The sequence below is a fragment of the Petromyzon marinus genome, chromosome 62 (genome assembly GCF_048934315.1).
Source record: "Petromyzon marinus isolate PM22_M1 ecotype Great Lakes invasive population chromosome 62, UKy_Petmar_22M1.pri1.0, whole genome shotgun sequence".
In the NCBI taxonomy this organism is placed as follows: Eukaryota; Metazoa; Chordata; class Hyperoartia; order Petromyzontiformes; family Petromyzontidae; genus Petromyzon; species Petromyzon marinus.
The window spans coordinates 12,737,848-12,809,936 of NC_133728.1; positions in this window are offsets into that span (position 1 = coordinate 12,737,848).

Genomic DNA, 72,089 nt, shown 5'->3' on the forward strand with positions numbered 1-72,089 from the left:
TGTTAATTAATGAGACTCCCACAGGGTTCAGTGTTAATCAGTGAAACTCCCATAGGGGTCAGTGTTAATCATTGAGACTCCCATAGGGTTCAGTGTTAATCAGTGAGACTCCCATAGGGTTCAGTGTTATTCAGTGAGACTCCCACAGGTTTCAGTGTTAATCAGTGAGACTCCCACAGGGTTCTGTGTTAATCAGTGAGACTCCCATAGGGTTCAGTGTTAATCATTGAGACTCCCATAGGGTTCAGTGTTAATCAGTGAGACTCCCATAGGGTTCAGTGTTAATCAGTGAGACTCCCATAGGGTTCAGTGTTAATAAGTGAGACTCCCACAGGGTTCAGTGTCAATCAGTGAGACTCCCACAGGGTTCAGTATTAATCAGTGAGACTCCCATATGGTTCAGTGTTAATCACTGAAACGCCGACAGGTTTCAGTGTTAATCAGTGAGACTCCCTCAGGGTTCAGTATTAATCAGTGAGACTCCCATAGGGTTCAGTGTTAATCACTGAAACGCCGACAGGTTTCAGTGTTAATCAGTGAGACTCCCTTAGGGATCAGTGTTAATCAGTGAGACTCGCATAGGGTTCAGTGTTAATCAGTGAGACTCGCATAGGGTTCAGTGTTAATAAGTGAGACTCCCACAGGGTTCAGTGTTAATCAGTGAGACTCCCACAGGGTTCAGTATTAATCAGTGAGACTCCCATATGGTTCAGTGTTAATCACTGAAACGCCGACAGGTTTCAGTGTTAATCAGTGAGACTCCCATAGGGTTCAGTGTTAATCAGTTAGACTCCCACAGGGTTCAGTGTTAATCAGTGAGACTCCCACAGCATTCAGTGTTAATCAGTGAGACTCCCATAGGGTTCAGTGTTAATCAGTGAGACTCCCACAGGGTTCAGTGTTAATCAGTGGGACTCCCACAGGGTTCAGTGTTATTCAGTGGGACTCCCACAGGGTTCAGTGACAATCACTGAGACTAACATAGGGTTCAGTGTTAATCAGTGAGTCTCCCATAGGGTTCAGTTTTAATCAGTGAGGCTCCCACAGTGTTCAGTGTTAATCAGTGAGACTCCCACAGAGTTCAGTGTTAATCGGTGAGACTCCCATACGGTTCAGTGTTAATCAGTGACACTCCCGTATGGTTCGTGTGTTAATCAGTGAGACTCCCCCAGGATCCAGTGTTAATCAGTGAGACTCCCATAGGGTTCAGTGTTAATCAGTGAGACTCCCACAGGGTTCAGTGTTAATCAGTGAGACTCCCACAGGGTTCAGTGTTAATCAGTAAGACTACCACAGGGTTCAGTGTTAATCAGTGAGGCTCCCACAGGGTTCAGTGTTAATCAGTGAGACTCCCATAGGGTTCAGGGTTAATCAGTGAGACTCCCACAGGGTTCAATGTTAATTAGTGAGCATCCCATAGGGTTCAGTGTTAATCAGTGAGACTCCCACAGGGTTCAGTGTTAATCAGTGTGACTCCCACAGGGTTTAGTGTTAATCAGTGAGACTCCCGCAGCATCCAGTGTTAATCAGTGAGACTCCCACAGGGTTCAGTGTTAATCAGTGAGACTCCCACAGGGTTCAGTGTTAATCAGTGAAACTCCCATAGGGGTCAGTGTTAATCATTGAGACTCCCATAGGGTTCAGTGTTAATCAGTGAGACTCCCATAGGGTTCAGTGTTATTCAGTGAGACTCCCACAGGTTTCAGTGTTAATCAGTGAGACTCCCACAGGGTTCAGTGTTAATCAGTGAGACTCCCATAGGGTTCAGTGTTAATCATTGAGACGCCCATAGGGTTCAGTGTTAATCAGTGAGACTCCCATAGGGTTCAGTGTTAATCAGTGAGACTCCCATAGGGTTTAGTATTAATCAGTGAGACTCCCATAGGGTTCAGTGTTAATCACTGAAACGCCGACAGGTTTCAGTGTTAATCAGTGAAACTCCCATAGGGTTCAGTGTTAATCAGTTAGACTCCCACAGGGTTCAGTGTTAATCAGTGAGACTCCCACAGCATTCAGTGTTAATCAGTGAGACTCCCATAGGGTTCAGTGTTAATCAGTTAGACTCCTACAAGGTTCAGTGTTAATCAGTGGGACTCCTACAGGGTTCAGTGTTATTCAGTGGGACTCCCACAGGGTTCATTGACAATCACTGAGACTCCCATAGGGTTCAGTGTTAATCAGTGAGACTCCCATAGGGTTCAGTTTTAATCAGTGAGGCTCCCACAGTGTTCAGTGTTAATCATTGAGACTCCCACAGAGTTCAGTGTTAATCGGTGAGACTCCCATACGGTTCAGTGTTAATCATTGACACTCCCGTATGGTTCGTGTGTTAATCAGTGAGACTCCCCCAGGATCCAGTGTTAATCAGTGAGACTCCCATAGGGTTCAGTGTTAATCAGTGAGACTCCCACAGGGTTCAGTGTTAATCAGTGAGACTCCCACAGGGTTCAGTGTTAATCAGTAAGACTACCACAGGGTTCAGTGTTAATCAGTGAGACTCCCACAGGGTTCAGTGTTAATCAGTGAGACTCCCATAGGGTTCAGTGTTAATCAGTGAGACTCCCACAGGGTTCAATGTTAATTAGTGAGCATCCCATAGGGTTCAGTGTTAATCAGTGAGACTCCCACAGGGTTCAGTGTTAATCAGTGTGACTCCCACAGGGTTTAGTGTTAATCAGTGAGACTCCCGCAGCATCCAGTGTTAATCAGTGAGACTCCCACAGGGTTCAGTGTTAATCATTGAGACTCCCACAGGGTTCAGTGTTAATCAGTGAGACTCCCACATGGTTCAGTGTTAATCAGTGAGACTCCCACAGGGTTCAGGGATAATCAGTGAGACTCCCACAGGGTTCAGTGTTAATCAGTGAGACTCCCACAGGGTTCAGTGTTAATCAGTGAGACTCCCACAGGGTTCAGTGTTAATCAGTGTGACTCCCACAGGGTTTAGTGTTAATCAGTGAGAATCCCGCAGCGTCCAGTGTTAATCAGTGAGACTCCCACAGGGTTCAGTGTTAATTAATGAGACTCCCACAGGGTTCAGTGTTAATCAGTGAAACTCCCATAGGGGTCAGTGTTAATCATTGAGACTCCCATAGGGTTCAGTGTTAATCAGTGAGACTCCCATAGGGTTCAGTGTTATTCAGTGAGACTCCCACAGGTTTCAGTGTTAATCAGTGAGACTCCCACAGGGTTCTGTGTTAATCAGTGAGACTCCCATAGGGTTCAGTGTTAATCAGTGAGACTCCCATAGGGTTCAGTGTTAATCAGTGAGACTCCCATAGGGTTCAGTGTTAATAAGTGAGACTCCCACAGGGTTCAGTGTCAATCAGTGAGACTCCCACAGGGTTCAGTATTAATCAGTGAGACTCCCATATGGTTCAGTGTTAATCACTGAAACGCCGACAGGTTTCAGTGTTAATCAGTGAGACTCCCTCAGGGTTCAGTATTAATCAGTGAGACTCCCATAGGGTTCAGTGTTAATCACTGAAACGCCGACAGGTTTCAGTGTTAATCAGTGAGACTCCCTTAGGGATCAGTGTTAATCAGTGAGACTTGCATAGGGTTCAGTGTTAATCAGTGAGACTCGCATAGGGTTCAGTGTTAATAAGTGAGACTCCCACAGGGTTCAGTGTCAATCAGTGAGACTCCCACAGGGTTCAGTATTAATCAGTGAGACTCCCATATGGTTCAGTGTTAATCACTGAAACGCCGACAGGTTTCAGTGTTAATCATTGAGACTCCCACAGGGTTCAGTGTTAATTAATGAGACTCCCACAGGGTTCAGTGTTAATCAGTGAAACTCCCATAGGGGTCAGTGTTAATCATTGAGACTCCCATAGGGTTCAGTGTTAATCAGTGAGACTCCCATAGGGTTCAGTGTTATTCAGTGAGACTCCCACAGGTTTCAGTGTTAATCAGTGAGACTCCCACAGGGTTCTGTGTTAATCAGTGAGACTCCCATAGGGTTCAGTGTTAATCATTGAGACTCCCATAGGGTTCAGTGTTAATCAGTGAGACTCCCATAGGGTTCAGTGTTAATCAGTGAGACTCCCATATGGTTCAGTGTTAATCACTGAAACGCCGACAGGTTTCAGTGTTAATCAGTGAGACTCCCTCAGGGTTCAGTATTAATCAGTGAGACTCCCATAGGGTTCAGTGTTAATCACTGAAACGCCGACAGGTTTCAGTGTTAATCAGTGAGACTCCCTTAGGGATCAGTGTTAATCAGTGAGACTCGCATAGGGTTCAGTGTTAATTAATGAGACTCCCATAGGGTTCAGTGTTAATCACTGAAACGCCGACAGGTTTCAGTGTTAATCAGTGAGACTCCCTTAGGGATCAGTGTTAATCATTGAGACTCCCACAGGGTTCAGTGTTAATTAATGAGACTCCCACAGGGTTCAGTGTTAATCAGTGAAACTCCCATAGGGGTCAGTGTTAATCATTGAGACTCCCATAGGGTTCAGTGTTAATCAGTGAGACTCCCATAGGGTTCAGTGTTATTCAGTGAGACTCCCACAGGTTTCAGTGTTAATCAGTGAGACTCCCACAGGGTTCTGTGTTAATCAGTGAGACTCCCATAGGGTTCAGTGTTAATCATTGAGACTCCCATAGGGTTCAGTGTTAATCAGTGAGACTCCCATAGGGTTCAGTGTTAATCAGTGAGACTCCCATAGGGTTCAGTGTTAATAAGTGAGACTCCCACAGGGTTCAGTGTCAATCAGTGAGACTCCCACAGGGTTCAGTATTAATCAGTGAGACTCCCATATGGTTCAGTGTTAATCACTGAAACGCCGACAGGTTTCAGTGTTAATCAGTGAGACTCCCTCAGGGTTCAGTATTAATCAGTGAGACTCCCATAGGGTTCAGTGTTAATCACTGAAACGCCGACAGGTTTCAGTGTTAATCAGTGAGACTCCCTTAGGGATCAGTGTTAATCAGAGAGACTCGCATAGGGTTCAGTGTTAATCAGTGAGACTCGCATAGGGTTCAGTGTTAATAAGTGAGACTCCCACAGGGTTCAGTGTTAATCAGTGAGACTCCCACAGGGTTCAGTATTAATCAGTGAGACTCCCATATGGTTCAGTGTTAATCACTGAAACGCCGACAGGTTTCAGTGTTAATCAGTGAGACTCCCATAGGGTTCAGTGTTAATCAGTTAGACTCCCACAGGGTTCAGTGTTAATCAGTGAGACTCCCACAGCATTCAGTGTTAATCAGTGAGACTCCCATAGGGTTCAGTGTTAATCAGTGAGACTCCCACAGGGTTCAGTGTTAATCAGTGGGACTCCCACAGGGTTCAGTGTTATTCAGTGGGACTCCCACAGGGTTCAGTGACAATCACTGAGACTAACATAGGGTTCAGTGTTAATCAGTGAGTCTCCCATAGGGTTCAGTTTTAATCAGTGAGGCTCCCACAGTGTTCAGTGTTAATCAGTGAGACTCCCACAGAGTTCAGTGTTAATCGGTGAGACTCCCATACGGTTCAGTGTTAATCAGTGACACTCCCGTATGGTTCGTGTGTTAATCAGTGAGACTCCCCCAGGATCCAGTGTTAATCAGTGAGACTCCCATAGGGTTCAGTGTTAATCAGTGAGACTCCCACAGGGTTCAGTGTTAATCAGTGAGACTCCCACAGGGTTCAGTGTTAATCAGTAAGACTACCACAGGGTTCAGTGTTAATCAGTGAGGCTCCCACAGGGTTCAGTGTTAATCAGTGAGACTCCCATAGGGTTCAGGGTTAATCAGTGAGACTCCCACAGGGTTCAATGTTAATTAGTGAGCATCCCATAGGGTTCAGTGTTAATCAGTGAGACTCCCACAGGGTTCAGTGTTAATCAGTGTGACTCCCACAGGGTTTAGTGTTAATCAGTGAGACTCCCGCAGCATCCAGTGTTAATCAGTGAGACTCCCACAGGGTTCAGTGTTAATCAGTGAGACTCCCACAGGGTTCAGTGTTAATCAGTGAAACTCCCATAGGGGTCAGTGTTAATCATTGAGACTCCCATAGGGTTCAGTGTTAATCAGTGAGACTCCCATAGGGTTCAGTGTTATTCAGTGAGACTCCCACAGGTTTCAGTGTTAATCAGTGAGACTCCCACAGGGTTCAGTGTTAATCAGTGAGACTCCCATAGGGTTCAGTGTTAATCATTGAGACGCCCATAGGGTTCAGTGTTAATCAGTGAGACTCCCATAGGGTTCAGTGTTAATCAGTGAGACTCCCATAGGGTTTAGTATTAATCAGTGAGACTCCCATAGGGTTCAGTGTTAATCACTGAAACGCCGACAGGTTTCAGTGTTAATCAGTGAAACTCCCATAGGGTTCAGTGTTAATCAGTTAGACTCCCACAGGGTTCAGTGTTAATCAGTGAGACTCCCACAGCATTCAGTGTTAATCAGTGAGACTCCCATAGGGTTCAGTGTTAATCAGTTAGACTCCTACAAGGTTCAGTGTTAATCAGTGGGACTCCTACAGGGTTCAGTGTTATTCAGTGGGACTCCCACAGGGTTCATTGACAATCACTGAGACTCCCATAGGGTTCAGTGTTAATCAGTGAGACTCCCATAGGGTTCAGTTTTAATCAGTGAGGCTCCCACAGTGTTCAGTGTTAATCATTGAGACTCCCACAGAGTTCAGTGTTAATCGGTGAGACTCCCATACGGTTCAGTGTTAATCATTGACACTCCCGTATGGTTCGTGTGTTAATCAGTGAGACTCCCCCAGGATCCAGTGTTAATCAGTGAGACTCCCATAGGGTTCAGTGTTAATCAGTGAGACTCCCACAGGGTTCAGTGTTAATCAGTGAGACTCCCACAGGGTTCAGTGTTAATCAGTAAGACTACCACAGGGTTCAGTGTTAATCAGTGAGACTCCCACAGGGTTCAGTGTTAATCAGTGAGACTCCCATAGGGTTCAGTGTTAATCAGTGAGACTCCCACAGGGTTCAATGTTAATTAGTGAGCATCCCATAGGGTTCAGTGTTAATCAGTGAGACTCCCACAGGGTTCAGTGTTAATCAGTGTGACTCCCACAGGGTTTAGTGTTAATCAGTGAGACTCCCGCAGCATCCAGTGTTAATCAGTGAGACTCCCACAGGGTTCAGTGTTAATCATTGAGACTCCCACAGGGTTCAGTGTTAATCAGTGAGACTCCCACATGGTTCAGTGTTAATCAGTGAGACTCCCACAGGGTTCAGGGATAATCAGTGAGACTCCCACAGGGTTCAGTGTTAATCAGTGAGACTCCCACAGGGTTCAGTGTTAATCAGTGAGACTCCCACAGGGTTCAGTGTTAATCAGTGTGACTCCCACAGGGTTTAGTGTTAATCAGTGAGAATCCCGCAGCGTCCAGTGTTAATCAGTGAGACTCCCACAGGGTTCAGTGTTAATTAATGAGACTCCCACAGGGTTCAGTGTTAATCAGTGAAACTCCCATAGGGGTCAGTGTTAATCATTGAGACTCCCATAGGGTTCAGTGTTAATCAGTGAGACTCCCATAGGGTTCAGTGTTATTCAGTGAGACTCCCACAGGTTTCAGTGTTAATCAGTGAGACTCCCACAGGGTTCTGTGTTAATCAGTGAGACTCCCATAGGGTTCAGTGTTAATCAGTGAGACTCCCATAGGGTTCAGTGTTAATCAGTGAGACTCCCATAGGGTTCAGTGTTAATAAGTGAGACTCCCACAGGGTTCAGTGTCAATCAGTGAGACTCCCACAGGGTTCAGTATTAATCAGTGAGACTCCCATATGGTTCAGTGTTAATCACTGAAACGCCGACAGGTTTCAGTGTTAATCAGTGAGACTCCCTCAGGGTTCAGTATTAATCAGTGAGACTCCCATAGGGTTCAGTGTTAATCACTGAAACGCCGACAGGTTTCAGTGTTAATCAGTGAGACTCCCTTAGGGATCAGTGTTAATCAGTGAGACTTGCATAGGGTTCAGTGTTAATCAGTGAGACTCGCATAGGGTTCAGTGTTAATAAGTGAGACTCCCACAGGGTTCAGTGTCAATCAGTGAGACTCCCACAGGGTTCAGTATTAATCAGTGAGACTCCCATATGGTTCAGTGTTAATCACTGAAACGCCGACAGGTTTCAGTGTTAATCATTGAGACTCCCACAGGGTTCAGTGTTAATTAATGAGACTCCCACAGGGTTCAGTGTTAATCAGTGAAACTCCCATAGGGGTCAGTGTTAATCATTGAGACTCCCATAGGGTTCAGTGTTAATCAGTGAGACTCCCATAGGGTTCAGTGTTATTCAGTGAGACTCCCACAGGTTTCAGTGTTAATCAGTGAGACTCCCACAGGGTTCTGTGTTAATCAGTGAGACTCCCATAGGGTTCAGTGTTAATCATTGAGACTCCCATAGGGTTCAGTGTTAATCAGTGAGACTCCCATAGGGTTCAGTGTTAATCAGTGAGACTCCCATATGGTTCAGTGTTAATCACTGAAACGCCGACAGGTTTCAGTGTTAATCAGTGAGACTCCCTCAGGGTTCAGTATTAATCAGTGAGACTCCCATAGGGTTCAGTGTTAATCACTGAAACGCCGACAGGTTTCAGTGTTAATCAGTGAGACTCCCTTAGGGATCAGTGTTAATCAGTGAGACTCGCATAGGGTTCAGTGTTAATCAGTGAGACTCGCATAGGGTTCAGTGTTAATAAGTGAGACTCCCACAGGGTTCAGTGTTAATCAGTGAGACTCCCACAGGGTTCAGTATTAATCAGTGAGACTCCCATATGGTTCAGTGTTAATCACTGAAACGCCGACAGGTTTCAGTGTTAATCAGTGAGACTCCCATAGGGTTCAGTGTTAATCAGTTAGACTCCCACAGGGTTCAGTGTTAATCAGTGAGACTCCCACAGCATTCAGTGTTAATCAGTGAGACTCCCATAGGGTTCAGTGTTAATCAGTGAGACTCCCACAGGGTTCAGTGTTAATCAGTGGGACTCCCACAGGGTTCAGTGTTATTCAGTGGGACTCCCACAGGGTTCAGTGACAATCACTGAGACTAACATAGGGTTCAGTGTTAATCAGTGAGTCTCCCATAGGGTTCAGTTTTAATCAGTGAGGCTCCCACAGTGTTCAGTGTTAATCAGTGAGACTCCCACAGAGTTCAGTGTTAATCGGTGAGACTCCCATACGGTTCAGTGTTAATCAGTGACACTCCCGTATGGTTCGTGTGTTAATCAGTGTGACTCCCACAGGGTTTAGTGTTAATCAGTGAGACTCCCGCAGCATCCAGTGTTAATCAGTGAGACTCCCACAGGGTTCAGTGTTAATCAGTGAGACTCCCACAGGGTTCAGTGTTAATCAGTGAAACTCCCATAGGGGTCAGTGTTAATCATTGAGACTCCCATAGGGTTCAGTGTTAATCAGTGAGACTCCCATAGGGTTCAGTGTTATTCAGTGAGACTCCCACAGGTTTCAGTGTTAATCAGTGAGACTCCCACAGGGTTCAGTGTTAATCAGTGAGACTCCCATAGGGTTCAGTGTTAATCATTGAGACGCCCATAGGGTTCAGTATTAATCAGTGAGACTCCCATAGGGTTCAGTGTTAATCAGTGAGACTCCCATAGGGTTTAGTATTAATCAGTGAGACTCCCATAGGGTTCAGTGTTAATCACTGAAACGCCGACAGGTTTCAGTGTTAATCAGTGAAACTCCCATAGGGTTCAGTGTTAATCAGTTAGACTCCCACAGGGTTCAGTGTTAATCAGTGAGACTCCCACAGCATTCAGTGTTAATCAGTGAGACTCCCATAGGGTTCAGTGTTAATCAGTTAGACTCCTACAAGGTTCAGTGTTAATCAGTGGGACTCCTACAGGGTTCAGTGTTATTCAGTGGGACTCCCACAGGGTTCATTGACAATCACTGAGACTCCCATAGGGTTCAGTGTTAATCAGTGAGACTCCCATAGGGTTCAGTTTTAATCAGTGAGGCTCCCACAGTGTTCAGTGTTAATCATTGAGACTCCCACAGAGTTCAGTGTTAATCGGTGAGACTCCCATACGGTTCAGTGTTAATCATTGACACTCCCGTATGGTTCGTGTGTTAATCAGTGAGACTCCCCCAGGATCCAGTGTTAATCAGTGAGACTCCCATAGGGTTCAGTGTTAATCAGTGAGACTCCCACAGGGTTCAGTGTTAATCAGTGAGACTCCCACAGGGTTCAGTGTTAATCAGTAAGACTACCACAGGGTTCAGTGTTAATCAGTGAGACTCCCACAGGGTTCAGTGTTAATCAGTGAGACTCCCATAGGGTTCAGTGTTAATCAGTGAGACTCCCACAGGGTTCAATGTTAATTAGTGAGCATCCCATAGGGTTCAGTGTTAATCAGTGAGACTCCCACAGGGTTCAGTGTTAATCAGTGTGACTCCCACAGGGTTTAGTGTTAATCAGTGAGACTCCCGCAGCATCCAGTGTTAATCAGTGAGACTCCCACAGGGTTCAGTGTTAATCAGTGAGACTCCCACAGGGTTCAGTGTTAATCAGTGAAACTCCCATAGGGGTCAGTGTTAATCATTGAGACTTCCATAGGGTTCAGTGTTAATCAATGAGACTCCCATAGGGTTCAGTGTTATTCAGTGAGACTCCCACAGGTTTCAGTGTTAATAAGTGAGACTCCCACAGGGTTCAGTGTCAATCAGTGAGACTCCCTCAGGGTTCAGTATTAATCAGTGAGACTCCCATAGGGTTCACTGTTAATCACTGAAACGCTGACAGGTTTCAGTGTTAATCAGTGAGACTCCCTTAGGGATCAGTGTTAATCAGTGAGACTCGCATAGGGTTCAGTGTTAATCAGTGAGACTCGCATAGGGTTCAGTGTTAATCAGTGAGACTCCCACAGGGTTCAGTGTTAATCAGTGAGCCTCCCACAGCATTCAGTGTTAATCAGTGAGACTCCCATAGGGTTCAGTGTTAATCAGTGAGACTCCCACAGGGTTCAGTGTTAATCAGTGGGACTCCCACAGGGTTCAGTGTTATTCAGTGGGACTCCCACAGGGATCAGTGACAATCACTGAGACTCCCACAGGGTTCAGTGTTATCAGTGAGACTCCCACAGGGTTCAGTGTTAATCAGTGAGACTCCCCCAGCGTTCAGTGTTAATCAGTGAGACTCCCATAGGGTTCAGTGTTAATCATAGAGACTCCCACAGGGTTCAGTGTTAATCAGTGGGACTCCCACAGTGTTCAGTGTTATTCAGTGGGACTCCCACAGGGTTCAGTGTTAATCAGTGAGACTCCCACAGGGTTCAGTGTTAATCAATGAGACTCCCACAGGGTTCAGTGTTAATCAGTGAGACTCCCACAGGGTTCAGTGTTAATCACTGAGACTCCCACAGGGTTCAGTGTTAATCACTGAGACTCCCGTAGGGTTCAGTGTTAATCAATGAGACTCATATAAGGTTCAGTGTTAATCATTGAGACTCCCATAGGGTTCAGTGTTAATCAATGAGACTCCCATAGGGTTCAGTGTTATTCAGTGAGACTCCCACAGGTTTCAGTGTTAATAAGTGAGACTCCCACAGGGTTCAGTGTCAATCAGTGAGACTCCCTCAGGGTTCAGTATTAATCAGTGAGACTCCCATAGGGTTCACTGTTAATCACTGAAACGCTGACAGGTTTCAGTGTTAATCATTGAGACTCCCTTAGGGATCAGTGTTAATCAGTGAGACTCGCATAGGGTTCAGTGTTAATCAGTGAGACTCGCATAGGGTTCAGTGTTAATCAGTGAGACTCCCACAGGGTTCAGTGTTAATCAGTGAGCCTCCCACAGCATTCAGTGTTAATCAGTGAGACTCCCATAGGGTTCAGTGTTAATCAGTGAGACTCCCACAGGGTTCAGTGTTAATCAGTGGGACTCCCACAGGGTTCAGTGTTATTCAGTGGGACTCCCACAGGGATCAGTGACAATCACTGAGACTCCCACAGGGTTCAGTGTTATCAGTGAGACTCCCACAGGGTTCAGTGTTAATCAGTGAGACTCCCCCAGCGTTCAGTGTTAATCAGTGAGACTCCCATAGGGTTCAGTGTTAATCATAGAGACTCCCACAGGGTTCAGTGTTAATCAGTGGGACTCCCACAGTGTTCAGTGTTATTCAGTGGGACTCCCACAGGGTTCAGTGTTAATCAGTGAGACTCCCACAGGGTTCAGTGTTAATCAATGAGACTCCCACAGGGTTCAGTGTTAATCAGTGAGACTCCCACAGGGTTCAGTGTTAATCACTGAGACTCCCACAGGGTTCAGTGTTAATCACTGAGACTCCCGTAGGGTTCAGTGTTAATCAATGAGACTCATATAAGGTTCAGTGTTAATCATTGAGACTCCCATAGGGTTCAGTGTTAATCAGTGAGACTCCCATAGGGTTTAGTGTTAATCAATGCGACTCGCATAGGGTTCAGTGTTAATCAGTGAGACTCCCACAGGGTTCAGTGTTAATCAGGGAGACTCCCACAGGGTTCAGTGTTAATCAGTGATACTCCCACAGAGTTCAGTGTTAATCAGTGAGACTCCCATAGGGTTCAGTGTTAATCAGTGACACTCCCCTATGGTTCGTGTATTAATCAGTGAGACTCCCCCAGGGTCCAGTGTTAATGAGTGAGACTCCCATAGGGTTCAGTGTTAATCAGTGAGACTCCCACAGGGTTCAGTGTTAATCAGTGAGACTCCCACAGGGTTCAGTGTTAATCTCTGAGACTCCCACAGGGTTCAGTGTTAATCAGTGAGACTCCCACAGGGTTCAGTGTTAATCAGTGAGACTCCCACAGGGTTCAGTTTTAATCAGTGAGACTCCCACAGGGTTCAGTGTTAATCATTGAGACTCCCACAGGGTTCAGTGTTAATCAGTGAGACTCCCACATGGTTCAGTGTTAATCAGTGAGACTCCCACAGGGTTCAGGGATAATCAGTGAGACTCCCACAGGGTTCAGTGTTAATCAGTGAGACTCCCACAGGGTTCAGTGTTAATCAGTGAGACTCCCACAGGGTTCATTGTTAATCAGTGTGACTCCCACAGGGTTTAGTGTTAATCAGTGAGAATCCCGCAGCGTCCAGTGTTAATCAGTGAGACTCCCACAGGGTTCAGTGTTAATTAATGAGACTCCCACAGGGTTCAGTGTTAATCAGTGAAACTCCCATAGGGGTCAGTGTTAATCATTGAGACTCCCATAGGGTTCAGTGTTAATCAGTGAGACTCCCATAGGGTTCAGTGTTATTCAGTGAGACTCCCACAGGTTTCAGTGTTAATCAGTGAGACTCCCACAGGGTTCTGTGTTAATCAGTGAGACTCCCATAGGGTTCAGTGTTAATCATTGAGACTCCCATAGGGTTCAGTGTTAATCAGTGAGACTCCCATAGGGTTCAGTGTTAATCAGTGAGACTCCCATAGGGTTCAGTGTTAATAAGTGAGACTCCCACAGGGTTCAGTGTCAATCAGTGAGACTCCCACAGGGTTCAGTATTAATCAGTGAGACTCCCATATGGTTCAGTGTTAATCACTGAAACGCCGACAGGTTTCAGTGTTAATCAGTGAGACTCCCTCAGGGTTCAGTATTAATCAGTGAGACTCCCATAGGGTTCAGTGTTAATCACTGAAACGCCGACAGGTTTCAGTGTTAATCAGTGAGACTCCCTTAGGGATCAGTGTTAATCAGTGAGACTTGCATAGGGTTTAGTGTTAATCAGTGAGACTCGCATAGGGTTCAGTGTTAATAAGTGAGACTCCCACAGGGTTCAGTGTCAATCAGTGAGACTCCCACAGGGTTCAGTATTAATCAGTGAGACTCCCATATGGTTCAGTGTTAATCACTGAAACGCCGACAGGTTTCAGTGTTAATCATTGAGACTCCCACAGGGTTCAGTGTTAATTAATGAGACTCCCACAGGGTTCAGTGTTAATCAGTGAAACTCCCATAGGGGTCAGTGTTATCAGTGAGACTCCCACAGGGTTCAGTGTTAATCAGTGAGACTCCCCCAGCGTTCAGTGTTAATCAGTGAGACTCCCATAGGGTTCAGTGTTAATCATAGAGACTCCCACAGGGTTCAGTGTTAATCAGTGGGACTCCCACAGGGTTCAGTGTTATTCAGTGGGACTCCCACAGGGATCAGTGACAATCACTGAGACTCCCACAGGGTTCAGTGTTATCAGTGAGACTCCCACAGGGTTCAGTGTTAATCAGTGAGACTCCCCCAGCGTTCAGTGTTAATCAGTGAGACTCCCATAGGGTTCAGTGTTAATCATAGAGACTCCCACAGGGTTCAGTGTTAATCAGTGGGACTCCCACAGTGTTCAGTGTTATTCAGTGGGACTCCCACAGGGTTCAGTGTTAATCAGTGAGACTCCCACAGGGTTCAGTGTTAATCAATGAGACTCCCACAGGGTTCAGTGTTAATCAGTGAGACTCCCACAGGGTTCAGTGTTAATCACTGAGACTCCCACAGGGTTCAGTGTTAATCACTGAGACTCCCGTAGGGTTCAGTGTTAATCAATGAGACTCATATAAGGTTCAGTGTTAATCATTGAGACTCCCATAGGGTTCAGTGTTAATCAGTGAGACTCCCATAGGGTTTAGTGTTAATCAATGCGACTCGCATAGGGTTCAGTGTTAATCAGTGAGACTCCCACAGGGTTCAGTGTTAATCAGGGAGACTCCCACAGGGTTCAGTGTTAATCAGTGATACTCCCACAGAGTTCAGTGTTAATCAGTGAGACTCCCATAGGGTTCAGTGTTAATCAGTGACACTCCCCTATGGTTCGTGTATTAATCAGTGAGACTCCCCCAGGGTCCAGTGTTAATGAGTGAGACTCCCATAGGGTTCAGTGTTAATCAGTGAGACTCCCACAGGGTTCAGTGTTAATCAGTGAGACTCCCACAGGGTTCAGTGTTAATCTCTGAGACTCCCACAGGGTTCAGTGTTAATCAGTGAGACTCCCACAGGGTTCAGTGTTAATCAGTGAGACTCCCACAGGGTTCAGTTTTAATCAGTGAGACTCCCACAGGGTTCAGTGTTAATCATTGAGACTCCCACAGGGTTCAGTGTTAATCAGTGAGACTCCCACATGGTTCAGTGTTAATCAGTGAGACTCCCACAGGGTTCAGGGATAATCAGTGAGACTCCCACAGGGTTCAGTGTTAATCAGTGAGACTCCCACAGGGTTCAGTGTTAATCAGTGAGACTCCCACAGGGTTCAGTGTTAATCAGTGTGACTCCCACAGGGTTTAGTGTTAATCAGTGAGAATCCCGCAGCGTCCAGTGTTAATCAGTGAGACTCCCACAGGGTTCAGTGTTAATTAATGAGACTCCCACAGGGTTCAGTGTTAATCAGTGAAACTCCCATAGGGGTCAGTGTTAATCATTGAGACTCCCATAGGGTTCAGTGTTAATCAGTGAGACTCCCATAGGGTTCAGTGTTATTCAGTGAGACTCCCACAGGTTTCAGTGTTAATCAGTGAGACTCCCACAGGGTTCTGTGTTAATCAGTGAGACTCCCATAGGGTTCAGTGTTAATCATTGAGACTCCCATAGGGTTCAGTGTTAATCAGTGAGACTCCCATAGGGTTCAGTGTTAATCAGTGAGACTCCCATAGGGTTCAGTGTTAATAAGTGAGACTCCCACAGGGTTCAGTGTCAATCAGTGAGACTCCCACAGGGTTCAGTATTAATCAGTGAGACTCCCATATGGTTCAGTGTTAATCACTGAAACGCCGACAGGTTTCAGTGTTAATCAGTGAGACTCCCTCAGGGTTCAGTATTAATCAGTGAGACTCCCATAGGGTTCAGTGTTAATCACTGAAACGCCGACAGGTTTCAGTGTTAATCAGTGAGACTCCCTTAGGGATCAGTGTTAATCAGTGAGACTTGCATAGGGTTCAGTGTTAATCAGTGAGACTCGCATAGGGTTCAGTGTTAATAAGTGAGACTCCCACAGGGTTCAGTGTCAATCAGTGAGACTCCCACAGGGTTCAGTATTAATCAGTGAGACTCCCATATGGTTCAGTGTTAATCACTGAAACGCCGACAGGTTTCAGTGTTAATCATTGAGACTCCCACAGGGTTCAGTGTTAATTAATGAGACTCCCACAGGGTTCAGTGTTAATCAGTGAAACTCCCATAGGGGTCAGTGTTAATCATTGAGACTCCCATAGGGTTCAGTGTTAATCAGTGAGACTCCCATAGGGTTCAGTGTTATTCAGTGAGACTCCCACAGGTTTCAGTGTTAATCAGTGAGACTCCCACAGGGTTCTGTGTTAATCAGTGAGACTCCCATAGGGTTCAGTGTTAATCATTGAGACTCCCATAGGGTTCAGTGTTAATCAGTGAGACTCCCATAGGGTTCAGTGTTAATCAGTGAGACTCCCATAGGGTTCAGTGTTAATAAGTGAGACTCCCACAGGGTTCAGTGTCAATCAGTGAGACTCCCACAGGGTTCAGTATTAATCAGTGAGACTCCCATATGGTTCAGTGTTAATCACTGAAACGCCGACAGGTTTCAGTGTTAATCAGTGAGACTCCCTCAGGGTTCAGTATTAATCAGTGAGACTCCCATAGGGTTCAGTGTTAATCACTGAAACGCCGACAGGTTTCAGTGTTAATCAGTGAGACTCCCTTAGGGATCAGTGTTAATCAGTGAGACTCGCATAGGGTTCAGTGTTAATCAGTGAGACTCGCATAGGGTTCAGTGTTAATAAGTGAGACTCCCACAGGGTTCAGTGTTAATCAGTGAGACTCCCACAGGGTTCAGTATTAATCAGTGAGACTCCCATATGGTTCAGTGTTAATCACTGAAACGCCGACAGGTTTCAGTGTTAATCAGTTAGACTCCCACAGGGTTCAGTGTTAATCAGTGAGACTCCCACAGCATTCAGTGTTAATCAGTGAGACTCCCATAGGGTTCAGTGTTAATCAGTTAGACTCCTACAAGGTTCAGTGTTAATCAGTGGGACTCCTACAGGGTTCAGTGTTATTCAGTGGGACTCCCACAGGGTTCATTGACAATCACTGAGACTCCCATAGGGTTCAGTGTTAATCAGTGAGACTCCCATAGGGTTCAGTTTTAATCAGTGAGGCTCCCACAGTGTTCAGTGTTAATCATTGAGACTCCCACAGAGTTCAGTGTTAATCGGTGAGACTCCCATACGGTTCAGTGTTAATCATTGACACTCCCGTATGGTTCGTGTGTTAATCAGTGAGACTCCCCCAGGATCCAGTGTTAATCAGTGAGACTCCCATAGGGTTCAGTGTTAATCAGTGAGACTCCCACAGGGTTCAGTGTTAATCAGTGAGACTCCCACAGGGTTCAGTGTTAATCAGTAAGACTACCACAGGGTTCAGTGTTAATCAGTGAGACTCCCACAGGGTTCAGTGTTAATCAGTGAGACTCCCATAGGGTTCAGTGTTAATCAGTGAGACTCCCACAGGGTTCAATGTTAATTAGTGAGCATCCCATAGGGTTCAGTGTTAATCAGTGAGACTCCCACAGGGTTCAGTGTTAATCAGTGTGACTCCCACAGGGTTTAGTGTTAATCAGTGAGACTCCCGCAGCATCCAGTGTTAATCAGTGAGACTCCCACAGGGTTCAGTGTTAATCAGTGAGACTCCCACAGGGTTCAGTGTTAATCAGTGAAACTCCCATAGGGGTCAGTGTTAATCATTGAGACTTCCATAGGGTTCAGTGTTAATCAATGAGACTCCCATAGGGTTCAGTGTTATTCAGTGAGACTCCCACAGGTTTCAGTGTTAATAAGTGAGACTCCCACAGGGTTCAGTGTCAATCAGTGAGACTCCCTCAGGGTTCAGTATTAATCAGTGAGACTCCCATAGGGTTCACTGTTAATCACTGAAACGCTGACAGGTTTCAGTGTTAATCAGTGAGACTCCCTTAGGGATCAGTGTTAATCAGTGAGACTCGCATAGGGTTCAGTGTTAATCAGTGAGACTCGCATAGGGTTCAGTGTTAATCAGTGAGACTCCCACAGGGTTCAGTGTTAATCAGTGAGCCTCCCACAGCATTCAGTGTTAATCAGTGAGACTCCCATAGGGTTCAGTGTTAATCAGTGAGACTCCCACAGGGTTCAGTGTTAATCAGTGGGACTCCCACAGGGTTCAGTGTTATTCAGTGGGACTCCCACAGGGATCAGTGACAATCACTGAGACTCCCACAGGGTTCAGTGTTATCAGTGAGACTCCCACAGGGTTCAGTGTTAATCAGTGAGACTCCCCCAGCGTTCAGTGTTAATCAGTGAGACTCCCATAGGGTTCAGTGTTAATCATAGAGACTCCCACAGGGTTCAGTGTTAATCAGTGGGACTCCCACAGTGTTCAGTGTTATTCAGTGGGACTCCCACAGGGTTCAGTGTTAATCAGTGAGACTCCCACAGGGTTCAGTGTTAATCAATGAGACTCCCACAGGGTTCAGTGTTAATCAGTGAGACTCCCACAGGGTTCAGTGTTAATCACTGAGACTCCCACAGGGTTCAGTGTTAATCACTGAGACTCCCGTAGGGTTCAGTGTTAATCAATGAGACTCATATAAGGTTCAGTGTTAATCATTGAGACTCCCATAGGGTTCAGTGTTAATCAGTGAGACTCCCATAGGGTTTAGTGTTAATCAATGCGACTCGCATAGGGTTCAGTGTTAATCAGTGAGACTCCCACAGGGTTCAGTGTTAATCAGGGAGACTCCCACAGGGTTCAGTGTTAATCAGTGAGACTCCCACAGCGTTAAGTGTTAATCAGTGAGACTCCCATAGGGTTCAGTGTTAATCAGTGAGACTCCCATAGGGTTCAGTGTTAGTCAGTGAGACTCCCATAGGGTTCAGTGTTAATCAGTGAGACTCGCATAGGGTTTAGTGTTAATCAGTGAGACTCCCACAGGGTTCAGTGTTAATCAGTGAGACTCCCACAGCATTCAGTGTTAATCAGTGAGACTCCCATAGGGTTCAGTGTTAATCAGTGAGACTCCCACAGGGTTCAGTGTTAATCAGTGGGACTCCCACAGGGTTCAGTGTTAATCAGTGAGACTCCCTCAGGGTTCAGTATTAATCAGTGAGACTCCCATAGGGTTCAGTGTTAATCACTGAAACGCCGACAGGTTTCAGTGTTAATCAGTGAGACTCCCTTAGGGATCAGTGTTAATCAGTGAGACTCGCATAGGGTTCAGTGTTAATCAGTGAGACTCGCATAGGGTTCAGTGTTAATAAGTGAGACTCCCACAGGGTTCAGTGTCAATCAGTGAGACTCCCACAGGGTTCAGTATTAATCAGTGAGACTCCCATATGGTTCAGTGTTAATCACTGAAACGCCGACAGGTTTCAGTGTTAATCAGTGAGACTCCCATAGGGTTCAGTGTTAATCAGTTAGACTCCCACAGGGTTCAGTGTTAATCAGTGAGACTCCCACAGCATTCAGTGTTAATCAGTGAGACTCCCATAGGGTTCAGTGTTAATCAGTGAGACTCCCACAGGGTTCAGTGTTAATCAGTGGGACTCCCACAGGGTTCAGTGTTATTCAGTGGGACTCCCACAGGGTTCAGTGACAATCACTGAGACTAACATAGGGTTCAGTGTTAATCAGTGAGACTCCCATAGGGTTCAGTTTTAATCAGTGAGGCTCCCACAGTGTTCAGTGTTAATCAGTGAGACTCCCACAGAGTTCAGTGTTAATCGGTGAGACTCCCATACGGTTCAGTGTTAATCAGTGACACTCCCGTATGGTTCGTGTGTTAATCAGTGAGACTCCCCCAGGATCCAGTGTTAATCAGTGAGACTCCCATAGGGTTCAGTGTTAATCAGTGAGACTCCCACAGGGTTCAGTGTTAATCAGTGAGACTCCCACAGGGTTCAGTGTTAATCAGTAAGACTACCACAGGGTTCAGTGTTAATCAGTGAGGCTCCCACAGGGTTCAGTGTTAATCAGTGAGACTCCCATAGGGTTCAGGGTTAATCAGTGAGACTCCCACAGGGTTCAATGTTAATTAGTGAGCATCCCATAGGGTTCAGTGTTAATCAGTGAGACTCCCACAGGGTTCAGTGTTAATCAGTGTGACTCCCACAGGGTTTAGTGTTAATCAGTGAGACTCCCGCAGCATCCAGTGTTAATCAGTGAGACTCCCACAGGGTCCAGTGTTAATCAGTGAGACTCCCACAGGGTTCAGTGTTAATCAGTGAAACTCCCATAGGGGTCAGTGTTAATCATTGAGACTCCCATAGGGTTCAGTGTTAATCAGTGAGACTCCCATAGGGTTCAGTGTTATTCAGTGAGACTCCCACAGGTTTCAGTGTTAATCAGTGAGACTCCCACAGGGTTCAGTGTTAATCAGTGAGACTCCCATAGGGTTCAGTGTTAATCATTGAGACGCCCATAGGGTTCAGTGTTAATCAGTGAGACTCCCATAGGGTTCAGTGTTAATCAGTGAGACTCCCATAGGGTTCAGTATTAATCAGTGAGACTCCCATAGGGTTCAGTGTTAATCACTGAAACGCCGACAGGTTTCAGTGTTAATCAGTGAAACTCCCATAGGGTTCAGTGTTAATCAGTTAGACTCCCACAGGGTTCAGTGTTAATCAGTGAGACTCCCACAGCATTCAGTGTTAATCAGTGAGACTCCCATAGGGTTCAGTGTTAATCAGTTAGACTCCCACAGGGTTCAGTGTTAATCAGTGGGACTCCTACAGGGTTCAGTGTTATTCAGTGGGACTCCCACAGGGTTCATTGACAATCACTGAGACTCCCATAGGGTTCAGTGTTAATCAGTGAGACTCCCATACGGTTCAGTGTTAATCATTGACACTCCCGTATGGTTCGTGTGTTAATCAGTGAGACTCCCCCAGGATCCAGTGTTAATCAGTGAGACTCCCATAGGGTTCAGTGTTAATCAGTGAGACTCCCACAGGGTTCAGTGTTAATCAGTGAGACTCCCACAGGGTTCAGTGTTAATCAGTGAGACTCCCACAGGGTTCAGTGTTAATCAGTGAGACTCCCATAGGGTTCAGTGTTAATCAGTGAGACTCCCACAGGGTTCAATGTTAATTAGTGAGCATCCCATAGGGTTCAGTGTTAATCAGTGAGACTCCCACAGGGTTCAGTGTTAATCAGTGTGACTCCCACAGGGTTTAGTGTTAATCAGTGAGACTCCCGCAGCATCCAGTGTTAATCAGTGAGACTCCCACAGGGTTCAGTGTTAATCAGTGAGACTCCCACAGGGTTCAGTGTTAATCAGTGAAACTCCCATAGGGGTCAGTGTTAATCATTGAGACTCCCATAGGGTTCAGTGTTAATCAATGAGACTCCCATAGGGTTCAGTGTTATTCAGTGAGACTCCCACAGGTTTCAGTGTTAATAAGTGAGACTCCCACAGGGTTCAGTGTCAATCAGTGAGACTCCCTCAGGGTTCAGTATTAATCAGTGAGACTCCCATAGGGTTCAGTGTTAATCACTGAAACGCTGACAGGTTTCAGTGTTAATCAGTGAGACTCCCTTAGGGATCAGTGTTAATCAGTGAGACTCGCATAGGGTTCAGTGTTAATCAGTGAGACTCGCATAGGGTTCAGTGTTAATCAGTGAGACTCCCACAGGGTTCAGTGTTAATCAGTGAGCCTCCCACAGCATTCAGTGTTAATCAGTGAGACTCCCATAGGGTTCAGTGTTAATCAGTGAGACTCCCACAGGGTTCAGTGTTAATCAGTGGGACTCCCACAGGGTTCAGTGTTATTCAGTGGGACTCCCACAGGGATCAGTGACAATCACTGAGACTCCCACAGGGTTCAGTGTTATCAGTGAGACTCCCACAGGGTTCAGTGTTAATCAGTGAGACTCCCCCAGCATTCAGTGTTAATCAGTGAGACTCCCATAGGGTTCAGTGTTAATCATAGAGACTCCCACAGGGTTCAGTGTTAATCAGTGGGACTCCCACAGTGTTCAGTGTTATTCAGTGGGACTCCCACAGGGTTCAGTGTTAATCAGTGAGACTCCCACAGGGTTCAGTGTTAATCAATGAGACTCCCACAGGGTTCAGTGTTAATCAGTGAGACTCCCACAGGGTTCAGTGTTAATCACTGAGACTCCCACAGGGTTCAGTGTTAATCACTGAGACTCCCGTAGGGTTCAGTGTTAATCAATGAGACTCATATAAGGTTCAGTGTTAATCATTGAGACTCCCATAGGGTTCAGTGTTAATCAGTGAGACTCCCATAGGGTTTAGTGTTAATCAATGCGACTCGCATAGGGTTCAGTATTAATCAGTGAGACTCCCACAGGGTTCAGTGTTAATCAGGGAGACTCCCACAGGGTTCAGTGTTAATCAGTGAGACTCCCACAGCGTTAAGTGTTAATCAGTGAGACTCCCATAGGGTTCAGTGTTAATCAGTGAGACTCCCATAGGGTTCAGTGTTAGTCAGTGAGACTCCCATAGGGTTCAGTGTTAATCAGTGAGACTCGCATAGGGTTCAGTGTTAATCAGTGAGACTCCCACATGGTTCAGTGTTAATCAGTGAGACTCCCACAGCATTCAGTGTTAATCAGTGAGACTCCCATAGGGTTCAGTGTTAATCAGTGAGACTCCCACAGGGTTCAGTGTTAATCAGTGGGACTCCCACAGGGTTCAGTGTTATTCAGTGGGACTCCCACAGGGATCAGTGACAATCACTGAGACTCCCACAGGGTTCAGTGTTATCAGTGACACTCCCACAGGGTTCAGAGTTAATCAGTGAGACTCCCCCAGCGTTCAGTGTTAATCAGTGAGACTCCCATAGGGTTCAGTGTTAATCATTGAGACTCCCACAGGGTTCAGTGTTAATCAGTGGGACTCCCACAGTGTTCAGTGTTATTCAGTGGGACTCCCACAGGGTTCAGTGTTAATCAGTGAGACTCCCACAGGGTTCAGTGTTAATCAATGAGACTCCCAAAGGGTTCAGTGTTAATCAGTGAGACTCCCACAGGGTTCAGTGTTAATCACTGAGACTCCCACAGGGTTCAGTGTTAATCACTGAGACTCCCGTAGGGTTCAGTGTTAATCAATGAGACTCATATAAGGTTCAGTGTTAATCATTGAGACTCCCATAGGGTTCAGTGTTAATCAGTGAGACTCCCATAGGGTTCAGTGTTAATCACTGAAACTCCGACAGGTTTCAGTGTTAATCAGTGAGACTCCCATAGGGTTTAGTGTTAATCAATGAGACTCGCATAGGGTTCAGTGTTAATCAGTGAGACTCCCACAGGGTTCAGTGTTAATCAGGGAGACTCCCACAGGGTTCAGTGTTAATCAGTGAGACTCCCACAGCGTTAAGTGTTAATCAGTGAGACTCCCATAGGGTTCAGTGTTAATCAGTGAGACTCCCATCGGGTTTAGTGTTAGTCAGTGAGAATCCCATAGGGTTCATTGTTAATAAGTGAGACTCCCACAGGGTTCATTGTTAATCAGTGAGACTCCCACAGGGTTCAGTATTAATCAGTGAGACTCCCATAGGGTTCAGCGTTAATCACTGAAACGCCGACAGGTTTCAGTGTTAATCAGTGAGACTCCCATAGGGTTCAGTGTTAATCAGTGAGACTCGCATAGGGTTCAGTGTTAATCAGTGAGACTCGCATAGGGTTCAGTGTTAATCAGTGAGACTCCCATAGGGTTCAGTGTTAATCACTGAAACTCCGACAGGTTTCAGTGTTAATCAGTGAGACTCCCATAGGGTTTAGTGTTAATCAATGAGACTCGCATAGGGTTCAGTGTTAATCAGTGAGACTCCCACAGGGTTCAGTGTTAATCAGGGAGACTCCCACAGGGTTCAGTGTTAATCAGTGAGACTCCCATAGGGTTCAGTGTTAGTCAGTGAGACTCCCATAGGGTTCAGTGTTAATCAGTGAGACTCGCATAGGGTTCAGTATTAATCAGTGAGACTCCCACAGGGTTCAGTGTTAATCAGTGAGACTCCCACAGCATTCAGTGTTAATCAGTGAGACTCCCATAGGGTTCAGTGTTAATCAGTGAGACTCCCACAGGGTTCAGTGTTAATCAGTGGGACTCCCACAGGGTTCAGTGTTATTCAGTGGGACTCCCACAGGGATCAGTGACAATCACTGAGACTCCCACAGGGTTCAGTGTTATCAGTAAGACTCCCACAGGGTTCAGAGTTAATCAGTGAGACTCCCCCAGCATTCAGTGTTAATCAGTGAGACTCCCATAGGGTTCAGTGTTAATCATTGAGACTCCCACAGGGTTCAGTGTTAATCAGTGGGACTCCCACAGTGTTCAGTGTTATTCAGTGGGACTCCCACAGGGTTCAGTGTTAATCAGTGAGACTCCCACAGGGTTCAGTGTTAATCAATGAGACTCCCAAAGGGTTCAGTGTTAATCAGTGAGACTCCCACAGGGTTCAGTGTTAATCACTGAGACTCCCACAGGGTTCAGTGCTAATCACTGAGACTCCCGTAGGGTTCAGTGTTAATCAATGAGACTCATATAAGGTTCAGTGTTAATCATTGAGACTCCCATAGGGTTCAGTGTTAATCAGTGAGACTCCCATAGGGTTCAGTGTTAATCACTGAAACTCCCACAGGGTTCAGTGTTATCAGTGAGACTCCCACAGGTTTCAGTGTTAATCAGTGAGACTCCCCCAGCGTTCAGTGTTAATCAGTGAGACTCCCATAGGGTTCAGTGTTAATCATTGAGACTCCCACAGGGTTCAGTGTTAATCAGTGGGACTCCCACAGTGTTCAGTGTTATTCAGTGGGACTCCCACAGGGTTCAGTGTTAATCAGTGAGACTCCCACAGGGTTCAGTGTTAATCAATGAGACTCCCACAGGGTTCAGTGTTAATCAGTGAGACTCCCACAGGGTTCAGTGTTAATCACTGAGACTCCCACAGGGTTCAGTGTTAATCACTGAGACTCCCGTAGGGTTCCGTGTTAATCAATGAGACTCATATAAGGTTCAGTGTTAATCATTGAGACTCCCATAGGGTTCAGTGTTAATCAGTGAGACTCCCATAGGGTTCAGTGTTAATCACTGAAACTCCGACAGGTTTCAGTGTTAATCAGTGAGACTCCCATAGGGTTTAGTGTTAATCAATGAGACTCGCATAGGGTTCAGTGTTAATCAGTGAGACTCCCACAGGGTTCAGTGTTAATCAGGGAGACTCCCACAGGGTTCAGTGTTAATCAGTGAGACTCCCACAGCGTTAAGTGTTAATCAGTGAGACTCCCATAGGGTTCAGTGTTAATCAGTGAGACTCCCATAGGGTTCAGTGTTAGTCAGTGAGACTCCCATAGGGTTCAGTGTTAATCAGTGAGACTCGCATAGGGTTCAGTGTTAATCAGTGAGACTCCCACAGGGTTCAGTGTTAATCAGTGAGACTCCCACAGCATTCAGTGTTAATCAGTGAGACTCCCATAGGGTTCAGTGTTAATCAGTGAGACTCCCACAGGGTTCAGTGTTAATCAGTGGGACTCCCACAGGGTTCAGTGTTATTCAGTGGGACTCCCACAGGGATCAGTGACAATCACTGAGACTCCCACAGGGTTCAGTGTTATCAGTGAGACTCCCACAGGTTTCAGTGTTAATCAGTGAGACTCCCCCAGCATTCAGTGTTAATCAGTGAGACTCCCATAGGGTTCAGTGTTAATCATTGAGACTCCCACAGGGTTCAGTGTTAATCAGTGGGACTCCCACAGTGTTCAGTGTTATTCAGTGGGACTCCCACAGGGTTCAGTGTTAATCAGTGAGACTCCCACAGGGTTCAGTGTTAATCAATGAGACTCCCACAGGGTTCAGTGTTAATCAGTGAGACTCCCACAGGGTTCAGTGTTAATCACTGAGACTCCCACAGGGTTCAGTGTTAATCACTGAGACTCCCGTAGGGTTCAGTGTTAATCAATGAGACTCATATAAGGTTCAGTGTTAATCATTGAGACTCCCATAGGGTTCAGTGTTAATCAGTGAGACTCCCATAGGGTTCAGTGTTAATCACTGAAACTCCGACAGGTTTCAGTGTTAATCAGTGAGACTCCCATAGGGTTTAGTGTTAATCAATGAGACTCGCATAGGGTTCAGTGTTAATCAGTGAGACTCCCACAGGGTTCAGTGTTAATCAGGGAGACTCCCACAGGGTTCAGTGTTAATCAGTGAGACTCCCACAGCGTTAAGTGTTAATCAGTGAGACTCCCATAGGGTTCAGTGTTAATCAGTGAGACTCCCATAGGGTTCAGTGTTAGTCAGTGAGACTCCCATAGGGTTCAGTGTTAATCAGTGAGACTCGCATAGGGTTCAGTGTTAATCAGTGAGACTCCCACAGGGTTCAGTGTTAATCAGTGAGACTCCCAAAGCATTCAGTGTTAATCAGTGAGACTCCCATAGGGTTCAGTGTTAATCAGTGAGACTCCCACAGGGTTCAGTGTTAATCAGTGGGACTCCCACAGGGTTCAGTGTTATTCAGTGGGACTCCCACAGGGATCAGTGACAATCACTGAGACTCCCACAGGGTTCAGTGTTATCAGTGAGACTCCCACAGGGTTCAGTGTTAATCAGTGAGACTCCCCCAGCGTTCAGTGTTAATCAGTGAGACTCCCATAGGGTTCAGTGTTAATCATTGAGACTCCCACAGGGTTCAGTGTTAATCAGTGGGACTCCCACAGTGTTCAGTGTTATTCAGTGGGACTCCCACAGGGTTCAGTGTTAATCAGTGAGACTCCCACAGGGTTCAGTGTTAATCAATGAGACTCCCAAAGGGTTCAGTGTTAATCAGTGAGACTCTCACAGGGTTCAGTGTTAATCACTGAGACTCCCACAGGGTTCAGTGTTAATCACTGAGACTCCCGTAGGGTTCAGTGTTAATCAATGAGACTCGTATAAGGTTCAGTGTTAATCATTGAGACTCCCATAGGGTTCAGTGTTAATCAGTGAGACTCCCATAGGGTTCAGTGTTAATCACTGAAACTCCGACAGGTTTCAGTGTTAATCAGTGAGACTCCCATAGGGTTTAGTGTTAATCAATGAGACTCGCATAGGGTTCAGTGTTAATCAGTGAGACTCCCACAGGGTTCAGTGTTAATCAGGGAGACTCCCACAGGGTTCAGTGTTAATCAGTGAGACTCCCATAGCGTTAAGTGTTAATCAGTGAGACTCCCATAGGGTTCAGTGTTAATCAGTGAGACTCCCATCGGGTTTAGTGTTAGTCAGTGAGAATCCCATAGGGTTCAGTGTTAATAAGTGAGACTCCCACAGGGTTCATTGTTAATCAGTGAGACTCCCACAGGGTTCAGTATTAATCAGTGAGACTCCCATAGGGTTCAGTGTTAATCACTGAAATGCCGACAGGTTTCAGTGTTAATCAGTGAGACTCCCATAGGGTTCAGTGTTAATCAGTGAGACTCGCATCGGGTTCAGTGTTAATCAGTGAGACTCGCATAGGGTTCAGTGTTAATCAGTGAGACTCCCATAGGGTTCAGTGTTAATCACTGAAACTCCGACAGGTTTCAGTGTTAATCAGTGAGACTCCCATAGGGTTTAGTGTTAATCAATGAGACTCGCATAGGGTTCAGTGTTAATCAGTGAGACTCCCACAGGGTTCAGTGTTAATCAGGGAGACTCCCACAGGGTTCAGTGTTAATCAGTGAGACTCCCACAGCGTTAAGTATTAATCAGTGAGCATCCCATAGGGTTCAGTGTTAATCAGGGTTCAGTGTTAATAAGTGAGACTCCCACAGGGTTCATTGTTAATCAGTGAGACTCCCACAGGGTTCAGTATTAATCAGTGAGACTCCCATAGGGTTCAGTGTTAATCACTGAAACGCCGACAGGTTTCAGTGTTAATCAGTGAGACTCCCATAGGGTTCAGTGTTAATCAGTGAGACTCGCATCGGGTTCAGTGTTAATCAGTGAGACTCGCATAGGGTTCAGTGTTAATCAGTGAGACTCCCATAGGGTTCAGTGTTAATCACTGAAACTCCGACAGGTTTCAGTGTTAATCAGTGAGACTCCCATAGGGTTTAGTGTTAATCAATGAGACTCGCATAGGGTTCAGTGTTAATCAGTGAGACTCCCACAGGGTTCAGTGTTAATCAGGGAGACTCCCACAGGGTTCAGTGTTAATCAGTGAGACTCCCACAGCGTTAAGTATTAATCAGTGAGCATCCCATAGGGTTCAGTGTTAATCAGTGAGACTCCCACAGGGTTCAGTTTTAATCAGTGTGACTCCCACAGGGTTTAGTGTTAATCAGTGAAACTCCCGCAGCATCCAGTGTTAATCAGTGAGACTCCCACAGGGTTCAGTGTTAATCAGTGAGACTCCCACAGGGTTCAGCGTTAATCAGTGAAACTCCCATAGGGGTCAGTGTTAATCACTGAGACTCCCATAGGGTTCAGTGTTAATCATTGAGACTCCCATAGGGTTCAGTGTTATTCAGTGAGACTCCCACAGGTTTCAGTGTTAATCAGTGAGACTCCCACAGGGTTCAGTGTTAATCAGTGAGACTCCCAAAGGGTTCAGTGTTAATCAGTGAGACTCCCACAGGGTTCAGTGTTAATCAGTGAGACTCCCACAGGGTTCAGTGTTAATCAGTGAAACTCCCATAGGGGTCAGTGTTAATCATTGAGACTTCCATAGGGTTCAGTGTTAATCAATGAGACTCCCATAGGGTTCAGTGTTATTCAGTGAGACTCCCACAGGTTTCAGTGTTAATAAGTGAGACTCCCACAGGGTTCAGTGTCAATCAGTGAGACTCCCTCAGGGTTCAGTATTAATCAGTGAGACTCCCATAGGGTTCAGTGTTAATCACTGAAACGCTGACAGGTTTCAGTGTTAATCAGTGAGACTCCCTTAGGGATCAGTGTTAATCAGTGAGACTCGCATAGGGTTCAGTGTTAATCAGTGAGACTCGCATAGGGTTCAGTGTTAATCAGTGAGACTCCCACAGGGTTCAGTGTTAATCAGTGAGCCTCCCACAGCATTCAGTGTTAATCAGTGAGACTCCCATAGGGTTCAGTGTTAATCAGTGAGACTCCCACAGGGTTCAGTGTTAATCAGTGGGACTCCCACAGGGTTCAGTGTTATTCAGTGGGACTCCCACAGGGATCAGTGACAATCACTGAGACTCCCACAGGGTTCAGTGTTATCAGTGAGACTCCCACAGGGTTCAGTGTTAATCAGTGAGACTCCCCCAGCGTTCAGTGTTAATCAGTGAGACTCCCATAGGGTTCAGTGTTAATCATAGAGACTCCCACAGGGTTCAGTGTTAATCAGTGGGACTCCCACAGTGTTCAGTGTTATTCAGTGGGACTCCCACAGGGTTCAGTGTTAATCAGTGAGACTCCCACAGGGTTCAGTGTTAATCAATGAGACTCCCACAGGGTTCAGTGTTAATCAGTGAGACTCCCACAGGGTTCAGTGTTAATCACTGAGACTCCCACAGGGTTCAGTGTTAATCACTGAGACTCCCGTAGGGTTCAGTGTTAATCAATGAGACTCATATAAGGTTCAGTGTTAATCATTGAGACTCCCATAGGGTTCAGTGTTAATCAGTGAGACTCCCATAGGGTTTAGTGTTAATCAATGCGACTCGCATAGGGTTCAGTGTTAATCAGTGAGACTCCCACAGGGTTCAGTGTTAATCAGGGAGACTCCCACAGGGTTCAGTGTTAATCAGTGAGACTCCCACAGCGTTAAGTGTTAATCAGTGAGACTCCCATAGGGTTCAGTGTTAATCACTGAGACTCCCATAGGGTTCAGTGTTAGTCAGTGAGACTCCCATAGGGTTCAGTGTTAATCAGTGAGACTCGCATAGGGTTCAGTGTTAATCAGTGAGACTCCCACAGGGTTCAGTGTTAATCAGTGAGACTCCCACAGCATTCAGTGTTAATCAGTGAGACTCCCATAGGGTTCAGTGTTAATCAGTGAGACTCCCACAGGGTTCAGTGTTAATCAGTGGGACTCCCACAGGGTTCAGTGTTAATCAGTGAGACTCCCTCAGGGTTCAGTATTAATCAGTGAGACTCCCATAGGGTTCAGTGTTAATCACTGAAACGCCGACAGGTTTCAGTGTTAATCAGTGAGACTCCCTTAGGGATCAGTGTTAATCAGTGAGACTCGCATAGGGTTCAGTGTTAATCAGTGAGACTCGCATAGGGTTCAGTGTTAATAAGTGAGACTCCCACAGGGTTCAGTGTCAATCAGTGAGACTCCCACAGGGTTCAGTATTAATCAGTGAGACTCCCATATGGTTCAGTGTTAATCACTGAAACGCCGACAGGTTTCAGTGTTAATCAGTGAGACTCCCATAGGGTTCAGTGTTAATCAGTTAGACTCCCACAGGGTTCAGTGTTAATCAGTGAGACTCCCACAGCATTCAGTGTTAATCAGTGAGACTCCCATAGGGTTCAGTGTTAATCAGTGAGACTCCCACAGGGTTCAGTGTTAATCAGTGGGACTCCCACAGGGTTCAGTGTTATTCAGTGGGACTCCCACAGGGTTCAGTGACAATCACTGAGACTAACATAGGGTTCAGTGTTAATCAGTGAGACTCCCATAGGGTTCAGTTTTAATCAGTGAGGCTCCCACAGTGTTCAGTGTTAATCAGTGAGACTCCCACAGAGTTCAGTGTTAATCGGTGAGACTCCCATACGGTTCAGTGTTAATCAGTGACACTCCCGTATGGTTCGTGTGTTAATCAGTGAGACTCCCCCAGGATCCAGTGTTAATCAGTGAGACTCCCATAGGGTTCAGTGTTAATCAGTGAGACTCCCACAGGGTTCAGTGTTAATCAGTGAGACTCCCACAGGGTTCAGTGTTAATCAGTAAGACTACCACAGGGTTCAGTGTTAATCAGTGAGGCTCCCACAGGGTTCAGTGTTAATCAGTGAGACTCCCATAGGGTTCAGGGTTAATCAGTGAGACTCCCACAGGGTTCAATGTTAATTAGTGAGCATCCCATAGGGTTCAGTGTTAATCAGTGAGACTCCCACAGGGTTCAGTGTTAATCAGTGTGACTCCCACAGGGTTTAGTGTTAATCAGTGAGACTCCCGCAGCATCCAGTGTTAATCAGTGAGACTCCCACAGGGTTCAGTGTTAATCAGTGAGACTCCCACAGGGTTCAGTGTTAATCAGTGAAACTCCCATAGGGGTCAGTGTTAATCATTGAGACTCCCATAGGGTTCAGTGTTAATCAGTGAGACTCCCATAGGGTTCAGTGTTATTCAGTGAGACTCCCACAGGTTTCAGTGTTAATCAGTGAGACTCCCACAGGGTTCAGTGTTAATCAGTGAGACTCCCATAGGGTTCAGTGTTAATCATTGAGATGCCCATAGGGTTCAGTGTTAATCAGTGAGACTCCCATAGGGTTCAGTGTTAATCAGTGAGACTCCCATAGGGTTCAGTATTAATCAGTGAGACTCCCATAGGGTTCAGTGTTAATCACTGAAACGCCGACAGGTTTCAGTGTTAATCAGTGAAACTCCCATAGGGTTCAGTGTTAATCAGTTAGACTCCCACAGGGTTCAGTGTTAATCAGTGAGACTCCCACAGGGTTCAGTGTTAATCAGTGAGACTCCCACAGGGTTCAGTGTTAATCAGTGAGACTCCCACAGGGTTCAGTGTTAATCAGTGAGACTCCCATAGGGTTCAGTGTTAATCAGTGAGACTCCCACAGGGTTCAATGTTAATTAGTGAGCATCCCATAGGGTTCAGTGTTAATCAGTGAGACTCCCACAGGGTTCAGTGTTAATCAGTGTGACTCCCACAGGGTTTAGTGTTAATCAGTGAGACTCCCGCAGCATCCAGTGTTAATCAGTGAGACTCCCACAGGGTTCAGTGTTAATCAGTGAGACTCCCACAGGGTTCAGTGTTAATCAGTGAAACTCCCATAGGGGTCAGTGTTAATCATTGAGACTCCCATAGGGTTCAGTGTTAATCAATGAGACTCCCATAGAGTTCAGTGTTATTCAGTGAGACTCCCACAGGTTTCAGTGTTAATAAGTGAGACTCCCACAGGGTTCAGTGTCAATCAGTGAGACTCCCTCAGGGTTCAGTATTAATCAGTGAGACTCCCATAGGGTTCAGTGTTAATCACTGAAACGCTGACAGGTTTCAGTGTTAATAAGTGAGACTCCCTTAGGGATCAGTGTTAATCAGTGAGACTCGCATAGGGTTCAGTGTTAATCAGTGAGACTCGCATAGGGTTCAGTGTTAATCAGTGAGACTCCCACAGGGTTCAGTGTTAATCAGTGAGCCTCCCACAGCATTCAGTGTTAATCAGTGAGACTCCCATAGGGTTCAGTGTTAATCAGTGAGACTCCCACAGGGTTCAGTGTTAATCAGTGGGACTCCCACAGGGTTCAGTGTTATTCAGTGGGACTCCCACAGGGATCAGTGACAATCACTGAGACTCCCACAGGGTTCAGTGTTATCAGTGAGACTCCCACAGGGTTCAGTGTTAATCAGTGAGACTCCCACAGGGTTCAGTGTTAATCAATGAGACTCCCACAGGGTTCAGTGTTAATCAGTGAGACTCCCACAGGGTTCAGTGTTAATCACTGAGACTCCCACAGGGTTCAGTGTTAATCACTGAGACTCCCGTAGGGTTCAGTGTTAATCAATGAGACTCATATAAGGTTCAGTGTTAATCATTGAGACTCCCATAGGGTTCAGTGTTAATCAGTGAGACTCCCATAGGGTTTAGTGTTAATCAATGCGACTCGCATAGGGTTCAGTGTTAATCAGTGAGACTCCCACAGGGTTCAGTGTTAATCAGGGAGACTCCCACAGGGTTCAGTGTTAATCAGTGAGACTCCCACAGCGTTAAGTGTTAATCAGTGAGACTCCCATAGGGTTCAGTGTTAATCAGTGAGACTCCCATAGGGTTCAGTGTTAGTCAGTGAGACTCCCATAGGGTTCAGTGTTAATCAGTGAGACTCGCATAGGGTTCAGTGTTAATCAGTGAGACTCCCACATGGTTCAGTGTTAATCAGTGAGACTCCCACAGCATTCAGTGTTAATCAGTGAGACTCCCATAGGGTTCAGTGTTAATCAGTGAGACTCCCACAGGGTTCAGTGTTAATCAGTGGGACTCCCACAGGGTTCAGTGTTATTCAGTGGGACTCCCACAGGGATCAGTGACAATCACTGAGACTCCCACAGGGTTCAGTGTTATCAGTGAGACTCCCACAGGGTTCAGAGTTAATCAGTGAGACTCCCCCAGCGTTCAGTGTTAATCAGTGAGACTCCCATAGGGTTCAGTGTTAATCATTGAGACTCCCACAGGGTTCAGTGTTAATCAGTGGGACTCCCACAGTGTTCAGTGTTATTCAGTGGGACTCCACAGGGTTCAGTGTTAATCAGTGAGACTCCCACAGGGTTCAGTGTTAATCAATGAGACTCCCAAAGGGTTCAGTGTTAATCAGTGAGACTCCCACAGGGTTCAGTGTTAATCACTGAGACTCCCACAGGGTTCAGTGTTAATCACTGAGACTCCCGTAGGGTTCAGTGTTAATCAATGAGACTCATATAAGGTTCAGTGTTAATCATTGAGACTCCCATAGGGTTCAGTGTTAATCAGTGAGACTCCCATAGGGTTCAGTGTTAATCACTGAAACTCCGACAGGTTTCAGTGTTAATCAGTGAGACTCCCATAGGGTTTAGTGTTAATCAATGAGACTCGCATAGGGTTCAGTGTTAATCAGTGAGACTCCCACAGGGTTCAGTGTTAATCAGGGAGACTCCCACAGGGTTCAGTGTTAATCAGTGAGACTCCCACAGCGTTAAGTGTTAATCAGTGAGACTCCCATAGGGTTCAGTGTTAATCAGTGAGACTCGCATAGGGTTCAGTGTTAATCAGTGAGACTCCCATAGGGTTCAGTGTTAATCACTGAAACTCCGACAGGTTTCAGTGTTAATCAGTGAGACTCCCATAGGGTTTAGTGTTAATCAATGAGACTCGCATAGGGTTCAGTGTTAATCAGTGAGACTCCCACAGGGTTCAGTGTTAATCAGGGAGACTCCCACAGGGTTCAGTGTTAATCAGTGAGACTCCCATAGGGTTCAGTGTTAGTCAGTGAGACTCCCATAGGGTTCAGTGTTAATCAGTGAGACTCGCATAGGGTTCAGTATTAATCAGTGAGACTCCCACAGGGTTCAGTGTTAATCAGTGAGACTCCCACAGCATTCAGTGTTAATCAGTGAGACTCCCATAGGGTTCAGTGTTAATCAGTGAGACTCCCACAGGGTTCAGTGTTAATCAGTGGGACTCCCACAGGGTTCAGTGTTATTCAGTGGGACTCCCACAGGGATCAGTGACAATCACTGAGACTCCCACAGGGTTCAGTGTTATCAGTAAGACTCCCACAGGGTTCAGAGTTAATCAGTGAGACTCCCCCAGCGTTCAGTGTTAATCAGTGAGACTCCCATAGGGTTCAGTGTTAATCATTGAGACTCCCACAGGGTTCAGTGTTAATCAGTGGGACTCCCACAGTGTTCAGTGTTATTCAGTGGGACTCCCACAGGGTTCAGTGTTAATCAGTGAGACTCCCACAGGGTTCAGTGTTAATCACTGAGACTCCCACAGGGTTCAGTGTTAATCACTGAGACTCCCGTAGGGTTCAGTGTTAATCAATGAGACTCCCACAGGGTTCAGTGTTAATCAATGAGACTCCCACAGGGTTCAGTGTTAATCACTGAGACTCCCACAGGGTTCAGTGTTAATCACTGAGACTCCCGTAGGGTTCAGTGTTAATCAATGAGACTCCCATAGGGTTCAGTGTTAATCAGTGAGACTCCCATAGGGTTCAGTGTTAATCACTGAAACTCCCACAGGGTTCAGTGTTATCAGTGAGACTCCCACAGGTTTCAGTGTTAATCAGTGAGACTCCCAAAGGGTTCAGTGTTAATCAGTGAGACTCCCACAGGGTTCAGTGTTAATCACTGAGACTCCCACAGGGTTCAGTGTTAATCACTGAGACTCCCGTAGGGTTCAGTGTTAATCAATGAGACTCATATAAGGTTCAGTGTTAATCATTGAGACTCCCATAGGGTTCAGTGTTAATCACTGAAACTCCCACAGGGTTCAGTGTTATCAGTGAGACTCCCACAGGTTTCAGTGTTAATCAGTGAGACTCCCCCAGCGTTCAGTGTTAATCAGTGAGACTCCCATAGGGTTCAGTGTTAATCATTGAGACTCCCACAGGGTTCAGTGTTAATCAGTGGGACTCCCACAGTGTTCAGTGTTATTCAGTGGGACTCCCACAGGGTTCAGTGTTAATCAGTGAGACTCCCACAGGGTTCAGTGTTATCAATGAGACTCCCACAGGGTTCAGTGTTAATCAGTGAGACTCCCACAGGGTTCAGTGTTAATCACTGAGACTCCCACAGGGTTCAGTGTTAATCAGGGTTCAGTGTTAATAAGTGAGACTCCCACAGGGTTCATTGTTAATCAGTGAGACTCCCACAGGGTTCAGTATTAATCAGTGAGACTCCCATAGGGTTCAGTGTTAATCACTGAAACGCCGACAGGTTTCAGTGTTAATCAGTGAGACTCCCATAGGGTTCAGTGTTAATCAGTGAGACTCGCATCGGGTTCAGTGTTAATCAGTGAGACTCGCATAGGGTTCAGTGTTAATCAGTGAGACTCCCATAGGGTTCAGTGTTAATCACTGAAACTCCGACAGGTTTCAGTGTTAATCAGTGAGACTCCCATAGGGTTTAGTGTTAATCAATGAGACTCGCATAGGGTTCAGTGTTAATCAGTGAGACTCCCACAGGGTTCAGTGTTAATCAGGGAGACTCCCACAGGGTTCAGTGTTAATCAGTGAGACTCCCACAGCGTTAAGTATTAATCAGTGAGCATCCCATAGGGTTCAGTGTTAATCAGTGAGACTCCCACAGGGTTCAGTTTTAATCAGTGTGACTCCCACAGGGTTTAGTGTTAATCAGTGAAACTCCCGCAGCATCCAGTGTTAATCAGTGAGACTCCCACAGGGTTCAGTGTTAATCAGTGAGACTCCCACAGGGTTCAGTGTTAATCAGTGAAACTCCCATAGGGGTCAGTGTTAATCACTGAGACTCCCATAGGGTTCAGTGTTAATCATTGAGACTCCCATAGGGTTCAGTGTTATTCAGTGAGACTCCCACAGGTTTCAGTGTTAATCAGTGAGACTCCCACAGGGTTCAGTGTTAATCAGTGAGACTCCCAAAGGGTTCAGTGTTAATCAGTGAGACTCCCACAGGGTTCAGTGTTAATCAGTGAGACTCCCACAGGGTTCAGTGTTAATCAGTGAAACTCCCATAGGGGTCAGTGTTAATCATTGAGACTTCCATAGGGTTCAGTGTTAATCAATGAGACTCCCATAGGGTTCAGTGTTATTCAGTGAGACTCCCACAGGTTTCAGTGTTAATAAGTGAGACTCCCACAGGGTTCAGTGTCAATCAGTGAGACTCCCTCAGGGTTCAGTATTAATCAGTGAGACTCCCATAGGGTTCAGTGTTAATCACTGAAACGCTGACAGGTTTCAGTGTTAATCAGTGAGACTCCCTTAGGGATCAGTGTTAATCAGTGAGACTCGCATAGGGTTCAGTGTTAATCAGTGAGACTCGCATAGGGTTCAGTGTTAATCAGTGAGACTCCCACAGGGTTCAGTGTTAATCAGTGAGCCTCCCACAGCATTCAGTGTTAATCAGTGAGACTCCCATAGGGTTCAGTGTTAATCAGTGAGACTCCCACAGGGTTCAGTGTTAATCAGTGGGACTCCCACAGGGTTCAGTGTTATTCAGTGGGACTCCCACAGGGATCAGTGACAATCACTGAGACTCCCACAGGGTTCAGTGTTATCAGTGAGACTCCCACAGGGTTCAGTGTTAATCAGTGAGACTCCCCCAGCGTTCAGTGTTAATCAGTGAGACTCCCATAGGGTTCAGTGTTAATCATAGAGACTCCCACAGGGTTCAGTGTTAATCAGTGGGACTCCCACAGTGTTCAGTGTTATTCAGTGGGACTCCCACAGGGTTCAGTGTTAATCAGTGAGACTCCCACAGGGTTCAGTGTTAATCAATGAGACTCCCACAGGGTTCAGTGTTAATCAGTGAGACTCCCACAGGGTTCAGTGTTAATCACTGAGACTCCCACAGGGTTCAGTGTTAATCACTGAGACTCCCGTAGGGTTCAGTGTTAATCAATGAGACTCATATAAGGTTCAGTGTTAATCATTGAGACTCCCATAGGGTTCAGTGTTAATCAGTGAGACTCCCATAGGGTTTAGTGTTAATCAATGCGACTCGCATAGGGTTCAGTGTTAATCAGTGAGACTCCCACAGGGTTCAGTGTTAATCAGGGAGACTCCCACAGGGTTCAGTGTTAATCAGTGAGACTCCCACAGCGTTAAGTGTTAATCAGTGAGACTCCCATAGGGTTCAGTGTTAATCAGTGAGACTCCCATAGGGTTCAGTGTTAGTCAGTGAGACTCCCATAGGGTTCAGTGTTAATCAGTGAGACTCGCATAGGGTTCAGTGTTAATCAGTGAGACTCCCACAGGGTTCAGTGTTAATCAGTGAGACTCCCACAGCATTCAGTGTTAATCAGTGAGACTCCCATAGGGTTCAGTGTTAATCAGTGAGACTCCCACAGGGTTCAGTGTTAATCAGTGGGACTCCCACAGGGTTCAGTGTTAATCAGTGAGACTCCCTCAGGGTTCAGTATTAATCAGTGAGACTCCCATAGGGTTCAGTGTTAATCACTGAAACGCCGACAGGTTTCAGTGTTAATCAGTGAGACTCCCTTAGGGATCAGTGTTAATCAGTGAGACTCGCATAGGGTTCAGTGTTAATCAGTGAGACTCGCATAGGGTTCAGTGTTAATAAGTGAGACTCCCACAGGGTTCAGTGTCAATCAGTGAGACTCCCACAGGGTTCAGTATTAATCAGTGAGACTCCCATATGGTTCAGTGTTAATCACTGAAACGCCGACAGGTTTCAGTGTTAATCAGTGAGACTCCCATAGGGTTCAGTGTTAATCAGTTAGACTCCCACAGGGTTCAGTGTTAATCAGTGAGACTCCCACAGCATTCAGTGTTAATCAGTGAGACTCCCATAGGGTTCAGTGTTAATCAGTGAGACTCCCACAGGGTTCAGTGTTAATCAGTGGGACTCCCACAGGGTTCAGTGTTATTCAGTGGGACTCCCACAGGGTTCAGTGACAATCACTGAGACTAACATAGGGTTCAGTGTTAATCAGTGAGACTCCCATAGGGTTCAGTTTTAATCAGTGAGGCTCCCACAGTGTTCAGTGTTAATCAGTGAGACTCCCACAGAGTTCAGTGTTAATCGGTGAGACTCCCATACGGTTCAGTGTTAATCAGTGACACTCCCGTATGGTTCGTGTGTTAATCAGTGAGACTCCCCCAGGATCCAGTGTTAATCAGTGAGACTCCCATAGGGTTCAGTGTTAATCAGTGAGACTCCCACAGGGTTCAGTGTTAATCAGTGAGACTCCCACAGGGTTCAGTGTTAATCAGTAAGACTCCCACAGGGTTCAGTGTTAATCAGTGAGACTCCCATAGGGTTCAGGGTTAATCAGTGAGACTCCCACAGGGTTCAATGTTAATTAGTGAGCATCCCATAGGGTTCAGTGTTAATCAGTGAGACTCCCACAGGGTTCAGTGTTAATCAGTGTGACTCCCACAGGGTTTAGTGTTAATCAGTGAGACTCCCGCAGCATCCAGTGTTAATCAGTGAGACTCCCACAGGGTTCAGTGTTAATCAGTGAGACTCCCACAGGGTTCAGTGTTAATCAGTGAAACTCCCATAGGGGTCAGTGTTAATCATTGAGACTCCCATAGGGTTCAGTGTTAATCAGTGAGACTCCCATAGGGTTCAGTGTTATTCAGTGAGACTCCCACAGGTTTCAGTGTTAATCAGTGAGACTCCCACAGGGTTCAGTGTTAATCAGTGAAACTCCCATAGGGTTCAGTGTTAATCATTGAGACGCCCATAGGGTTCATTGTTAATCAGTGAGACTCCCATAGGGTTCAGTGTTAATCAGTGAGACTCCCATAGGGTTCAGTATTAATCAGTGAGACTCCCATAGGGTTCAGTGTTAATCACTGAAACGCCGACAGGTTTCAGTGTTAATCAGTGAAACTCCCATAGGGTTCAGTGTTAATTAGTGAGACTCCCACAGCATTCAGTGTTAATCAGTGAGACTCCCATAGGGTTCAGTGTTAATCAGTTAGACTCCCACAGGGTTCAGTGTTAATCAGTGGGACTCCTACAGGGTTCAGTGTTATTCAGTGGGACTCCCACAGGGTTCATTGACAATCACTGAGACTCCCATAGGGTTCAGTGTTAATCAGTGAGACTCCCATAGGGTTCAGTTTTAATCAGTGAGGCTCCCACAGTGTTCAGTGTTAATCATTGAGACTCCCACAGAGTTCAGTGTTAATCGGTGAGACTCCCATACGGTTCAGTGTTAATCATTGACACTCCCGTATGGTTCGTGTGTTAATCAGTGAGACTCCCCCAGGATCCAGTGTTAATCAGTGAGACTCCCATAGGATTCAGTGTTAATCAGTGAGACTCCCACAGGGTTCAGTGTTAATCAGTGAGACTCCCACAGGGTTCAGTGTTAATCAGTGAGACTCCCACAGGGTTCAGTGTTAATCAGTGAGACTCCCATAGGGTTCAGTGTTAATCAGTGAGACTCCCACAGGGTTCAATGTTAATTAGTGAGCATCCCATAGGGTTCAGTGTTAATCAGTGAGACTCCCACAGGGTTCAGTGTTAATCAGTGTGACTCCCACAGGGTTTAGTGTTAATCAGTGAGACTCCCGCAGCATCCAGTGTTAATCAGTGAGACTCCCACAGGGTTCAGTGTTAATCAGTGAGACTCCCACAGGGTTCAGTGTTAATCAGTGAAACTCCCATAGGGGTCAGTGTTAATCATTGAGACTCCCATAGGGTTCAGTGTTAATCAATGAGACTCCCATAGGGTTCAGTGTTATTCAGTGAGACTCCCACAGGTTTCAGTGTTAATAAGTGAGACTCCCACAGGGTTCAGTGTCAATCAGTGAGACTCCCTCAGGGTTCAGTATTAATCAGTGAGACTCCCATAGGGTTCAGTGTTAATCACTGAAACGCTGACAGGTTTCAGTGTTAATCAGTGAGACTCCCTTAGGGATCAGTGTTAATCAGTGAGACTCGCATAGGGTTCAGTGTTAATCAGTGAGACTCGCATAGGGTTCAGTGTTAATCAGTGAGACTCCCACAGGGTTCAGTGTTAATCAGTGAGCCTCCCACAGCATTCAGTGTTAATCAGTGAGACTCCCATAGGGTTCAGTGTTAATCAGTGAGACTCCCACAGGGTTCAGTGTTAATCAGTGGGACTCCCACAGGGTTCAGTGTTATTCAGTGGGACTCCCACAGGGATCAGTGACAATCACTGAGACTCCCACAGGGTTCAGTGTTATCAGTGAGACTCCCACAGGGTTCAGTGTTAATCAGTGAGACTCCCACAGGGTTCAGTGTTAATCAATGAGACTCCCACAGGGTTCAGTGTTAATCAGTGAGACTCCCACAGGGTTCAGTGTTAATCACTGAGACTCCCACAGGGTTCAGTGTTAATCACTGAGACTCCCGTAGGGTTCAGTGTTAATCAATGAGACTCATATAAGGTTCAGTGTTAATCATTGAGACTCCCATAGGGTTCAGTGTTAATCAGTGAGACTCCCATAGGGTTTAGTGTTAATCAATGCGACTCGCATAGGGTTCAGTGTTAATCAGTGAGACTCCCACAGGGTTCAGTGTTAATCAGGGAGACTCCCACAGGGTTCAGTGTTAATCAGTGAGACTCCCACAGCGTTAAGTGTTAATCAGTGAGACTCCCATAGGGTTCAGTGTTAATCAGTGAGACTCCCATAGGGTTCAGTGTTAGTCAGTGAGACTCCCATAGGGTTCAGTGTTAATCAGTGAGACTCGCATAGGGTTCAGTGTTAATCAGTGAGACTCCCACATGGTTCAGTGTTAATCAGTGAGACTCCCACAGCATTCAGTGTTAATCAGTGAGACTCCCATAGGGTTCAGTGTTAATCAGTGAGACTCCCACAGGGTTCAGTGTTAATCAGTGGGACTCCCACAGGGTTCAGTGTTATTCAGTGGGACTCCCACAGGGATCAGTGACAATCACTGAGACTCCCACAGGGTTCAGTGTTATCAGTGAGACTCCCACAGGGTTCAGAGTTAATCAGTGAGACTCCCCCAGCGTTCAGTGTTAATCAGTGAGACTCCCATAGGGTTCAGTGTTAATCATTGAGACTCCCACAGGGTTCAGTGTTAATCAGTGGGACTCCCACAGTGTTCAGTGTTATTCAGTGGGACTCCCACAGGGTTCAGTGTTAATCAGTGAGACTCCCACAGGGTTCAGTGTTAATCAATGAGACTCCCAAAGGGTTCAGTGTTAATCAGTGAGACTCCCACAGGGTTCAGTGTTAATCACTGAGACTCCCACAGGGTTCAGTGTTAATCACTGAGACTCCCGTAGGGTTCAGTGTTAATCAATGAGACTCATATAAGGTTCAGTGTTAATCATTGAGACTCCCATAGGGTTCAGTGTTAATCAGTGAGACTCCCATAGGGTTCAGTGTTAATCACTGAAACTCCGACAGGTTTCAGTGTTAATCAGTGAGACTCCCATAGGGTTTAGTGTTAATCAATGAGACTCGCATAGGGTTCAGTGTTAATCAGTGAGACTCCCACAGGGTTCAGTGTTAATCAGGGAGACTCCCACAGGGTTCAGTGTTAATCAGTGAGACTCCCACAGCGTTAAGTGTTAATCAGTGAGACTCCCATAGGGTTCAGTGTTAATCAGTGAGACTCCCATCGGGTTTAGTGTTAGTCAGTGAGAATCCCATAGGGTTCATTGTTAATCAGTGAGACTCCCACAGGGTTCAGTGTCAATCAGTGAGACTCCCACAGGGTTCAGCGTTAATCAGTGAGACTCCCATAGGGTTCAGTGTTAATCACTGAAACGCTGACAGGTTTCAGTGTTAATCAGTGAGACTCCCTTAGGGATCAGTGTTAATCAGTGAGACTCGCATAGGGTTCAGTGTTAATCAGTGAGACTCGCATAGGGTTCAGTGTTAATCAGTGAGACTCCCACAGGGTTCAGTGTTAATCAGTGAGCCTCCCACAGCATTCAGTGTTAATCAGTGAGACTCCCATAGGGTTCAGTGTTAATCAGTGAGACTCCCACAGGGTTCAGTGTTAATCAGTGGGACTCCCACAGGGTTCAGTGTTATTCAGTGGGACTCCCACAGGGATCAGTGACAATCACTGAGACTCCCACAGGGTTCAGTGTTATCAGTGAGACTCCCACAGGGTTCAGTGTTAATCAGTGAGACTCCCACAGGGTTCAGTGTTAATCAATGAGACTCCCACAGGGTTCAGTGTTAATCAGTGAGACTCCCACAGGGTTCAGTGTTAATCACTGAGACTCCCACAGGGTTCAGTGTTAATCACTGAGACTCCCGTAGGGTTCAGTGTTAATCAATGAGACTCATATAAGGTTCAGTGTTAATCATTGAGACTCCCATAGGGTTCAGTGTTAATCAGTGAGACTCCCATAGGGTTTAGTGTTAATCAATGCGACTCGCATAGGGTTCAGTGTTAATCAGTGAGACTCCCACAGGGTTCAGTGTTAATCAGGGAGACTCCCACAGGGTTCAGTGTTAATCAGTGAGACTCCCACAGCGTTAAGTGTTAATCAGTGAGACTCCCATAGGGTTCAGTGTTAATCAGTGAGACTCCCATAGGGTTCAGTGTTAGTCAGTGAGACTCCCATAGGGTTCAGTGTTAATCAGTGAGACTCGCATAGGGTTCAGTGTTAATCAGTGAGACTCCCACATGGTTCAGTGTTAATCAGTGAGACTCCCACAGCATTCAGTGTTAATCAGTGAGACTCCCATAGGGTTCAGTGTTAATCAGTGAGACTCCCACAGGGTTCAGTGTTAATCAGTGGGACTCCCACAGGGTTCAGTGTTATTCAGTGGGACTCCCACAGGGATCAGTGACAATCACTGAGACTCCCACAGGGTTCAGTGTTATCAGTGAGACTCCCACAGGGTTCAGAGTTAATCAGTGAGACTCCCCCAGCGTTCAGTGTTAATCAGTGAGACTCCCATAGGGTTCAGTGTTAATCATTGAGACTCCCACAGGGTTCAGTGTTAATCAGTGGGACTCCCACAGTGTTCAGTGTTATTCAGTGGGACTCCCACAGGGTTCAGTGTTAATCAGTGAGACTCCCACAGGGTTCAGTGTTAATCAATGAGACTCCCAAAGGGTTCAGTGTTAATCAGTGAGACTCCCACAGGGTTCAGTGTTAATCACTGAGACTCCCACAGGGTTCAGTGTTAATCACTGAGACTCCCGTAGGGTTCAGTGTTAATCAATGAGACTCATATAAGGTTCAGTGTTAATCATTGAGACTCCCATAGGGTTCAGTGTTAATCAGTGAGACTCCCATAGGGTTCAGTGTTAATCACTGAAACTCCGACAGGTTTCAGTGTTAATCAGTGAGACTCCCATAGGGTTTAGTGTTAATCAATGAGACTCGCATAGGGTTCAGTGTTAATCAGTGAGACTCCCACAGGGTTCAGTGTTAATCAGGGAGACTCCCACAGGGTTCAGTGTTAATCAGTGAGACTCCCACAGCGTTAAGTGTTAATCAGTGAGACTCCCATAGGGTTCAGTGTTAATCAGTGAGACTCCCATCGGGTTTAGTGTAAGTCAGTGAGAATCCCATAGGGTTCAGTGTTAATCAGTGTGACTCCCACAGGGTTTAGTGTTAATCAGTGAGACTCCCGCAGCATCCAGTGTTAATCAGTGAGACTCCCACAGGGTTCAGTGTTAATCAGTGAGACTCCCACAGGGTTCAGTGTTAATCAGTGAAACTCCCATAGGGGTCAGTGTTAATCATTGAGACTCCCATAGGGTTCAGTGTTAATCAGTGAGACTCCCATAGGGTTCAGTGTTATTCAGTGAGACTCCCACAGGTTTCAGTGTTAATCAGTGAGACTCCCACAGGGTTCAGTGTTAATCAGTGAGACTCCCATAGGGTTCAGTGTTAATCATTGAGACGCCCATAGGGTTCATTGTTAATCAGTGAGACTCCCATAGGGTTCAGTGTTAATCAGTGAGACTCCCATAGGGTTCAGTATTAATCAGTGAGACTCCCATAGGGTTCAGTGTTAATCACTGAAACGCCGACAGGTTTCAGTGTTAATCAGTGAAACTCCCATAGGGTTCAGTGTTAATCAGTGAGACTCCCACAGCATTCAGTGTTAATCAGTGAGACTCCCATAGGGTTCAGTGTTAATCAGTTAGACTCCCACAGGGTTCAGTGTTAATCAGTGGGACTCCTACAGGGTTCAGTGTTATTCAGTGGGACTCCCACAGGGTTCATTGACAATCACTGAGACTCCCATAGGGTTCAGTGTTAATCAGTGAGACTCCCATAGGGTTCAGTTTTAATCAGTGAGGCTCCCACAGTGTTCAGTGTTAATCATTGAGACTCCCACAGAGTTCAGTGTTAATCGGTGAGACTCCCATACGGTTCAGTGTTAATCATTGACACTCCCGTATGGTTCGTGTGTTAATCAGTGAGACTCCCCCAGGATCCAGTGTTAATCAGTGAGACTCCCATAGGGTTCAGTGTTAATCAGTGAGACTCCCACAGGGTTCAGTGTTAATCAGTGAGACTCCCACAGGGTTCAGTGTTAATCAGTGAGACTCCCACAGGGTTCAGTGTTAATCAGTGAGACTCCCATAGGGTTCAGTGTTAATCAGTGAGACTCCCACAGGGTTCAATGTTAATTAGTGAGCATCCCATAGGGTTCAGTGTTAATCAGTGAGACTCCCACAGGGTTCAGTGTTAATCAGTGTGACTCCCACAGGGTTTAGTGTTAATCAGTGAGACTCCCGCAGCATCCAGTGTTAATCAGTGAGACTCCCACAGGGTTCAGTGTTAATCAGTGAGACTCCCACAGGGTTCAGTGTTAATCAGTGAAACTCCCATAGGGGTCAGTGTTAATCATTGAGACTCCCATAGGGTTCAGTGTTAATCAATGAGACTCCCATAGGGTTCAGTGTTATTCAGTGAGACTCCCACAGGTTTCAGTGTTAATAAGTGAGACTCCCACAGGGTTCAGTGTCAATCAGTGAGACTCCCTCAGGGTTCAGTATTAATCAGTGAGACTCCCATAGGGTTCAGTGTTAATCACTGAAACGCTGACAGGTTTCAGTGTTAATCAGTGAGACTCCCTTAGGGATCAGTGTTAATCAGTGAGACTCGCATAGGGTTCAGTGTTAATCAGTGAGACTCGCATAGGGTTCAGTGTTAATCAGTGAGACTCCCACAGGGTTCAGTGTTAATCAGTGAGCCTCCCACAGCATTCAGTGTTAATCAGTGAGACTCCCATAGGGTTCAGTGTTAATCAGTGAGACTCCCACAGGGTTCAGTGTTAATCAGTGGGACTCCCACAGGGTTCAGTGTTATTCAGTGGGACTCCCACAGGGATCAGTGACAATCACTGAGACTCCCACAGGGTTCAGTGTTATCAGTGAGACTCCCACAGGGTTCAGTGTTAATCAGTGAGACTCCCACAGGGTTCAGTGTTAATCAATGAGACTCCCACAGGGTTCAGTGTTAATCAGTGAGACTCCCACAGGGTTCAGTGTTAATCACTGAGACTCCCACAGGGTTCAGTGTTAATCACTGAGACTCCCGTAGGGTTCAGTGTTAATCAATGAGACTCATATAAGGTTCAGTGTTAATCATTGAGACTCCCATAGGGTTCAGTGTTAATCAGTGAGACTCCCATAGGGTTTAGTGTTAATCAATGCGACTCGCATAGGGTTCAGTGTTAATCAGTGAGACTCCCACAGGGTTCAGTGTTAATCAGGGAGACTCCCACAGGGTTCAGTGTTAATCAGTGAGACTCCCACAGCGTTAAGTGTTAATCAGTGAGACTCCCATAGGGTTCAGTGTTAATCAGTGAGACTCCCATAGGGTTCAGTGTTAGTCAGTGAGACTCCCATAGGGTTCAGTGTTAATCAGTGAGACTCGCATAGGGTTCAGTGTTAATCAGTGAGACTCCCACATGGTTCAGTGTTAATCAGTGAGACTCCCACAGCATTCAGTGTTAATCAGTGAGACTCCCATAGGGTTCAGTGTTAATCAGTGAGACTCCCACAGGGTTCAGTGTTAATCAGTGGGACTCCCACAGGGTTCAGTGTTATTCAGTGGGACTCCCACAGGGATCAGTGACAATCACTGAGACTCCCACAGGGTTCAGTGTTATCAGTGAGACTCCCACAGGGTTCAGAGTTAATCAGTGAGACTCCCCCAGCGTTCAGTGTTAATCAGTGAGACTCCCATAGGGTTCAGTGTTAATCATTGAGACTCCCACAGGGTTCAGTGTTAATCAGTGGGACTCCCACAGTGTTCAGTGTTATTCAGTGGGACTCCCACAGGGTTCAGTGTTAATCAGTGAGACTCCCACAGGGTTCAGTGTTAATCAATGAGACTCCCAAAGGGTTCAGTGTTAATCAGTGAGACTCCCACAGGGTTCAGTGTTAATCACTGAGACTCCCACAGGGTTCAGTGTTAATCACTGAGACTCCCGTAGGGTTCAGTGTTAATCAATGAGACTCATATAAGGTTCAGTGTTAATCATTGAGACTCCCATAGGGTTCAGTGTTAATCAGTGAGACTCCCATAGGGTTCAGTGTTAATCACTGAAACTCCGACAGGTTTCAGTGTTAATCAGTGAGACTCCCATAGGGTTTAGTGTTAATCAATGAGACTCGCATAGGGTTCAGTGTTAATCAGTGAGACTCCCACAGGGTTCAGTGTTAATCAGGGAGACTCCCACAGGGTTCAGTGTTAATCAGTGAGACTCCCACAGCGTTAAGTGTTAATCAGTGAGACTCCCATAGGGTTCAGTGTTAATCAGTGAGACTCCCATCGGGTTTAGTGTTAGTCAGTGAGAATCCCATAGGGTTCATTGTTAATCAGTGAGACTCCCACAGGGTTCAGTGTCAATCAGTGAGACTCCCACAGGGTTCAGCGTTAATCAGTGAGACTCCCATAGGGTTCAGTGTTAATCACTGAAACGCTGACAGGTTTCAGTGTTAATCAGTGAGACTCCCTTAGGGATCAGTGTTAATCAGTGAGACTCGCATAGGGTTCAGTGTTAATCAGTGAGACTCGCATAGGGTTCAGTGTTAATCAGTGAGACTCCCACAGGGTTCAGTGTTAATCAGTGAGCCTCCCACAGCATTCAGTGTTAATCAGTGAGACTCCCATAGGGTTCAGTGTTAATCAGTGAGACTCCCACAGGGTTCAGTGTTAATCAGTGGGACTCCCACAGGGTTCAGTGTTATTCAGTGGGACTCCCACAGGGATCAGTGACAATCACTGAGACTCCCACAGGGTTCAGTGTTATCAGTGAGACTCCCACAGGGTTCAGTGTTAATCAGTGAGCCTCCCACAGGGTTCAGTGTTAATCAATGAGACTCCCACAGGGTTCAGTGTTAATCAGTGAGACTCCCACAGGGTTCAGTGTTAATCACTGAGACTCCCACAGGGTTCAGTGTTAATCACTGAGACTCCCGTAGGGTTCAGTGTTAATCAATGAGACTCATATAAGGTTCAGTGTTAATCATTGAGACTCCCATAGGGTTCAGTGTTAATCAGTGAGACTCCCATAGGGTTTAGTGTTAATCAATGCGACTCGCATAGGGTTCAGTGTTAATCAGTGAGACTCCCACAGGGTTCAGTGTTAATCAGGGAGACTCCCACAGGGTTCAGTGTTAATCAGTGAGACTCCCACAGCGTTAAGTGTTAATCAGTGAGACTCCCATAGGGTTCAGTGTTAATCAGTGAGACTCCCATAGGGTTCAGTGTTAGTCAGTGAGACTCCCATAGGGTTCAGTGTTAATCAGTGAGACTCGCATAGGGTTCAGTGTTAATCAGTGAGACTCCCACATGGTTCAGTGTTAATCAGTGAGACTCCCACAGCATTCAGTGTTAATCAGTGAGACTCCCATAGGGTTCAGTGTTAATCAGTGAGACTCCCACAGGGTTCAGTGTTAATCAGTGGGACTCCCACAGGGTTCAGTGTTATTCAGTGGGACTCCCACAGGGATCAGTGACAATCACTGAGACTCCCACAGGGTTCAGTGTTATCAGTGAGACTCCCACAGGGTTCAGAGTTAATCAGTGAGACTCCCCCAGCGTTCAGTGTTAATCAGTGAGACTCCCATAGGGTTCAGTGTTAATCATTGAGACTCCCACAGGGTTCAGTGTTAATCAGTGGGACTCCCACAGTGTTCAGTGTTATTCAGTGGGACTCCCACAGGGTTCAGTGTTAATCAGTGAGACTCCCACAGGGTTCAGTGTTAATCAATGAGACTCCCAAAGGGTTCAGTGTTAATCAGTGAGACTCCCACAGGGTTCAGTGTTAATCACTGAGACTCCCACAGGGTTCAGTGTTAATCACTGAGACTCCCGTAGGGTTCAGTGTTAATCAATGAGACTCATATAAGGTTCAGTGTTAATCATTGAGACTCCCATAGGGTTCAGTGTTAATCAGTGAGACTCCCATAGGGTTCAGTGTTAATCACTGAAACTCCGACAGGTTTCAGTGTTAATCAGTGAGACTCCCATAGGGTTTAGTGTTAATCAATGAGACTCGCATAGGGTTCAGTGTTAATCAGTGAGACTCCCACAGGGTTCAGTGTTAATCAGGGAGACTCCCACAGGGTTCAGTGTTAATCAGTGAGACTCCCACAGCGTTAAGTGTTAATCAGTGAGACTCCCATAGGGTTCAGTGTTAATCAGTGAGACTCCCATCGGGTTTAGTGTAAGTCAGTGAGAATCCCATAGGGTTCATTGTTAATAAGTGAGACTCCCACAGGGTTCATTGTTAATCAGTGAGACTCCCACAGGGTTCAGCGTTAATCACTGAAACGCCGACAGGTTTCAGTGTTAATCAGTGAGACTCCCATAGGGTTCAGTTTTAATCAGTGAGAATCGCATAGGGTTCAGTGTTAATCAGTGAGACTCGCATAGGGTTCAGTGTTAATCAGTGAGACTCCCATAGGGTTCAGTGTTAATCACTGAAACTCCGACAGGTTTCAGTGTTAATCAGTGAGACTCCCATAGGGTTTAGTGTTAATCAATGAGACTCGCATAGGGTTCAGTGTTAATCAGTGAGACTCCCACAGGGTTCAGTGTTAATCAGGGAGACTCCCACAGGGTTCAGTGTTAATCAGTGAGACTCCCATAGGGTTCAGTGTTAGTCAGTGAGACTCCCATAGGGTTCAGTGTTAATCAGTGAGACTCGCATAGGGTTCAGTATTAATCAGTGAGACTCCCACAGGGTTCAGTGTTAATCAGTGAGACTCCCACAGCATTCAGTGTTAATCAGTGAGACTCCCATAGGGTTCAGTGTTAATCAGTGAGACTCCCACAGGGTTCAGTGTTAATCAGTGGGACTCCCACAGGGTTCAGTGTTATTCAGTGGGACTCCCACAGGGATCAGTGACAATCACTGAGACTCCCACAGGGTTCAGTGTTATCAGTAAGACTCCCACAGTGTTCAGTGTTATTCAGTGGGACTCCCACAGGGTTCAGTGTTAATCAGTGAGACTCCCACAGGGTTCAGTGTTAATCAATGAGACTCCCAAAGGGTTCAGTGTTAATCAGTGAGACTCCCACAGGGTTCAGTGTTAATCACTGAGACTCCCACAGGGTTCAGTGTTAATCACTGAGACTCCCGTAGGGTTCAGTGTTAATCAATGAGACTCATATAAGGTTCAGTGTTAATCATTGAGACTCCCATAGGGTTCAGTGTTAATCAGTGAGACTCCCATAGGGTTCAGTGTTAATCACTGAAACTCCCACAGGGTTCAGTGTTATCAGTGAGACTCCCACAGGTTTCAGTGTTAATCAGTGAGACTCCCCCAGCGTTCAGTGTTAATCAGTGAGACTCCCATAGGGTTCAGTGTTAATCATTGAGACTCCCACAGGGTTCAGTGTTAATCAGTGGGACTCCCACAGTGTTCAGTGTTATTCAGTGGGACTCCCACAGGGTTCAGTGTTAATCAGTGAGACTCCCACAGGGTTCAGTGTTATCAATGAGACTCCCACAGGGTTCAGTGTTAATCAGTGAGACTCCCACAGGGTTCAGTGTTAATCACTGAGACTCCCACAGGGTTCAGTGTTAATCACTGAGACTCCCGTAGGGTTCAGTGTTAATCAATGAGACTCATTTAAGGTTCAGTGTTAATCATTGAGACTCCCATAGGGTTCAGTGTTAATCAGTGAGACTCCCATAGGGTTCAGTGTTAATCACTGAAACTCCGACAGGTTTCAGTGTTAATCAGTGAGACTCCCATAGGGTTTAGTGTTAATCAATGAGACTCGCATAGGGTTCAGTGTTAATCAGTGAGACTCCCACAGGGTTCAGTGTTAATCAGGGAGACTCCCACAGGGTTCAGTGTTAATCAGTGAGACTCCCACAGCGTTAAGTGTTAATCAGTGAGACTCCCATAGGGTTCAGTGTTAATCAGTGAGACTCCCATAGGGTTCAGTGTTAGTCAGTGAGACTCCCATAGGGTTCAGTGTTAATCAGTGAGACTCGCATAGGGTTCAGTGTTAATCAGTGAGACTCCCACAGGGTTCAGTGTTAATCAGTGAGACTCCCACAGCATTCAGTGTTAATCAGTGAGACTCCCATAGGGTTCAGTGTTAATCAGTGAGACTCCCACAGGGTTCAGTGTTAATCAGTGGGACTCCCACAGGGTTCAGTGTTATTCAGTGGGACTCCCACAGGGATCAGTGACAATCACTGAGACTCCCACAGGGTTCAGTGTTATCAGTGAGACTCCCACAGGTTTCAGTGTTAATCAGTGAGACTCCCCCAGCGTTCAGTGTTAATCAGTGAGACTCCCATAGGGTTCAGTGTTAATCATTGAGACTCCCACAGGGTTCAGTGTTAATCAGTGGGACTCCCACAGTGTTCAGTGTTATTCAGTGGGACTCCCACAGGGTTCAGTGTTAATCAGTGAGACTCCCACAGGGTTCAGTGTTAATCAATGAGACTCCCACAGGGTTCAGTGTTAATCAGTGAGACTCCCACAGGGTTCAGTGTTAATCACTGAGACTCCCACAGGGTTCAGTGTTAATCACTGAGACTCCCGTAGGGTTCAGTGTTAATCAATGAGACTCATATAAGGTTCAGTGTTAATCATTGAGACTCCCATAGGGTTCAGTGTTAATCAGTGAGACTCCCATAGGGTTCAGTGTTAATCACTGAAACTCCGACAGGTTTCAGTGTTAATCAGTGAGACTCCCATAGGGTTTAGTGTTAATCAATGAGACTCGCATAGGGTTCAGTGTTAATCAGTGAGACTCCCACAGGGTTCAGTGTTAATCAGGGAGACTCCCACAGGGTTCAGTGTTAATCAATGAGACTCCCACAGCGTTAAGTGTTAATCAGTGAGACTCCCATAGGGTTCAGTGTTAATCAGTGAGACTCCCATAGGGTTCAGTGTTAGTCAGTGAGACTCCCATAGGGTTCAGTGTTAATCAGTGAGACTCGCATAGGGTTCAGTGTTAATCAGTGAGACTCCCACAGGGTTCAGTGTTAATCAGTGAGACTCCCACAGCATTCAGTGTTAATCAGTGAGACTCCCATAGGGTTCAGTGTTAATCAGTGAGACTCCCACAGGGTTCAGTGTTAATCAGTGGGACTCCCACAGGGTTCAGTGTTATTCAGTGGGACTCCCACAGGGATCAGTGACAATCACTGAGACTCCCACAGGGTTCAGTGTTAATCATTGAGACTCCCACAGGGTTCAGTGTTAATCAGTGGGACTCCCACAGTGTTCAGTGTTATTCAGTGGGACTCCCACAGGGTTCAGTGTTAATCAGTGAGACTCCCACAGGGTTCAGTGTTAATCAATGAGACTCCCAAAGGGTTCAGTGTTAATCAGTGAGACTCCCACAGGGTTCAGTGTTAATCACTGAGACTCCCACAGGGTTCAGTGTTAATCACTGAGACTCCCGTAGGGTTCAGTGTTAATCAATGAGACTCGTATAAGGTTCAGTGTTAATCATTGAGACTCCCATAGGGTTCAGTGTTAATCAGTGAGACTCCCATAGGGTTCAGTGTTAATCACTGAAACTCCGACAGGTTTCAGTGTTAATCAGTGAGACTCCCATAGGGTTTAGTGTTAATCAATGAGACTCGCATAGGGTTCAGTGTTAATCAGTGAGACTCCCACAGGGTTCAGTGTTAATCAGGGAGACTCCCACAGGGTTCAGTGTTAATCAGTGAGACTCCCATAGCGTTAAGTGTTAATCAGTGAGACTCCCATAGGGTTCAGTGTTAATCAGTGAGACTCCCATCGGGTTTAGTGTTAGTCAGTGAGAATCCCATAGGGTTCAGTGTTAATAAGTGAGACTCCCACAGGGTTCATTGTTAATCAGTGAGACTCCCACAGGGTTCAGTATTAATCAGTGAGACTCCCATAGGGTTCAGTGTTAATCACTGAAACGCCGACAGGTTTCAGTGTTAATCAGTGAGACTCCCATAGGGTTCAGTGTTAATCAGTGAGACTCGCATCGGGTTCAGTGTTAATCACTGAGACTCGCATAGGGTTCAGTGTTAATCAGTGAGACTCCCATAGGGTTCAGTGTTAATCACTGAAACTCCGACAGGTTTCAGTGTTAATCAGTGAGACTCCCATAGGGTTTAGTGTTAATCAATGAGACTCGCATAGGGTTCAGTGTTAATCAGTGAGACTCCCACAGGGTTCAGTGTTAATCAGGGAGACTCCCACAGGGTTCAGTGTTAATCAGTGAGACTCCCACAGCGTTAAGTATTAATCAGTGAGCATCCCATAGGGTTCAGTGTTAATCAGGGTTCAGTGTTAATAAGTGAGACTCCCACAGGGTTCATTGTTAATCAGTGAGACTCCCACAGGGTTCAGTATTAATCAGTGAGACTCCCATAGGGTTCAGTGTTAATCACTGAAACGCCGACAGGTTTCAGTGTTAATCAGTGAGACTCCCATAGGGTTCAGTGTTAATCAGTGAGACTCGCATCGGGTTCAGTGTTAATCAGTGAGACTCGCATAGGGTTCAGTGTTAATCAGTGAGACTCCCATAGGGTTCAGTGTTAATCACTGAAACTCCGACAGGTTTCAGTGTTAATCAGTGAGACTCCCATAGGGTTTAGTGTTAATCAATGAGACTCGCATAGGGTTCAGTGTTAATCAGTGAGACTCCCACAGGGTTCAGTGTTAATCAGGGAGACTCCCACAGGGTTCAGTGTTAATCAGTGAGACTCCCACAGCGTTAAGTATTAATCAGTGAGCATCCCATAGGGTTCAGTGTTAATCAGTGAGACTCCCACAGGGTTCAGTTTTAATCAGTGTGACTCCCACAGGGTTTAGTGTTAATCAGTGAAACTCCCGCAGCATCCAGTGTTAATCAGTGAGACTCCCACAGGGTTCAGTGTTAATCAGTGAGACTCCCACAGGGTTCAGTGTTAATCAGTGAAACTCCCATAGGGGTCAGTGTTAATCACTGAGACTCCCATAGGGTTCAGTGTTAATCATTGAGACTCCCATAGGGTTCAGTGTTATTCAGTGAGACTCCCACAGGTTTCAGTGTTAATCAGTGAGACTCCCACAGGGTTCAATGTTAATCAGTGAGACTCCCAAAGGGTTCAGTGTTAATCATTGAGACTCCCATAGGGTTCAGTGTTAATCAGTGAGACTCCCATAGGGTTCAGTGTTAATCAGTGAGACTCCCATAGGGTTCAGTGTTAATCAGTGAGACGCCCAAAGGTTTCAGTGACAATCACTGAGACTCCCATAGAGTTCAGTGTTAATGAGTGAGACTCCCATAGGGTTAAGTGTTAATCAGTGAGGCTCCCATAGGGTTCAGTGTTTATCAGTGATACTCCCACAGGGTTCAGTGTTAATCAGTGAGACTCCCATAGGGTTCAGTGTTAATCAGTGACACTCCCCTATGGTTCGTGTGTTAATCACTGAGACTCCCACAGGGTTCAGTGTTAATCACTGAGACTCCCACAGGGTTCAGTGTTAATCAGTGAGACTCCCACAGGGTTCAGTGTTAATCAGTGAGACTCCCACAGGGTTCAGTGTTAATCAGTGAGACTCCCACAGGGTTCAGTTTTAATCAGTGAGACTCCCACAGGGTTCAGTGTTAATCATTGAGACTCCCACAGGGTTCAGTGTTAATCAGTGAGACACCCACAGGGTTCAGTGTTAATCAGTGAGACTCCCACAGGGTTCAGTGTTAATCAGTGAGACTCCCACAGGGTTCAGTGTTAATCAGTGAGACTCCCACAGGGTTCAGTGTTAATCAGTGAGACTCCCACAGGGTTCAGTGTTAATCAGTGAGACTCCCACAGGGTTCAGTGTTAATCAGTGAAACTCCCATAGGGGTCAGTGTTAATCACTGAGACTCCCATAGGGTTCAGTGTTAATCATTGAGACTCCCATAGGGTTCAGTGTTATTCAGTGAGACTCCCACAGGTTTCAGTGTTAATCAGTGAGACTCCCACAGGGTTCAATGTTAATCAGTGAGACTCCCAAAGGGTTCAGTGTTAATCATTGAGACTCCCATAGGGTTCAGTGTTAATCAGTGAGACTCCCATAGGGTTCAGTGTTAATCAGTGAGACTCCCATAGGGTTCAGTGTTAATCAGTGAGACGCCCAAAGGTTTCAGTGACAATCACTGAGACTCCCATAGGGTTCAGTGTTAATGAGTGAGACTCCCATAGGGTTAAGTGTTAATCAGTGAGGCTCCCATAGGGTTCAGTGTTTATCAGTGATACTCCCACAGGGTTCAGTGTTAATCAGTGAGACTCCCATAGGGTTCAGTGTTAATCAGTGACACTCCCCTATGGTTCGTGTGTTAATCAGTGAGACTCCCCCAGGGTCCAGTGTTAATGAGTGAGACTCCCATAGGGTTCAGTGTTAATCAGTGAGACTCCCACAGGGCTCAGTGTTAATCACTGAGACTCCCACAGGGTTCAGTGTTAATCACTGAGACTCCCACAGGGTTCAGTGTTAATCAGTGAGACTCCCACAGGGTTCAGTGTTAATCAGTGAGACTCCCACAGGGTTCAGTGTTAATCAGTGAGACTCCCACAGGGTTCAGTTTTAATCAGTGAGACTCCCACAGGGTTCAGTGTTAATCATTGAGACTCCCACAGGGTTCAGTGTTAATCAGTGAGACACCCACAGGGTTCAGTGTTAATCAGTGAGACTCCCACAGGGTTCAGTGTTAATCAGTGAGACTCCCACAGGGTTCAGTGTTAATCAGTGAGACTCCCACAGGGTTCAGTGTTAATCAGTGAGACTCCCACAGGGTTCCGTGTTATTGATTGAGACTCCCACAGGGTTCAGTGTTAATCAGTGAGACGCACAAAGGTTTCAGTGACAATCACTGAGACTCCCATAGGGTTCAGTGTTAATGAGTGAGACTCCCATCGGGTTAAGTGTTAATCAGTGAGGCTCCCATAGGGTTCAGTGTTTATCAGTGATACTCCTACAGAGTTCAGTGTTAATCAGTGAGACTCCCATAGGGTTCAGTGTTAATCAGTGACACTCCCCTATGGTTCGTGTGTTAATCAATGAGACTACCCCAGGGTCCAGTGTTAATGAGTGAGACTCCCATAGGGTTCAGTGTTAATCAGTGAGACTCCCACAGGGTTCAGTGTTAATCAATGAGACTCCCACAAGGTTCAGTGTTAATCAGTGAGACACCCACAGCGTTCAGTGTTAATCATTGAGACTCCCACAGGGTTCTGTGTTAATCAGTGAGACTCCCACAGGGTTCAGTGTTAATCAGTGAGACTCCCACAGGGTTCCGTGTTAATCATTGAGACTCCCACAGGGTTCAGTGTTAATCAGTGAGACGCCCAAAGGTTTCAGTGACAATCACTGAGACTCCCATAGGGTTCAGTGTTAATGAGTGAGACTCCCATCGGGTTAAGTGTTAATCAGTGAGGCTCCCATAGGGTTCAGTGTTTATCAGTGATACTCCCACAGAGTTCAGTGTTAATCAGTGAGACTCCCATAGGGTTCAGTGTTAATCAGTGACACTCCCCTATGGTTCGTGTGTTAATCAATGAGACTACCCCAGGGTCCAGTGTTAATGAGTGAGACTCCCATAGGGTTCAGTGTTAATCAGTGAGACTCCCACAGGGTTCAGTGTTAATCAGTGAGACTCCCACAGGGTTCTGTGTTAATCACTGAGACTCCCACAGGGTTCAGTGTTAATCAGTGAGACTCCCACAGGGTTCAGTGTTAATCAGTGAGACTCCCACAGGGTTCAGTTTTAATCAGTGAGACTCCCACAGGGTTCAGTGTTAATCATTGAGACTCCCACAGGGTTCAGTGTTTATCAGTGAGACTCCCACAGGGTTCCGTGTTAATCAGTGAGACTCCCACAGGGTTCAGGGATAATCAGTGAGACTCCCACAGGGTTCAGTGTTAATCAGTGAGACTCCCACAGGGTTCAGTGTTAATCACTGAGACTCCCACAGGGTTCAGTGTTAATCACTGAGACTCCCACAGGGTTTAGTGTTAATCAGTGAGACTCCCACAGGGTTCAGTGTTAATCAGTGAGACTCCCACAGGGTTCAGTGTTAATCACTGAGACTCCCACAGGGTTCAGTGTTAATCACTGAAACTCCGACAGGTTTCAGTGTTAATCAGTGAGACTCCCATAAGGTTCAGTGTTAATCAGTGAGACTCCCATAAGGTTCAGTGTTAATCAGTGAGACTCCCACAGGGTTCAGTGTTAATCAGTGAGACACCCACAGCGTTCAGTGTTAATCATTGAGACTCCCACAGGGTTCTGTGTTAATCAGTGAGACTCCCACAGGGTTCAGTGTTAATCAGTGAGACTCCCACAGGGTTCCGTGTTAATCATTGAGACTCCCACAGGGTTCAGTGTTAATCAGTGAGACGCCCAAAGGTTTCAGTGACAATCACTGAGACTCCCATAGGGTTCAGTGTTAATGAGTGAGACTCCCATCGGGTTAAGTGTTAATCAGTGAGGCTCCCATAGGGTTCAGTGTTTATCAGTGATACTCCCACAGAGTTCAGTGTTAATCAGTGAGACTCCCATAGGGTTCAGTGTTAATCAGTGACACTCCCCTATGGTTCGTGTGTTAATCAATGAGACTACCCCAGGGTCCAGTGTTAATGAGTGAGACTCCCATAGGGTTCAGTGTTAATCAGTGAGACTCCCACAGGGTTCAGTGTTAATCAGTGAGACGCCCACAAGGTTCTGTGTTAATCACTGAGACTCCCACAGGGTTCAGTGTTAATCAGTGAGACTCCCACAGGGTTCAGTGTTAATCAGTGAGACTCCCACAGGGTTCAGTTTTAATCAGTGAGACTCCCACAGGGTTCAGTGTTAATCATTGAGACTCCCACAGGGTTCAGTGTTTATCAGTGAGACTCCCACAGGGTTCCGTGTTAATCAGTGAGACTCCCACAGGGTTCAGGGATAATCAGTGAGACTCCCACAGGGTTCAGTGTTAATCAGTGAGACTCCCACAGGGTTCAGTGTTAATCAGTGAGACTCCCACAGGGTTCAGTGTTAATCAGTGAGACTCCCACAGGGTTCAGTGTTAATCACTGAGACTCCCACAGGGTTCAGTGTTAATCAGTGAGACTCCCACAGGGTTCAGTGTTAATCAGTGAGACTCCCACAGGGTTCAGTGTTAATCACTGAGACTCCCACAGGGTTCAGTGTTAATCACTGAGACTCCAACCAGGTTCAGTGTTAATCAGTGAGACTCCCATAGGGTTCTGTGTTAATCATTGAGACTCCCATAGGGTTCAGTGTTAATCAGTGAGACTCCCACAGGGTTCCGTGTTAATCAGTGAGACTCCCACAGGGTTCAGGGATAATCACTGAAACTCCGACAGGTTTCAGTGTTAATCAGTGAGACTCCCATAAGGTTCAGTGTTAATCAGTGAGACTCCCATAAGGTTCAGTGTTAATCAGTTAGACTCCCATAAGGTTCAGTGTTAATCAGTGAGACCCCCACCCTCTCCCCCCCCCCACCCTCTCCCCCCCCCCCACCCTCTCCCCCCCCCCCACCCTCTCCCCCCCCCCCACCCTCTCCCCCCCCCCCACCCTCTCCCCCCCCCCACCCTCTCCCCCCCCCCACCCTCTCCCCCCCCCCACCCTCTCCCCCCCCCCCACCCTCTCCCCCCCCCCCACCCTCTCCCCCCCCCCCACCCTCTCCCCCCCCCCACCCTCTCCCCCCCCCCACCCTCTCCCCCCCCCCCACCCTCTCCCCCCCCCCACCCTCTCCCCCCCCCCACCCTCTCCCCCCCCCCACCCTCTCCCCCCCCCCCACCCTCTCCCCCCCCCCCCACCCTCCCCCCCCCCCCACCCTCTCCCCCCCCCCCACCCTCTCCCCCCCCCCACCCTCTCCCCCCCCCACCCTCTCCCCCCCCCCACCCTCTCCCCCCCCCCCACCCTCTCCCCCCCCCCCACCCTCTCCCCCCCCCACCCTCCCCCCCCCCCACCCTCCCACCCTCTCCCCCCCCCCACCCTCTCCCCCCCCCCACCCTCTCCCCCCCCCCCACCCTCTCCCCCCCCCCCACCCTCTCCCCCCCCCCACCCTCTCCCCCCCCCCCACCCTCTCCCCCCCCCCCACGGGTCGACTGAGATGACTGGCTGATGCACCACCTGTGCCCTCTACTGTGCCAACCTGCTGTGCCTTAGTCACCCGGCGCTCCGCTCGTTGTTGTGAGCGTCACTCCTCCGCCCTCCGTTGTTGGAGGGCGACTGCCTCCAACTGCCCAGTAGCGTTCTTCACGAGCCTCCTCCACAGAGGCCGATCTTGACAGCGCTGGTACCAGTCATCGGCAAGTCCACTCAGCTCCACGTCCTCCTGTACCACATCACTCCATCTCTTCTCTAGCCCATGCCGCGCCCGTTTAGCCCCCTCGATCCGACCGAACAAAAGCTGTTTCGGCATGCGGTGGCTGGGCATGCGGGCTACATGACCCAGCCAACACAGCCTTGCCTGCCAGAGGAGCTCACCGATGGGACCTTGCCCAGCTCTTTTGAGGATTTATGAGCTCCTCACACAATCCAGCCTGGTTAAACCCAGGATGGATCGTAGGCAGGCCAGCTTAAATGTTTCCAATCTGCGAAGATGCTCCATTAGGGGGGTCCACGTTTCGCAAGTGTAGAGAAGGAAGGGAATGACCGTGGCCGAGAAGACCCGAAGCTTAATGCGAAGTGACAGACCAGGTAGCTTCCACACTGCGTTACGCAACCGATGAAAAGATATTGCCGCTCACACACTCACTCACACACTCACACAGACACACACACACAGACTGACACTAAGATCCCCCGTATATCCTGAACAGACTTTTGGGGCAAGTGCTGTTAGCGAGCAGCTATGCATGGCACACGAGGGGGTGGGCAGCCAGCACCACGCCCGGCCGCCTTTTTCTCCCTAGTGGCGATGTTTACACACAGCACCGCGCTAACCGCTGCACCACCGCTCCCCCGCTGTTACAGTACAGCACTGTCCCCAGGTAAGATGGCCGCCCGCCTCCACGTGACTCGGCGCGCGCACTCGGCACGTGGTGTCATCACCACGTGGTGTCACCGAAAGCGCGGTCTCGCGCCATCCCTGCTCACGGAGTCGCTGCCGCATTGGTCTCTGGGCCTCTCGTGTCCAGCGTCTGTCGGTCTCTTGTGACTCTGTGTGCGAGTCGCTGGCTATCTGTAAGGGTCTCTTCTGGGTCTTTGTGCGAGTCTCTGGGTCTCTGTGTGAGGGTCTGGGTCTCTGTGTGAGGGTCTCTGGGCCTGGTGCAAGGAACAAGAAAATGGAGCCTGCCAATGTCCCCCTCTCCTCCACGTGGCGTGGCAATGCAGCCGCTCCCCGCTCGTGTGGGCCAGTGCAGTTGCACCGCCTGCACACGCGGTAGTAGACGCGGTAGCCACTGGTGGTGTACCGCGTGCTCATAATTTTCTGTACTGTATCGTCATTTCCTGAACAGGAACATAAAGGTAATTGTCTATAGCACACAATACAGGTTTATAGCACATAATACAGTTTTTTTGGTACAATTTTACGTGATCTAACCAAAAAAAACGTGTATTATGGATAATATTTTTCGCGAAAGCCTGCGTGTTAAACAGTTTATAGCACAGCCTGCGTGTTAAACTGTTTAGTCATGCGCTTGTGTTTTAGTGTTGCCCTTGCTCCCAACACTCCGATTAGCACAGTTGGCTACGTTGAAAGAAGTTTAACACGCTACAAGTTATTTTACTTTCTACATCCGTTAATGGAGCAGATCACGGCAAAAATAACAACTAAAGTCTCGAGTAAGGCAATGTGTTATATTCTGTTTTGTCCATGATGACAGTGGCATTGCCCTTGTCGGCTGAGAGGACGACAATATCATCCCTCTTTTTTAATTGAGAACTACTCAACGATGGCAGCTATACAAAAATAAAAAGAGATCCCACCAACAGCCTGGTCACCAAAACGAACAAAATGATCTCTGATTCAACAGCATTAATTGATGAGATCAAACAGTTCTCGTTGAAACCCTCTGCTGCCTGACCACCAAGATTATATGGCCTTCCAAAGATACACAAAGAAGATACACCCCTTCGTCCCATCGTCTCTACTATCATCTCCCCCACCTACAAACTGGCACGTTTTCTTGCTGATATACTGCGACCTTTCACTGGAAAAAACACCTCTGCGGTATTAGATTCTACTCACCTGGTATCGACAATCAAAGGCATTTCCCTGTCCCCAGACGACCTGCTTGTCAGTTTTGATGTGGTGTCCTTGTTCACCAAAGTCCCAGTACCTGACACCATTGCTATCATTGAAGACCTGGTTCATCAAGGACTGCATACTGGTGTACCCCCCTTGGTGAGACATTGCTCAACCAACACATACTTCACCTGGAATGGAACTTTCTACAAGCAAACTGAGGGCACCCCAATGGGCTCCCCCCTATCTCCGGTTGTAGCCAACGTATTCATGGAAAAATTTGAAACTGACCCCATCCAGACTGCCACTCTATGCCCGACCTTATGGAAGAGGTACGTTGATGACACCTTTGTCATCTGGCCACATGGCCAGCCTGCTCTAGACGAATTCCGCGACCACATCAATTCCATACACCCAGCCATCAGATTTACCATGGAGGTCGAAAAAGATGGCAAACTACCCTTTTTGGATGTCTTAATTAAAAGGAGACATGATGGTTCAATGAGCCACTCTGTCTACAGGAAAGCTACCCATACAGATGCTTACTTGAAACCGGATTCCCACCACCATCCATCCCAGAAGAACTCCCTCATCAAGACTCTATACCATAGAGCCCAATGCATTTCCGACCAGGAACACATTACCAGTGAACTCAAGCACGTACACCAGGCTCTCAGGGCTAATGGTTACTCCGACTACACAATCCGCAAAGCCATCACTCCAGTCATGAAGAAGGATCCTCTTGTGGAGCCACTCAAAACCATCACCTTACCCTACATTGCAGGGGTCACTAAAAAGATCTCCAAAATCCTGAATAAACACAAGATCCAGGTCCGATTCAACACAGTACATAAAATCCGTGATCTGGTTCCATCTGTAAAAGATGCTGTTCCAGACATACAGTACCTGGGCGTTTACAAACTAAAGTGCCTCTGTGGTAGTAGCTACATTGGAGAAACCAAACGACATATCTCGGACCGCATCCGCGAACATAAAGCAGACTTGAAACACGGTAGAACGAACTCCTCTGCCGTGGCAGATCACTGTTATAATTCATTGGGCTCACATGACATTGAATTCTCCAAGACGGAGGTTCTTTGCAAACCAACCGGCTACCATGAGAGATTCGTTCATGAGGCCATTCACATATACAAGCACAGAGACAATTTCAACCGAGAAGATGGATTCTGGCTTAATAACCATTGGAAAGATGTTTTAAACCATTTCTGTTCTTAATTAATTGTATTTTACGATGACCTTCAGACCACAGCTCTTTCGCCAGCATTGACTCTTAATACCTCTCACACCACGGTAAATGGTATGGTTTACAACATGGAGTATAATAGCGCCTCGCAGCTGTCTCTCTCCCCCTCCTCTGTTCCGACCATGGATGAACTCGTCTGTCTGAACGGGGCCCATAGCTATCCGTGTTGCTAAAGTTGAGGGTAAGAATCCACCCATTTTTTCGCCATATAGCATTGTGAAATATAACGACTTATTGTTGGTAGCTTATCTGATTGGAGAATATAGAGTTTATTGATAACATTAAGGTAATTTATATTTTAGTTTTTTTATTGGTTCACTATATAGTACTGTGAATAGCTCAGATGTGTAGGCCTTGACTTCAACATAGCCATTTCTGTGACCAGTCACTAGCTAATCACTCAGTTATTTCAATGCTAAATTCGCCTAGTTATTTCAAGGATAACTTATCCTGTTTGATTTGTACTAAGTGCCTCGGTGAATGTGTATGCTCTGACTTTAACATAGCTATTTCTGTGACCAGTTACAAGCTAATCACTCAGCTATTTCAATGCTAAATTCTATGCTAATTCCTTTGTCAAGGGGTGCCTCTGCGGATGTGTATGCTTTAACTTAGCTATTTCAATGCTAAATTCTATGCTAATTCCTTTGTCAAGGGGTGCCTCTGCGGATGTGTATGCTTTAACTTTTAACAAAGCCATTTCTGTGACCAGTCACAAGCTAATCACTCAGCCATTTCAATGCTAAATTATATGCTAATTCCTTTGTCAAGGCGCTTTGTTTCCTCTCACACAGCTTAAAGGTCGTGATCTGAACGTGGCTTTTTCACTCCAGTGCTGTCCTACCAGACAGTCTCGTCCCATCACCTGATGAAGGCCACTTGTGTTGTGGCCGAAACGTCGTGAGAATATTATTGTGTTATTTTATTTTATAAATTTACTATTTTATTCTCATTCTACGTGACTTTAACGAAAGAACCAAAGAAGATGAATCATTGCAGTCACGAAAGCTTTAAATCGGACTCGTCCTTCTAAATAAACTGCCAAATTGTTGCGCGTGGTGCTAACGTTTTTAATAAATAAATACACCGTTTAAAAATAAATAAATTTATACAAACCGACACACCTGATGACGACCGTTTGTGTTACGGTCGAAACGTCGTGAGAATTTTTATTGTTTTATATATATTTTATTGTTTCCCTTCAACGTGACTTTACCGAAAGAACTAAGAATATGAATTACTGCAGTCACGAAAGCTTTAAATCACAAACCCACATCATTAACACGGACCCACATCATTAATAAGAAACTCACATCAAGACGAGGTTACATCTTTACCACTCACCCACAACACTGGACATCTGTGAGAAAGAGCTGTATAGCTCATCTGACTCCAGTATAAATATTCTGATTCTGACATGAACTCACATCATCACGACTCACTCACAACACCTGATATGGTTTATCAAATCTTTCCAATGCTAAGCCAGAATCCATCTTCTCGGTTGAAATTGTCTCTGTGCTTGTATATGTGGATAGCCCTTCACTTGGAATGGAACTTTCTACAAACAAACTGAGGGGATCCCAATGGGCTCCCCCCTATCTCCGGTTATAGCTAACATTTTCATTGAGAAATTTGAGACTGACGCCATCCAGACTGCCACTCTGCGCCCAACCTTATGGAAGAGGTACGTGGATGACACTTTTGTTATCTGACAACATGGCCGGCCTGCTCTAGACCAATTCTTCGACCACATCAATTCCATACACCCAGCCATCAGATTTACCATGGAAGTCGAAAAAGATGGCAAGCTACCTTTTTTGGATGTCCTAATTAAAAAGAGACCTGATGGTTCAATGAGCCACTCTGTCTACAGGAAAGCTACCCATACGGATGCTTATCTGAAACCGGATTCCCACCACCATCCATCACAGAAGAATTCTCTCATCAAGACTCTGTATCATAGAGCCCAATGCATATCCGACCAGGAACACATAGGCAGTGAACTCAAGCACGTACACCAAGCTCTTAAGGCTAATGGTTACTCCGACTATACAATCCGCAAAGCTATCACTCAAACCATGAAGAAGTACCCTCTTGAGGAGCCTTTCAAAACCATCACTTTACCCTACATTGCGGGGATCACAAAAAATATCTCCAAAATTTTGAATAAACACAAGATCCAGGTCCGTTTCAACACATTACATAAAATCCGTGATCTGGTTCCGTCTGTAAAAGATGTGATTCCGGGCATACAATACCCTGGTATCTACAAACTAAGTCGCCTCTGTGGTAGTAGTTACATTGGAGAAACCAAACGCCATGTCTCGGACCGCATTCGTGAACACAAAGCAGACCTTAAATACGGTAGGACCAACACCTCGGCCGTGGCAGATCATTGTTATAATTCAGTAGGCTCACATGACATTGACTTTTCCAAGACAGAGGTTCTTTGTAAGCCATCTGGCTACCATGAGAAATTCGTTCATGAGGCTATCCACATATACAAGCACAGAGACAATTTCAACCGAGAAGATGGATTCTGGCTTAGCAATCATTGGAAAGATTTGATAAACCATTTCAGGTTTTAATTGATTGTTCACGCTTACTACAATGATTGTTTCGTCTCCCCCCTCCTCTTTTCAGAACATAGATGGACTCGTACTTTTAAATAAACTGCTAAATCGCTGCGCGTGGTGCTAACGTTTTTTTATAAATAAATAAATACACCGTTTAAAAATAAATACATTTATGCAAACAGACACACCTGATGACGACCGTTTGTGTTATGGTCGAAACGTCGTGAGAATTTTATTGTTTTATATATATTTTATTGTTTCCCTTCAACGTGACTTTACCGAAAGAACTAAGAATATGAATTACTGCAGTCACGAAAGCTTTAAATCACAAACCCACATCATTAACACGGACCCACATCATTAATAAGAAACTCACATCAACGCGAGGTTACATCTTTACCACTCACCCACAACACTGGACATCTGTGAGAAAGAGCTGTATAGCTCATCTGACTCCAGTATAAATATTCTGATTCTGACATGAACTCACATCGTCACGACTCACTCACAACACACCACCACCACTATCAGTAACACCACTAACGCCACCACTCCTCCTGCCAGTACACTACACAGACACACACGTCCTCACCACTCACATCACCACTCACCTACAGTTCCTCACTTCCTCCAGAGAGTCGCTGCTTCTGTCGTCTCGGTGCTTCTCTACCGCCACATGTGAGAAAAAAGATCGGCAGAAGCAAGTGGGGGCGGGGCTCGGTGATCACGCCCTCAGTGACGCAATATCCTGTGAGCCCCTCCCCCCCAGCACCTTCCCCCCCCCCCCTCTACGCCCCCTCCCCCACTCACACCGCCAAAGACAAAGCTCCCGCGTATTTAGCCTTAACAGAGCACTACTAACAACAACCCCACCACTAACAACGCCACCACCAATAACAACCCCACCACCAATAACAACCCCACCAACAATAACAACCCCACTACCACTAACAACCCCACCACCACGAACACCACCACCACTACTACCACACCACCACTAATACACAGTTCTGATCCACACCTCAGCTGCTCCCCACACGTGATGCTTCTGCTGCTCTCTCTACTTCCGCTTCCGCCGGTGAACGTGGCGCCAACTTCTGAAGCGGGTCGCTGCCTGGGCCTCCTCTGGGTCGACTCAGCCTGAAGGTGAGAACCTCGCATGATGTGGACACCTCAGCAGTGGTGGAGGAGAGACAAAGGCGGCCCACAGCCGTAGGCTTCTAAACAGCTGCTGGGCTCACGGCATCGGTTCAAGCAGAGCCCGGCTCTGCTGCTGAGGCACTGAAGGTGGAAAGCGGTCCAGAGTGGCGCTCGAGTTGAGCCATTGCTGCTGATGAGAGGCTGATGGGATCAGTCAAATATACTTTTTTATCTTTGCAAGGAAGGGTTTATTGTGAAGGAGGCGAATCGCGTGCTGGCGGAGGAGGCCTCCACTAGACGCCGCTAATTAGGGTATTTGGTCTACTCTTCCACGCTGATCTCCACGTTTTGGAGCAAGGTGGGCGTACCCACACTTTACCCCACCACATGCGGGTCGTTAGCTCACTGGACTTGCACTGCAGAGGTGCAGGTTCGATTCCATCGCCCACACACCCACCCACTCACTTGCCCACTCACCAACTCACCCACTAACCCATCTATTCACCCACCCACAGGGACATGTGGAGACACGGAGACACATGGACACACGGATACATAGAGCCTTGATAAAGTGGTTGTGTAGGTGGTGTTAGAGTATCAGCATCAATGTGGTTGTTGTGGTTATGTTGCTTGTTATGGTTGTGGTAGTTGAGGTGATGTTGGTTGTGGTGGTTTTGAATGTGGTGGCAGTGGTTATAGTTGTGGTTGTATCGCTGGTTGTAGTGGTGGTTCAGGTTTTAGTTGTGGTGTAGGTGGTTATGTTGGTTGTTATGGTGCTTTTGGTTGTGGTAATAATTGCGGTTGTGGGGGGTATATTTTTTGTGGCTATAGTTGTGTACGTGGAGGTTGGGGTTTTCATGGTTATAGTTACAGTTGTGGTTATGTTATTGTTGTTGTTATACTTGGGGTTGTGGTTATAATTGTGATTGTGGTACAAGTTGTGATGGTTATGTTATGTTTTTGTGGTTATAGTTGTGGTGAAGGTGGTTATGTTGGCTTTCATGGTTGTCGTATGTGTAGGGAGCAGTAGAGTAGCGGTTGAACGCCACGCCACGGACCCGAGAAAGTTCGATTCCCGCTCACGGCCAACACCAGTGACGATCATTTGAACCAGTCCAGGGCTTCCCCTACGTCGACTCTGCCTGAAATGAGTACCTGTTGTGGTGTGTAATAAACATCGCCACTCGGGAGACAAAGACGGTCGGGTGTAGTGCTGGCCACCCACCTGCTTGTGTTCCACACTGCGGGTCTCCATAGGTACTCGCTAACAGAACTTGCCCCAACAGTCTGTTATAGGCTATAGAATAAATCTTTGTCTTTTGTTGTTGTATGTGTGTTGAACTTCTTTCGCACCATATGTTGCCACCTGTGATAACCGGAAATGCGGTTATAGTTGTAGTGGTTATATCATGGTTGTGGTTTTAGTTGTGTCTGGTTTTAGTGCTTAGAGTTGTGGTTATAGATATGGCTATAATTGTGGTTATTGTTGTGGGTGTGGTTATAATTGTAGTTGGTTTTGGTTATAGTTGTGGTTATAGTGGTTATGGTTGTTGGGTATGGTTGTGGCTGTGGTTACATTTGTGGTTACATTTGTGGTTGAATTTGTAGTTCTAGTTGTGGTTGTTGGTTTGTGGTGGTGAGGCTGGTGCAGGTGGTGGGTTGGAGGCCACGTTCCCTGCCCATGCGGTTCCAACAGCGATGGCTCCCTGTGCTATGTGGGTCACATGAACTTGTCTCCCAGCATGCCTTGAAGTCATCATTATAGGAGCCCTCGCCTCCTCTACGCACTCTCCTCCTATCTCTCCCCTCTCACCTCCACGCACTCTCCTCCTACCTCTCACCTCCTCCGCGTGTCTCCTCCTTTCTTTTTTTCCCAGGGTCTCCCTCCTCTCTCTCCCCGTGTCTCCTTCCTCTATGTCGCCGTGTCTCTCTCCTCTCCCTCCCCGCGTTTCCCTCCTATCTTTCTCCGTGTCTCTTCTCTCTCCCCGCTTTTCCCTCTCCAACCTCCTCCTGTCTCCCTCCTCTCTCTCCCCGTGTCTCCTTTCTCTCCCCGTGTCTCACTCTTCTATCTCCCCCTGTCTCCCTCTTGCCTCCCGTGTCTCACTCACTCAGCCACCCACTCAGCCACTCACTCAACCACTCACGTATTCAAGCTTTCAATCAACAACTCACTCACCCAGCCACTCACTCAGCTGCTTAGTCACTCTGCTACCCACTCACTCAACCACTCACTCATTCAGCCTCTCACTCAGCCACTCACTAACTCAGCCACTCACTCCCTCAACCACTCAATCACTCAGCCACTCTCTCATTCAATCACTCACCTAGCCACCTGCTTATTTGTTTATTTTACCAGGTAAGGCCCATAAGATATATCTCTTTTTCAGACGTAACCTGGCCACATATGATTGCCCAATTAAGTGGCATTTTACGTGTCAATTTATATCAGCAACTATAAATGTGGAGTGACAAACAGGAGCCGGGCAAAAATTCACAACGAAGGGGAGAGTGAGAGAAACATGCGAACTCCAAATATACAACAGGCATCAGGGTCAGGATTGTTGTATATATTGTCTTGAAAAATAATAAAAATGAAATGAAAAATGCAAAAGGTGTAATTTTACAAAATTAGGTAATTATGTCAATTTATGCAATTATGCTAATTAGACTCGGCTTTGTTGTCTAGGGGTATTACCAATCGTGATAGTTGTCAGTGATGTGTGGGTTCTGGGTCCATATTTGTCGTGTCACTGGGGTTTATAATAGGCTGGTAGGGTGGGTTCATAATGGCCAGGTAGGGTGGGGTTATAATGGCCAGTGAGAGTGGGGTTATAATGGCCAGGTAGGGTGGGGTAAAATGGCCTTGTCAGGGGTCCACCTCCTCCACCACCAGTTCCACCTCAACCTCCTCCACCTCCCACCTCCTCGCAGGAACCCAGACTCAACAGGTGCCATGGGTTGCCACGCTACGTGCAGGAGGAGGAGCTCATCACTTGAATGTGACGAGCAGTGAGCTTATCACTTGAATGTGAGATGCAGTGCGCTCATCACTTGAGTGTGACATGCAGTGAGCTCATCACTTGAATGTGACATGCAGGGAGCTCATCACATGAATGAATGGGACATGCAGTGAGCTCATCACTTGAATGTGACACGCAATGAGCTCAACACTTGAATGTAACATGTAGTGCACTGACCACTTGAATGTGACATGCAGTGCGCTCATCATTTGAATGTGACATGCAGTGAGTTCGCCACTTGAATGTGACATGCAGTGAGCTCACCACTTGAATGTGACTTGCAGTTAGCTCAACACTTGAATGTGACATGTAGTGCACTGACCACTTGAACGTCATGCAGTGCGCTCATCACTTGAATGTGACATGCAGGGAGCTCATCACATGAATGAATGGGACATGCAGTGAGCTCATCACTTGAATGTGACATGCAGTGAGCTCAACACTTGAATGTGACATGCAGTGAGCTCATCACTTGAAAGTGACATGCAATGAGCTCACCACTTGAAAGTGACATGCAGTGCGCTCATCACTTGAATGTGACATGCAGTGAGCTCGCCACTTGATTGTGACATGCAGTGAGCTCGCCACTTTAATGATATGCAGTGTGCTCGTTACGTGAATAAGACATGCAGTGAGCTCGCCACTTGAATGTGATATGCAGTGAGCTCATCACTTGGACGGGACATGCAGTGTACTCATCACTTGAAAGTGACATGAATTGAGCTCATCACTTGAACATGACATGCCATTTTCTACATCACACGACTATACTGACTAAATATGATGGGTATAGTCGTGTGATGTAGAAAAAAGTTTAGTTGGAGGCATATATTTTTTGTGACGTAAAATTGTAATGTATAATGACTTTTTGTTAGTAGTAGGGTAGTTGCAGTTGCTTAGCGTCAATATACTAAATTCCTCCGCTGATATGTAACCTCAGCTTATTGGAGAGTATATTGAGTATATTGATTATATTGATGTAGTTTATATTTTAGTTTTTTATCAGTTTACTACACGGTAGTCATTATATAGTGTAGTGTATACCCAGTTACTTAATGTTAACAGCTCAGATTATTGGAGAGTATGTTGAGTACATTGATTATATTGATGTAGTTTATATTTATTTTTTTCACATCGGTTTATTGCATGGTAGTAGGGTATGTATAGTTCTTTAGAAACTCCCTTTTTTATTTTCCACATAATGCACTAGCTTGATACGCGGTGGTTTGGGCTGTTGCAGTTCTTTCTTATTAAAATTGTATCTCCCTTTATTATTGCCAATCCTACATGATACACTAACATAATATGACTTTGAGACCCCCCACCTGCCTACACATTCCACAAGGAGTGAATAATCCCATATCTGCATTTGTCATAAACATGCTAAATTCCTCTGTTATGTAAACTTCTTCATCAAGACGCTCTCCTCCTCCCACCCAATTTAAAATATGCTGCCAAGCTTAGCAGTGTTCGTTAGGACGCTGTCTTTCCGACAGCTCTGTTTCTTCACCTGAGGACGGCTGCTTGCGTTGTGGCCTAAACGTGAGAATTTTATTATATTATGTTTGATGTTTATTATTTTATTATTTCCCTTCTACGTGACTTTACTGAAAGAACCAATAATATGGTGCATACCTACTTTTGGTGGGACCTGCTTTCCCTAGAGCAGTGCATACTGACTGTGGTAATACCTGCTATCACTACAGCATTGCATGCTGACAGGTGGTATCCTGCTATGACTACAGCATTGCATACTAACTGTGGTGGTATCCTGCTATGACTACAGCATTGCATGCTGACTGTGGTGGTATCCTGCTATGACTACAGCATTGCATGTTGAGTGGTGGTATCCTGCTATGACTATAGCATTGTATGCTGACTGTGGTGGTATCCTGCTATGACTACAGCATTGCATACTGACTGCGGTGGTATCCTGCTATGACTTCAGCATTGCATACTGATGGTGGTGGTATCCTGCTATGACTAGAGCATTGCATACTGACTGCGGTGGTATCCTGCAATGACTACAGCATTGCATACTGACTGCGGTGGTATCCTGCTATGACTAGAGCATTGCATACTGACTGCGGTGGTATCCTGCTATGACTACAGCATTGCATACTGACTGCGGTGGTATCCTGCTATGACTACAGCATTGCATACTGACTGCGGTGGTATCCTGCTATGACTAGAGCATTGCATGCTGACTGTGGCTGTATCCTGCTATGACTATAGCAGTGCATGCTCACTGTGGTGGTATCTTGCTATGACTACAGCATTGCATGATAACTGTGGTGGTATCCTGCTATGACTACAGCATTGCATGCTGACTGTGGTGGTATCCTGCTATGACTACAGCATTGCATACTGACTGCAGTGGTATCCTGCTATGACATCAGCATTGCATACTGACTGCGGTGGTATCCTGCTATGACTACAGCATTGCATGCTGACTGTGGTTGTATCCTGCTATGACTACAGCATTGCATGCTGACTGTGGTGGTATCCTGCTATGACTACAGCATTGCATGCTGACTGTGGTGGTATCCTGCTATGACTACAGCATTGCATGCTGACTGTGGTGGTATCCTGCTATGACTACAGCATTGCATACTGACTGCAGTGGTATCCTGCTATGACTTCAGCATTGCATACTGACTGCGGTGGTATCCTGCTATGACTAAAGCATTGCATGCTGACTGTGGTTGTATCCTGCTATGACTAGAGCATTGCATGCTGACTGTGGTGGTATCCTGCTATGACTACAGCATTGCATGCTGACTGTGGTGGTATCCTGCTATGACTACAGCATTGCAAGCTGACTGTGGTGGTATCCTGCTATGACTACAGCATTGCATACTGACTGCAGTGGTATCCTGCTATGACTTCAGCATTGCATTCTGACTGTGGTTGTATCCTGCTATGACTATAGCAGTGCATGCTGACTATGGTGATATCCTGCTATGACTACAGCATTGCATACTGACTGTGGTGGTATCCTGCTATGATTACAGCATTGCATCCTGACTGTGGTGGTATCCTGCTATGACTACAGCATTGCGATGCTAACTGTGGTGGTATACTGCTATGACTCCAGCATTGCATGCTGACTGTGGTGGTATCCTGCTATTACTACAGCATTGCATGCTGACTGTGGTCGTTTCCTGCTATGACTCAAGCATTGCATGCTGACTGTGGTGGTATCCTGCTATGACTACAGCATTGTATGCTGACTGTGGTGGTATCCTGC